Below are 62786 nucleotides of genomic sequence, written 5' to 3'. Positions count from 1 at the left end.
CAAGATGTTCTGCTGCCAATCACTGTCAGCCCTCCTAACCCTATTCTCATTAAGTTAGAATTGAAAGAATTTAATTTTCACCACAGAAGGACAGTAATTCTCAGGAATGTTGCAAAAATACAATAGATGATATATCATGACTTCTTTCTTCCTTGTCTGCAGCAATTTTTCAAGCACTTTTTCCACAAGCAGCCGACAAAAAGTGGTTGATGTGGCAGATGGAAATATCACTATTAACAGTCTCTGTCAACAACAGATCATTTTAATACTACACAAAGTTTACCTTGCTGTCCCCAGCTGTTCTTTCCCATCACTGTAGTTACAACAATAATCCTAGTTTAAAACTTGCTTAATTGGTCATTCTGGAGTTTCTTAAAATTTCACACCAAGTATCTCATGCTGCTTACTGTCAGTAATAAAAGTGTGTAATTAAATTGCAATTCTTACATTCCTAATACTACCAACATCATTTCAACAATAATGCAATGGGATATTCAGATGCCTTTGCAAACACAATGAATAGTACATTAATGAAAACAAATCACTGGTTCTTACTTGTATGTCTAAAGGACCTTTGCAATGGTTTGTTGATTTATTGTGCAGTTCAATAGCCTGTTGCAATCTCTTAGTTCCTGCAACACCACAGCTCCCGAGTGCAACTTGCAACAGATTTTAAACTCCTTGTAAAACAGAGTGTAGGTTTCACAGAAACTTAGTGTCTAAAAAAATAGTTTATACTGGAATTTAATGTAGGAATTTCAAATTTAAATTAATGCTGAAATTTCAGCTAAGTCATTTTAATTGCTGAATTGATTCTTCTACACAAAGATTACACACCACTTTAAAAATACCAGCCAACCATCTTCTGATGAGATTTGGGGAATGACAGTGCAAGACAGCTACAAAGACTATGGAAGTCCCAGCTACTGAACTCCCACAAGCCCAGACCCAAGAAGGATTAATGAAAAAAACTAGCAGCTCCTCTCCCAGTCCCGTTTCTATACCTTTTTTTAGGTCCTGGCCATGGTCACAGTCTAATGGAATTCAGTTAAGAGCCAAGCTATGCAATCACAGAATGAGTAAAACACTGGCAAAACAAGTTACTGAATTTGTTCAGGCTTTGCACCGTAAGAGCTGTATCGTTGTTTAAGCCCAGCTGGCAACTAAGCATCCCCCAGCTGCTCACTCACCCACCACCCCCAACTGGTGGAATGGGGAGAAGAATCAAAAACAGTTTAAAAATTGAAACAAAGTAAAAATGAATACCAGTAGTAAATAAGTAAATAATAATAATGATAACAAAAAGGATTAAAAAAAAGAAAAACAACACAGTTGCTTACCACCCACTGACTGATGCCAGATGCCATCCCTGAACCCCGACTGGCTCCCCCTTCCTGTTAACTCCCCAGCTGATACACTGGGCCTGTCATTCGATGGTGTGAATATCCCTTTGGCCGGTTTGGGTCACTTGTCCCAGCTATGCTCCCTCACAGCTTTTTTCATTTTTTGCACCTCCTCACTGGCAGAGCAGGAGACACAAAAAAAGTCCTTGATTTATGATAAATGCAACTTAGCAACAACCAAAAAAATCAGTGAGTTATCAACATTATTCCCACACTGAATCCAAAACACAGCACTGTACTAGGTATTGAGAAGAAAATTAACTCTATCCCCTCAGAAACCAGGACAGCCTGTGAGAAGAACATAGAAAGATCATGGAGGACAAAGCACACAGCCTTAAAAAGTCGCCTGCCTGGAAACCCATCTACAGATTAAAAGATTGCAGAAAGAAGTGAAAAAGGTGGCAGCTAGAAAGGAATTCTCCATATTGACTTCTTTTGAAACAATTCCTTTATCTACTGTGCTTGAAATCAAGCTAGTTGAGCTCCATAGAACAGCATTAGGCTCACCTCCATGGACCCCTAGATCTAAAGAGTTTGAAGTAAGTGTGCTGTGAAATTGCCGGTGTTGTAACATGGAAAGAAAAAGAATGACGCAATTAATTATGTCACTGTACATCTGATTGTAAAGGAGCCTCTAAAGCAAAGTCTTCTATAGTTTGCTTTGTAGATTCATCCATGTAATAAATACATAGGTAGACATAAGTAAATAGAATTCCTATTCTAGATGCTACTTTTATAATTTTATTGAGGACTGACTACTTTCAGAACACCACACATGACTATTGTGGAAAATAAAATAGTAATTATGTAACTTAGCACTTTTCACTTTATTTAAACTGATGCAATTTCTGCAGACAGAGTAGGTAGACAGGTATGTAGAAAGTCACTGCAAGTATCTAATATGAGCCATGTCTTAATCTTCCTCTACTGTAGGTTTTTTGGTTTCACAAAGTACAATGTTTGTAAGTCTCTCTCTAGTTCCCATGCTATCTCATACCAAAAACACCTCCCCTTTTTTACTTGTAAGTTTTAAAATACCTATATCATTTATTTATTTATTTTACACAGAGTCCTATAAATCTTTTCTTTCAGTAAAAGAAATTAATCCCATTGGGGTTTCTTTAAGAGAAAAGCAAGTTATTTCTGAAAGACTGAAAAATACCTCTGAGTTGCATTACACCTATTTCTGTAAATCATTGTTTTAACTCCTCAGCAGGTGGCAGCAAAAAGTTATTTACAATGTCATATTAATTCTGTACTGTATTAAGTAATTTGTTCTTAAATTTCCAGTAAAAAATCCCTACTATTAGATAGTTATACCATATGGAAAAGCTAATAAGAAAAATCAGCCTGTCTGTTTATTCCAGTTCTTCAGGATCACTTCAGCTGCATCTAGTGTGCTGTCCTTCTGCAAAACAAGGAACAACACTATTACTGCAAGTATGGATTTCTTAAAAAGAGTCAGTCATGATTATATCATCTCAAATCAGTATTTGGTTGTTTCAGTTGCATCCTGTAAATATCCTGTTAGCCACTTTTTCATTGACAGTTACTAGGTAGAAATCTGGACTACACAAAGAATTCAATGCTGATTCCTTGAAAATATTTATTAGATATATTTAAAAGATGTCATCTCAGCATTCATACTATCCCATTTAATGAAAGCACTACTTACATAAATTCGTGGCATTAATGCAGTGATGTAATTTGGCAGCTCTGGTTTGGAGACATGCTAGCACACTTTCCTAATCCCTGTGAGTACAGTTGGGATTTTTTAATCTCCACGCAACCATGTTATGCTGTGAACTACTTAAACATAACCCCTCCAAATTGCGTAGCTTGTCTCCAGCCTGGTGAGTCATAAAGGTAGCCTAACTTGAAATAATTAGTGCTGTTTATCAGCCACGTGTACAACCAGTAAGTTTCATCCTGGTTGTTACTGGCTCAGTTTATATCACAGACTTCACACCTCATCAAAAGAAGTAAGTAACAAAAGGAAAAAAAAAAGCCTGGTTCAGGCTAAGGCTCTCATCTTTACACAGAACAGTTCAGGGTTTGCACATGTTCCATTATGCTGGCTCTGTCACAGAACAATTGGGAAACATCTTAGAGCTTTGGGCTTATCAAAGTTTATGTACCTGTCCCCTAAGTCTTTCAGTCTTTTCAAGAACAGACGTAACAGTGGGAAGAATATGTGCAAAGAAGGTGCTCACAAAATGGCAAAAATCAGCCAATTCACAGAAAAACATGTTTTCTTTTGTAATTTGAAGCTCGTGTTAAACTCTTTATTTTCAAGCAAGCGAGCTAAATTTGAAGGTGACCGCTGTTTTTGCTGTTGGACACTGAATGGGCATGGGGCACATACTCTGCTATACGGTTTTCTCTGCTCTGGATTATAGATATCACATTAATTGACAGCTTACCTGTCTCAATAATTTTTACTGTCACCACTGGTCAAGAATGTTTTTAAAAATCAATACAGTAAATTAAAAATGGGGTACCCATCCAGTTGTTTTCTGCAGTTGCCCTTCTCAGCCATGCCACCCACACTGATGGTGTAAAGTCTCTCAGCAAAAAGACAATTGAATATACTTTGTGCTGAATTTTACACCAAGCTTTCTGTTCCTAAAAACATTCAATACAAGAGATCCCAGGAAAAATGTAACAGTCAGTCTCTTGCAGATTTCTGTACTGCATTGATTTTCAGGACGCAAGTTTACCTTAATGAAGCAAAAACGTATATATTTTTCAAACTGTTTCTTTGTTTCAGGACCACAGAATGCTGAAAGAGGAATTGCTGATAGCTTCTGAAACATAAAACAGAAATAGCATTTGCTTATTTAAATGTGTACAAAAAATCTGGTTTAAGCATGATGATTTTACTGTTCTATTTCTAGAACTCTCCCTCCCAACACGAGGGAAAGACAAGGTTCAGTTTTGTATGCACTAGCTAGGCCTTACTAAATTCAAATTACTTTTCTTAGGCAAAATATTACAGAGGTACTTCTGTACAACTAACACGTGTGCTGAAAGAAAAATGCTGGGATGTAGCACAAACTACAGCATAGATTTTCAACATATTTAGCAATATTTTAGTCATACCATTATCAGCAACACCAAATATTTTGAATGAAACATCTCTACAACATTATTTAATAACTACAGTTGCACTGCTCTTGCTTTCAATAGAAAAGCATTTCTAAAACTACAGTATGACTAAGATGTCTTACCTTAGATGTTATCATCCATTTGACAAATTTGTAATCATAAGGTTGTTTCTCATTTACATCAGAGAGATCCACATCTAAATTTAAAACAAGTATGTTGTAAGATTTCCTAGACTCCAATGGGAAGGCATTCATTAACAGCATTTTATTACAGTTAATACTTAAGAATGAAGATATATGTTTTTATTTTAATATATAATTTTTAAATTATAATGTAAGAGGTAAAATAGACCAACACATCAAACCTTTCCATTCTGATCTGAGAACTTGCTTTCCATCCAGAGCAAATTCAGATATGCAGCTTGGAAGAAAGCAATACTCCAAGAAGTCCTCAAGTCTGGGCTATTGGGGGATCAGGGCTATGGAGGGTACTGAAGAGTGCATTTATTGCATGGACAGCAATACTCCCTGAAAATGCAGTTTTCTCATCTGTGAAACCAGAGTACCTAAAACTTTCTGACACATGATCAAACTGTGAGATCCTGCTGTGTTTAAACATTTGTCTGAATGACAAGTCACATGTAGACCAGTTAGTGAAAAAATGTGGAACTGAAAAAACCTTCCCCTGTGGGATTTCTTCCTCTGAAGTTACCATAACCTGAATTTTCAAAAGGTTTGTAAATTGTAGTAGCATTTTACAGTGTTTAGAGATCAGAATGCTTCAAAAAGCCTTTAGGGTATGACTTCAGATTAAGAAAAACAAAGAAAGAAACAAAAAAAGACCAGAAAGAGGAAAATACAAATGGTATAAACTCAAGATATTATCCAGGTGCTTGCCTCTCAAACATTTTCATAATCACAGACATTTTGAAAATAAAAATGTTTATCTACCTCCTTTAGCCTCTCTAAAAACTTGTCAAAGCTTTGCAAGACATGGACAAGAAGTTAGGATCACAAATTCTTTGCTGAAGCTCATAAAATCCACCTTACCAGCTAAGGTGAAACTGAAAATTTCAATCTCAGTTAGCACACCTGGCAACATTATCCACACATGAAATGAGAATGTAGTTTAAAATGAAATCTGCGCTTTCAGATAAATCAAATTTACTTTCCACACACTCTTTAATAAATTTTATACTGACTTAATGTAGAAACATCAACAATCATAAAGTATCCTCCATCTGGAATGACAGGCTTTAGTCCAGCCTCTTTCAGTAGCTCAGCCATCCGATCACGCTTCCTTTCCAGCTCTCGAGACAGTGAGTAAAAATAGCAGTCTGGGTCATCCATGCGCTTATAGTCTATCCAAAATGCTTGTGCCAAAGCCTCCTGGAAACATAAGGTCCAAAGTACTCGTGAACACTCAGTAAACTCACAGACACTCTCACACTTCCTACTGAAATCATGTGGATTTTTCTTCTGGCCCTTATTAAGCATATCAGCACACAAATTACACAAGCTACATCTGTAATCTGTTTGTTACTTTGTGCTTTGGCAACACCCAGAACACCCAATCTTTTGCTAGGCCCTATCATATACAGAAGTCAGAGTCCTTGACACAAGGGTTTACAATCTGAATTAAAGTTCAATTTAAATTTTTGATAATAATGTACCATAGAATACTACACACTAGTAGACAGAACTTTCATTTGTATTTGCTAGGAAGCCACTAAGATTGTCATGTTTTATGCAAGAAGTAGTTTGTAGGCGAAAGATGAAAGAATCTGCAAGACTGTTGGGTTTTTTTAAATGTCTGGTGAGCTGATCAAATTTTTTTCCTCTTCTTATACCCCAGAATATGTATTTTGACAACTAAAAATTCATTGTTGTGATTATTGTTTTATTACAGTGAGGCCAACAGCTTTCTTACACCAGAAAACAACCTCCTCTGCCCCATCTGTACCTACCTGTAATGGAGTTGGGCAAGTATATAGTGTATTTTGGTGAACAACTTGCAAATGCTTAATCAGGTACTCAGGACCAATGGACCAACCAAGCTAAGGGAGGAAAGCGTGCATATATTATACTTACGGCAGTGGTGCTACTAAAAGGTAAAAAATCCTAAAATTTAGCCAATGCCTCGAGTTTTTCTATTTTAAGAATTTCTTTTGATAAATAATGTTAAAAAGAGCTGGTTTACACAAAGTTTGGTATATGATACCTTTAAAAAATGTGGATTTGAGACAACAGTTATAGTTTCCCTTATCCCTATCCATGATAGGATGCTGAGCAAACTTTTAACTCTTCATATAACAAGGGTTAGAAATCAAACTGAGCATTTATTAGGAATGTTATTTCTAATCAGTTTAGAACCTCTCCATCTCTTAAGCTCCTGTGTCAAAGCCAGTTTGGACATAAAACAAAAGCTCCCTACTGAATCATATATGCTGTGGTTTAGTTTGAACACAAGTGATGAAGAAGAATTTAGTTGTCAAATAGTTAAATATTTTTTGTTTACTTTCTGATACATATTTAAAAGTCAAGATGGGAAAACTGGGAACTCAAAATATCATAATATCCATGTTTTCTCCAAGAATCTTTACTGATTTTGAACAAATTGTACTGTGGTGGTTTTTTTAGTAATTTATGCTCACAAGAGTTTATCAATTAAGAGACAAGAAGATAATTAAGACATGGGTGTTAAAGATAGGTAATTGCTCCAACTGAATGGTATTGTCACATTTTGGAGACATGGAGATTTGCCAGAAGCTTTCAGAACTCAGGTCATAAAAACAGAGGCATTTTTAGAGTAATAAATGCATTCTCTTATTTATGTAACTTAACTCATTTATATTGATTCCCCTTACCTTCCAGCCAGTTACACTGTATGTTTTCCCAGCACTTCCTATGGTTATTGTTCTTTCCCACATACCTGGCAACGTAGCTGTACATAAAATAAAATTAATTTGGTACAGGTGCACTCATATATTCCATGCAGTTTGAAGAACTACACTGTCCCTAGCTCAGAGCTGTATGTTCATTGCAGCATCTTAAGCAAACAACAAGAATATTCTAAAATGATAGCAATTGTAACAAATGAGAAAGGATATATGGGCCAGTGCTTTTTTAGCATGAAAAAAAAAAGGTACAGATTAATGAAAGGAGAAAGAAGAGACAGAAAATAAGAGGTACAGTTTGAAAACTACATATTAGTTACCCTCAGCAAAAATGCATAATTATCCATAAGAAAGATATGACCTAAGGAGTGGCTACCCATTCACCTCAGGACAGCTTATTTCTGATGCCTGATAACAGCACTACACACAGCATTAACTCAGGCACTGCAACCCACCTTACTAGAATTGTCCAGTTCAGTGTCATTGGCTGTCTCAGACATCAGAAAAAGAAAAAACTTCTAAGACTTCTAACCCAGAACCAAACAAAAGAACATCAGAAAACTAGCAAAGTAAATAAATTATGCTGTATTGTACAATTTGAACAGGCTTGAGACTGACTGACAATAGCAGTTAGCTAAAATATCTGCAAGTATTAAGGGACCCACAGAGGCCTGTCTCTGTCTTTGCAGTTGTATCTGATAGGAGACCAAAATCCTTTGTTTCTTTTCCAAGGAGATGACAGAGCAAAGGTCTCTTCCTGTAGTTTGCAAATATTTTTCTGTATACAGCTTCTGCAAAGCTCTATTTGGACTCTAACTCAATTTCAAGAGAAACAGATAAATCTAGACACACATAAGTCTGAGACTCAAAGTTAGACAAGGTTGCAATTGCAGTAGTCACCAACATGTGTCTTCACCTCATTTGTATACTAGAACCACTACCAATGAATCTGTCAGTTGCTAAATCCTCTCTCTAGCGAGACCAATGAACAAAGATTTTCCAAACTAAACCACTGAACTTCCCAAGGAAGTTTTTGCAGCAGTTATCAGCATTAGACATGGTATAAGTCTTTCAGTTATTTGAAAACATGTATTGCAATTTTTTGAGCAAACTTACCAAGAAGAAAAACTGAACAGCATGAAAGAAACTGATTTTCCTATTACCCTACCCATACTCAGCTACTGTGTGACCTTGAAAAGAAAAAGGGCGTTTGAACAGATGTGTCTTCTACCAAGCTAGGCCAAGAGTATAGGTCACTTCCTAAAGGCACCCAAACTAGCTCTCACAGACTGCAAAAAGAATTGGCTTTCAAAGCTAATGGCCTCCAGCAAGTCTGTTTTGCCTCACAGTCACAGGAATTCAACCTTGGAGATAGAATGTGACAGCATTTCAAACAATAGCAGCAGTACAAGGGCACAGAGAAAGAAGCAGCTCCATTGCTTTTAAAAACAAAAATCGAGAGGGTAATTTCTCTATGCCCTATGGCAACCATATATGACATCATATGACATCATATGACACCATAACCAAGTCTGACTACAATTTAAAAACTAATGAAGCGCAAACTAACACATAGAATAAGCCTGTTACCTGGGATGGCACTTAGCTTGTTGAGTGGCTTGTTCAGAATCCTCAGTTATGAGGTGCAATCTCTAAATCTGTCAGTGCAACCCTAATCATTATGCAGAGGAAGTCCACGTTTTTACAGAAGTCAGATGATGAGAAATATGATGAAGTGTTCTACGCTACAGAAAACTGCTTCAGTGACAGCACAAAGACTGTACTAATTTTATGATCTGTGGCTAGCAACCACTGCTAAATTGTATCAAGGAACCACTATCAGATCCTGTAAATTGACGCAATATCCATTTTGTATCTCCCACAAAAAAAGTGTCACTGCATTGGATAGAATATGTAGAGGTTATTATGGAAACACAAGAGTTTATAAATAGTGAAGTAACACACTCATTTTTTATTGTATTTTTTTTGTAGACTTAAAAATACTAGGAAATATGAGAAACTTAAGTAAAAAAAACCCAGGTCTTGTTTCTTTCACTGAAATAATGTTATTGTTTATAGTGTTAACCCTGAAAGTTCTAGAGTATTTTTAACACTAAAGTTAAAGATGATGTCATGGGATCTGTTAGAGAACATGTACCTAAACCTAGTTGATTAACTTCTTAGGCTTTAATTTGCTTTTTCTTTATACAGTATTTTTACATTTTATGCTAAATTACAGAATGCCTTTTGTTCTACTGGAAATGTTTTGGTTTGAAGCATTAAGATGCTGATGACAATGGAGTTACTGAATCTTAAGAATTCGCTAGTTGTCCATAAGATGAATAGTAACTGACTACGTTTGGCCCTGCTGCTGCTGAAAATGGATTACCTTACACCACACACAGAGATTTTGATTCTGAAGACAGCCTTGTATGAAATGCTAAGGCCACAAAACACCTGCTAAGCCCATGTAGAAATCTTTAACTGACTTCACTTTACAACGGGGACACATCAGTTACTGTTAGGTAACTTGTCAGGATCCAGTGACTCAGATTACTGTCACATTAATGTACCCAAAACCTTTTCCTTCTTCCATGTCTGAAGGTCTTCGAGAAGGAATCACTATCAAGGCAACCACAACAGCCATGGAATTAGGTCATCCTCAAAACAGACTCAGTGTACTGCAGCTGGATGATCAGCAACTGTGCAGCTGAGTTAACAACTATTGCAAGATCATTTAGATATAATTTTCTTTCTATTCATAAGAATCTCTTTTTACAATAATGTAGCCCCCATCAATGGATAGTTTCTTTTATTGCCACTCTACAAACATGGAATTGAAGCATAGAAGAAAAGCATTCAACCAGTGGCAGAGCCAGGAAAAAAGGCAAGTCCTTTCATGTCTAATTTATACTTACGTCTTGATTTCATTGTTTAATCTCAACTATATGCCTCTGTTGCACACGACTGAAATGTACCTTCAATACAACAGTAAGTACATCAGAACAGGTAGTTCATGCAAGATGCTACCATCAGAAACAAAACATCTGTACACATGAGAAGGAAGTTTTGGACTTTTCAAATACATCAGCAGAGCCAACTCAAGGCCAGCACACTAGAAACTTTCACAGAAATGCACAGCTGCAACATTATAGAACTGGTGTTCAAGTAAGGAAAGGACTTCAGTAACCTGCACCAGATTAAACTGTTCTGAGACAGTGGGAGTGATTACAGTAACTTCAGTGAAACTTGGATCAAGTAGAACAAGAGGATCAGGAACATAACACCACTATTTGTTTTTCTGTTTTTTTCTTGCAGTGGCGCTTTACCCCTGTAGCAACACTGCCTGAAGATTCAACAGGCTTTCATACTGCACTTGCAGTGACTTACTTCACTGAATTCAATGGCCATTATTTAACCCTGTCTCTGCACTTCAGAGGGACAGTGCTCATGCACTATCTCCACAATGACCTATATACTATTTTTTAGTTTTTATAATTAGTGGAGCAAAAATAATTGTGTTCCCTGTTGTTCATTTCCCTCACTGATTATCTCTACAAAGCTTTGAGAAGGAAGTTCTAATTCCTGTTCCTTCTACTAGCTCTTCAGCAAAGCACTGTCCAATACACATACAGTACCAGCAGCTATACTTGTCATGGCCAACAAAGTAACTGAATAGGGATGGCAAATTTATATGATCATAACTGACTTACAAGCATCACTCCCACTGGTTTCTATGGATATCTGCTCCAAAGTCACTTAAGAGCTTTGGAAATTCTATCTGGAAATTATTCTTTAAAGTACTTTTTAAAAAAGTTTTGGACTTTTTTAGTTCAGTTCTAAGGCTCTCATCCTTAGAACCTGAACACTGAAAAATACTCAAAGCTTGAATTTTGAGGTTCTTCCAGCAAGCATTATCCTTGGGAGACAAATTCACAGCATCATTCCACAACCACTTCTAAGATGCCACAAAAAATCAGTACCTATTTTAATGTGTTTATTCCCTTTATACACCAGCCATTCATACACCTCATCGCTGATGCACAGGGTGTCATGTTTAATACAGAGATCAGCTATTACTTGGAGCTCTTCTAGGGTAAACACCTGGGATACAGAAAAAGTAAGGGACAATGCATTAATCACAGGATTTAAGGCAATCTTTGAAATTAAAGTGGTGTTAAAGCAGGACTCTTACCTTGCCTATAGGGTTGTGTGGGGTATTCAGAATAATTGCTTTTGTTTTGGAATTAAATTTATTTGCAAGTTCAGCAGGATCTAAGACCCAATCAGCACTAGATGCAGAGTTTCCATCATTTTTCTAAAAAAACAAAACACAAACCCCAAAACTACAATAAGTTTATACATTACTTTAATACATGTTGCAGCCTAAAGAGAGGTGCTCAACTTACCACCCTTAAACACTTTCATAAACGTATGTGACAACCTATCCAATTTGTCTTGCTAGGAACAGGCAGGGAGGCTAAGAGCAAGGTAAACTGTTATGACAGTGGCTGTCCTCTCCTGGCCACTGACTGTCTTAAGGCCCCAGCAGGAATTGGTTTCCAGGATCTCACTGCACACCTGCTGATTATTACAGCGTGTAATGCAGAAAGCCCAGTCACAAGGTCAGGAGAGTTTACAGCCTTGCCAGACAGTAGAGCAAGTGTGTGCCTGGTTGACTGGAAAGACTGATCACCACTGGAGATTCAAGGTCTTTTCCTCCTCCTTGAACTAATGAAAATGGCCAAAGAGTTAAAAATCTGCACGACTGAGGCTTTGGAATTTATATACTACACAGCACAAGTGTCCCTGAGGTATTATGAATGGAGAAGAAGTTTGGGCCAGTGGTACAGAGAACACGGGAGCATGGCTACACTACCCTTCTGACACCTGCAATGACTGGGAGAGGGCCAGACTGAAAACACGGGTGTGAAACAGAAAATACTTGGAGGTGCCCTGTCATTCAAAACATCCCTAGAAGGTGGGCATCCAGAGGAACAGTCTCACCTAGTCCCACTATAGCCCCGGAGGTTTTGTCACTCTGTGTCATTCTGATTTCATGGTGTTCTGTGTTGGTTTAACATAGCCTGGTTTTTGGTGGGGACGGACAAAAAGCTGCTTGAAATTTCTACGTCTGGCACAGAGCCGGTTGCTGAAGGCTCTGACAATGGGCAGGTTACTAGCCCAATTAGACAAGTTGGTAACACTTCTGTGATGACATATTTAAGAAAGGAAAAACCATGGGAAGCTCTCTTTTCTTTTCCTGAGGCGTGGTGAGGCAGCTGCCAGGACCCATCCCGGCAGGGGCTGTGCAGCTGGGGCTTTCCTGAGGCCTGGACCACACGGCTGGGGCCCTCTGAGGGCCGGGACCACATGGCCAGGGCCCTTCTGAGGCCAGAGCCACTCTGGTGGTGCCGGCAGGGACCACATGGGCAGCAGCGAGAGACGTGGTGAGCAATTCCCCAATGCGGAGCCCAGATGAGATCAACCTCTCAACTACAACTTACAGACACCAACTTTCTTCCAAGTCAGAGAGAAAGGAAAAGTGAGGACACGTGAGGAAAACCAACATGGCAGCACCGTGGCCAGTGAAAAAAAGGAGAGGGAGGAGGTGCTCCAAGCACCGGAGCTGAGATTCTCCTGCAAGCCATGGTGAGGATGATAATACAACAAACTGTTTCCCTATAATTCATGAGGTGCGTGGAGGGGTGCAGAGATCCATGAGCAGCCCGTGAAGAAGAGTACTCACGCTGGAGTGCGTGGATGCTGAAAAGCTGTAATCTAGTGAGGAACTCAAACAGGGAGAGATGACCCTTGCTTTTAGAGATAGAGGAAGAGAGCCTTCGCTTCCAAACTAGAACAGCTCATCCTTAAAAGACTAAACCTCATGAACTAAAATGACCCACGCTAGGCAGTTAAGGGAAGACTGCTTGGCCTGTGGGAAGAATTCACATTGCAGCAGGTTCAGGTGGGACTGCTGCTTGTGGAAGCTAAAACCATGCTAGAAAAGTTCACAGAGAACTATCTCCCATGGGAAGGATCCCACGGCACAGTGGAAGAAACTCTTTTCCTTAAGCATACTGAAGAAAGATTTTTAAGAAGTGAAATACTGACCAAAACCCCATGTTTTTTCCCTTGCACGGTAAGGGAAAAGAGGGAGGGACTGGGAAAGAAAGGTGTTCTGAAGATTTGCTTTGGTTCTCATTACCCTTTTTACTTTTAATTCTGTTAATAATCTTCTTTATACTGTTTAAGTTTTGAACCTGTTTTGCCTTAAAGTGGGTGGGGTTTTTTTTTCAATAATCTTTATCTCAACTCATGAAAATGAAGTTTTCAATTCCCCCTCCTCTGCTCAGCTATAGCAAAAGAAAATAAGTAGATAGTTTTTTCGTGGGTGCCTGGCACTTAGCCAGCTTCAAACCACGACACATTCCTACAATAGTCCTGCCCAAAGAGCCCTTCCCAAGCAAGGCTGCCAGTTGCACAAGGCACAGTTTGCATCCAGAACAATCCTTGCAAGCTGTGGGCATAATGCCAGCTGTACAAGTTCACAACTCGCAGCCTTTTTAACAATAAAGGAAACAGTGATTCTTGTATGTATAGCAAATATGTCTACTGCACGATCAGTCCTTATTTAGCAAGCATATTTTGGAAAAGAAACTGTATTCTGTCATTCTGCTGAAGGGATCAGAAACCAAATCTTTTGAAAACCGACTGACAGAAGAATTGAACTGATATGTGATCCCCCTTCCATAATTTCCACTGAAAACTGAAGAAAGCAATTTTAATCAGCTTTCAGAATGCACAAATTAAAGCAAATAAGAAATATTGTTGCACCTTCTCCAACACTAATAAAATAATCTGTTTTGGATTATCATTGTCTCAGACTTGCACTATAGCAATCGATCTCATTTTTACGTAATTTGAAATGATGAAAAACAATACAGAAAAGCATCACATAGAAGGTGTTCATCAAACTGTACTGAATATGGATGAGAAAGTTTATATAATCAGTAGTTTTTTAAAAGTTACTCACACATCTTAGTGGGATAAAAACAGGCTTTGCACCCGCCATCTTTACCATTGGCTCATAACAGTCATAAAATGGCTCTATTATTATTACCTGAAATGAAAATCATCAGTATCAGAAACAAAGAGTTTACCATGCATGATACCATCATATTTCTACATTTACCTTGGTGGTATAATTTGATAATGTTTCTGGCACTCCAGATGTAATGTTATAACATTGCAGAATATTCCTCCTTTCAGAGTATAACACAATAATGCCCTCAGGCTAAGTATGATAAGCACTACGCATTTTTGACAACATACACAGGCTGTTCTTCTATAGTTTCACATTACAACTGTTGAGTTATAATAAGAAGAATGTTTGAGTCCTACACACAGATTTGAAGGTGCAAGGTAAAGATGCAAAGATGGGAAATAGCAATGGCAAATTACTGAACCACAGCAGAGCTGCTCTAATTCTGCCCATGAAATGCCAAGATTTCCAAGTATCTAGAAATCTCAGAAGAACAGTTAAGTCCTCAAATTTTATCAGACAAAAATTCTCAGGTAAAGAAAGAGGACAAATTCAATAAAAACTGCATAAAGGCTAGACAATAGGAAAATAAAACAAACAAAAACCCCACCAAAAACAAAGGCTAATAGAACTATTCCAAACAAAAGAGAAGTGACTATCAGAGCAATAGAAAAGCAAGATGAGAATACAATATACAAGTGAAACAAACAAAACACTGAAAGCAAAATACAAAAAGGTTTTGTCCACTATGACAGAAATATTTCTGTAAAATGACTTTTATTATCATTGTCAAAAAGGCGGACATAGTGATGGGCTGAGTCATCACAGCTAGTACAGTAAACTAACAAGCCTTTCTGCTATTCATGCTGCTACCATGCAATGGCCCAAAACAGAGCCTGATACACAATGGTTACCCAAACACCAACAATTCTTTGTGCCACCCTTAGTTGTCTGTTGCAGACAACAGCCCACATTTTCTCAAATAAGAAATTAGTGTGTATTGTGTCACCTAACAGTAACAGCGATAAAGAAACTGCCACAGATATCCTACGTGTGGAAAAAAACGTATTTGTAAGTTGATGAATGATAGGAAGACATCCAAAGGATAGTCTCCTAATCACAGCTTCAGAAACCATAAATTAGATGTACAACTATAAAAAATCAAACTAATGGGGACAGAAAGAAGCCCCAACATTAACTTATATTTTGAAGTGGACAAGTAAGAAAAAGAGAAAGATTCTCATGTCTGCGAGTATATGTGAATACTTCCAATAATAACTTACTTCATCTCCCTCTTCAATTAGTGCCTGTATTGTACTAAAGAGAGATCCATAAGCTCCCACAGTCACCAGGATATCTGTGAGAGGATCTATCTTTCTTCCACAAACCCGCTCGTACACTTGAGACAAGGCTTTCACCAGTGATGGATGTCCCTGTTCAAAACAAAAAAAAAGTAACTGATTGGTGTGTTCCTGACAATGTATAAAGCCTGTGTTTCGACTTTTTTCCACATGTATCAAACTATTATATTGTGAAATACAAAAATACAACAGTGTTAATGGCTGTTAACAGGTATCAGGGTTTGAACTTTTGCACACTAGGAGAGTGTTTTCAATTTATTTGTATCTACTAGGAAATTATTTTTCTATCTGGTGCTTTTTAATTTCTTTTGTATTATCACATCTCGGAGTAGGTCCAGGTAGCCTATAGCAGAGCAAGGACAAGAAACAGGAGGAGAGACGGGAATACTCTGACACCAATTCACCCTCACCTCCTTCTGAGTCTCTTCCGGCTCCTTTTGTTTCCTTCCTTATCTTTCAACTAAAAGTATTTGGTGCAAGGGAGATCTTTTTATTTTATTTATATATGGCTGATAAACAGCACTTGTGATCAAAATATTTATTCATATAGTCACACCCCAAATCTCAGAGTCCCCTCCAGGGACATGGCAGTTAACATACTCTCCTCAAAATGTGCAAAGAACAAGAAAACAAACGTGCAACAAAGATCATATACAATATGGAAATATGAAGGCAAAATTCTGTTTATTCAGGAAAACTGCAGGATTCTTACTTTAAAGATCTTTTTCTTTTGGGATACCTGGTCGAAATAGAAAACAGCTCCTTGAGAAAATGTAACTATGTAACAAAAATCCTCTCAAATATTGAACATTATACCTCAACACACAAGGCATTAAATCATGCATCTTCTGTAAACAAAAACATTACCATAAATTAAGGCTTACAAGTCATTGCTGATTCAAATGACAGCCATTTCTTGCCATGAGCCCATCAGCAAGACAGGAATGCTGCAGCACCCAAGCCACATCAGGCCACTCTACAGCCCTACAGTCATTGAGAGCTCCAAGTTAGCTGAGACAATGGCTCAATTATCAGATGGATCGGCATCATTCATTCTCATCCCTCCCACGTGTGCTACCACAAATATGAAGTACAAAGGTTGAAGATGGGAACATTAGTAAAAATTCCTCTTTAATTACTATCTGCAGTATAATATATCTGTCAACATTAATAATTATCATGGGAATTATCAAACCATTTAGATATAAAGAACAAAGTGACAGGAATAAATACTGAATAATTGCATGTGTTAGGAAAATTATATTTATGCTTGATTTGCAAATAGTTTTAGAGAATCAGTCTGTAAATATTTCTCAGAAGGTAGACTTGACCTGGTTTCAGCTGAGATAGAGTTAATGTTCTTCTCAGTAGCTGGTAAAGTCTGTTAAAGTACAGCAGCCAGATAAGACTGCAGCCTATGTTATCTGTAACCTTTTCCACTGTGCCAAGGCTCCTCCAAAACCTTGTCTGCTTGGTGAGAAAAGACTTTTCAGATATCTTATTGTGGGTGATAAACATACTAATGCTTAGCCCAGAAGTTCACTTAATTCAGGATATCCTTTGTGTGTATCTGACATAAAATAATTGCTTTATTCTTTTATTACGTGTTTGTCTATCTCTATGTACGTATCTCACACTTGCAGAGACTCTTTGTACATAGCTAAAGGTCCCTGTTGATTTTGTGGCTTAACCTCAGACCTGCCGTGTCACCCTGGAGCTGCCCAGTGATGACTGGGTCATGTCTGGCTGTGGTTAGCATTGCTGGGTCTGACCTGTGGATTGACTCCTGGCTTGATCTCAGGTGAGCTGGGCTGCCTCAGCCCGTATCTCTGGGCATGCCTTGCTCCCTGGGGCCTGGCTGCCCAGACTTTCACTCTGCTCACTGCGAGAGCTTGTCCTTTAGGAAAGGGCTGGCCACCACTGCTCCCTGCCACCTCTAATGCATGCAGACTCTCAGAGAACAGGCAAAAAGTTATGTTGGAATATGCACACAGTGGTGCCAGAACTACCAACACAGGTGCTGGCCTACTGTGCTCTTTTGCCCCTGTTGCATAACATGGTCAGCTAGAAAAATATTAGATAGAGTCCTTAGGGTCATGTAGCAGTCCTGACATGATTCTCATTTGGGCAATACAGTTTATCACAGAACAGAATACAGACAAACCAAACAAGGAAGTGGTCATACTGAAACAGTGATAGTCCACTGGAATACCCCGCATTGGACAATGATAAATGCCACATATTCACACCTGGCTCAAGACATAAACTCTACAAGCCAGCTTACAGAATGGGTAATGAATATATTCCAGGGGCAAAAACTTCCTGTTTTCATCCCTTCCTAGTTTCCACTGAAACTTACTAAGTTCTGTTGCTGAATCTCTTCTTGATCCTAGAGGTGCTGTCCCAAGTGGTATCAAGTATTTCTTTCTCATTCTCCCATTGTACTGTCTGATTCATGTTTACACTGACCAAAATCAGAGGTAAATGTATAACCTACACTCTTTAAACAGAATCAACTCCTCAGAGACAGTCTATCCCACATCTGCTCTACCATTTTGCTCTTGCTGAAGGATTCTGCCTTGAAGAAGCCTACACAGAGGAATTTCAATAGTAACAGATAAGGCTACTAAGATCAACTTAATTTGGGATATAACACTATGATCTACAGATAAAACTAACTTAAAGTCAATTTTTTTTCCCTGTAGCACATTTTCCACTGAACTTGGCTCCTCGAGTTCCACAATACTTACAAAGCCTCGGGTGTATTGGTTCAGTCTGTCAACTGCTGCTACCTTTGCCAGCTCTTCTTTAACATAGCTGGGAGGGGATATATCAGGAAGGCCTTGACCGAGATTAACAATTGAGGGATCTGCTGCCACTTTTGTAAATTCAACCCTGGAGGGAAAAACATCTTAAAGTTAACATACCAGATAAAATTATCTTTTAATTCATTATCATTAAAAGGCAAAAAAAAGTATTTCAGTTTGCCAAATTTACAGCAGTGGGAACGGGTTTAAGTAGAGTGCTCACGTGGAGAGCTGAGGGCTGAAATAATGGTAAGTGACCACAGGAGTCAGAGGGCACCCAAGAAAAGGTTTATGTTCTGCATCTACAGAATAACTTTTCTGCCAGCAGAAGTGTGCTCAGATGCGCACATGCATACACAGTTACTCTGGATATAGGCAGAAACGGAATACCAGGCACATTAAATGTCTTAAAGGTTAAATTCAGCCATCTGAAGGTGTCATTTAAACTACCCAGTCACCTTGGAGTGCTATTTTTAAGTAATTTTAGGCAACAGACTGTTTCCCGCTGCTTATTAACTGTTCCTAGTAGCCTGCAGGATCCTTGAACAATTTTTCCTTCCTCCCTTCACAGGTCAGCTTTACATTTTACTCTTTCCTCCCTACCAAAATGTTAACAGGATTTAAAAAACAAAACAACCCTCCCCCCATCATAACCCTCCCCACATAGCATCACAGTTCTGTCAAAAATGAATACAAATTGCTAAAAATTAGCTTGAGGCTGAATAATCAAAACACCTTGTATACATGTACACACAACTAATACAACACACATAAACAACTAATGTAAGCCCAAAATAATGTTTTCACCAACTAAGAAAATTCCATATTTATCAGTGATGGCAACAGTGCTTTAAGACCAATACCTAGAAAAAGATGTATTAAAAATAATGAGCTAAATTATAAAGACAAGTATAATGGCTTTTAAAAAAAAATCTGACTTGCTTGGTAAGCACAAATCAGGTGTAATTGAAATACATTACTCAACAGAATTACCATTTAAATTTGAAAATCAGCTATACTACCACCCATGAGTTAAACTTGTCTTATGTGGTTTAATAGATGAAGAGAAGCCCAAGCCTAATACTTAGAGCTCAAAAATAACAACTAATCATACCTTTAATTGAATTTCATTCGCTGCTTCTGAACAGGTGCCAAATATATTCCAGCAGAGATAGCAACTGCCATGCATCTTATTATTGGCAATAATTATCTTCTTGAAAGAAAATACATCAGCCAAGGACATTTTTCTGAAATTTGAAGATATTTTCCTCTTACTTACCACACATTGCTATCAAGGCCTTCAATTCGTCTTGTATTTTTGTGTCTGAATGGCATTGTCTGCAAGATCAAAATATAGACAGAAGGGTTTTGTTAAGAAAGACAATGTATGATATTGTTGGATTCTGCATGAAAAACTTCATTCATGCTTTCTCAAATATACTGTTGCTAGCTGAATTCAGTAGTTACACAAAATTATAGACATGTTCTTTCATTAAAGCTTCCATAACAGCTTGAATTCAGACTAACAAGAAAATACACAAAAACGTCCTAAATTCTCATTCATCATTATCTAAATCCACTAAACTTTTAGCAAGGATGGAGGAGGGGCATAATTTAGCTCAAAAACTTTAAAAGATGACCTTAAAAAAAAAAAACAGTGTACATACTTTCTTTTTCTTTTCTATGATACGCTAACAGCTTAAAGACTGTGCTATTTCTAGTCCAATTCCTGCTCAATCCAGTTTGGAAAGCATGCATTTGCAATGTAATTTTATTTGTTAAATTCATGCATAAGAGGAAAATAGCACAGACATTTCCTATTTTCATTCAGATTTTTAAAACTTTAAAGTATCTACCTTAGAGCACACCAAAACCACATCAGAACATATTTTTGCTGTATATTCAGACCTTCAATTAAGGTATGGGAAAACTTCTGTAAAATAGGTTTGCAATGACTACTCTATACAGAGGCAGAGTAAAACCTACTGACAATTGTGATATTTTTAAGCTAAAAATGGAAAGGAAGTTAGGAAAAAGAAAACCAAATTTATTTCTATGTGCAAACAAAAAAAGTGTAAGTTCATATCTATCTTTGCAAACTAGCTTGATACCAAAAAAAATGACATAGAAATTACATAGTCACTCAGCACCCCAGACACTCCTGTTTGTTTGAGTCAAGATACTGATTTGTAGTTACTTTAACCACTGCCAGCTGTGGTATTACTACCAGAAAGATTAAAAAACCGTATTCTAGCCACCACACTCCAAGAAAATGTCTGCATTACCATTACACTCAAGTTTCAACTTTGAGTCCATGGAAATGACTCCCATTAGACGCAGTATGCAGCAGGGCCATGTTTGCACTCAACCTGCTTACAGTTATGAAGCCACCACATACATTGTGATAGGAAGAATGGGAAGCTATAAAATTATACAGATACTTCTCTGCTCCTATGTCTTCTCAACAGATCTGATTCTGACCTCATCTGTGTGACATGAACACCAGAGGAATCAAAACCAGGACACCTCTTATTTGTCCTCAGGAAGAAAACATTTAAGATAACTAGACAGGTCAAGTCAGATTTTTTAACATAGAACAAGAGGGAGTTAAGGGAAAATCCTGACTAGGTAATCTGTATTGCATTTGTTTTAAAACACACATATTTTTTTAGAAGAGTAACCCAGTTTTACAGTGGATGTCTTGGTAAATACGATTAATGTTTGGCTGTACTTTTAAAAATACAAACAACACAGTACTACTTACACTAAGACACACACATACACATCTTTTTTTACATGCTACACTACTTCTTGTAGTGGAAGGAGTAAGACTCACCTTGAATCCTGCTAATTAACAATGAGAATTCTGTATGCTGCCATGAGTAAATTTGTTCCATGGACTACTTCTTCTTAAATTGCTTCAATTTGCTAAAAGCTAAAGGCTTATCAACTGCAGGACTTTTATAATTAACTATAATATAAATCTTAACTGCACTGAGTAACCTTCCCTAGCTAAAAATGTATTGACAATAAAATAAGCCTTCGCCTTACTGTTCCATACTATACAAGTTTAAATATTCAACAATACAAGTCTTTCTATTTCTTTCTTTCTTGTGCCTTGGAACTAGTTTTAAAACAGAATAGCAGGACCTGCTTTAGTTTTCAGGTTTTCACAGATTCAGGTTACAGTGGGGTTCAGGTCAACCTCACTACTTTGGGGAAGCCAACTAATTAACTGAGATTTTAAAATGAAACCTTCAATGGCCTTCTTTTTCCCAGAAGGTCATGACAAATGTTAAAAGTTTTTTTTCTTTCAGCCCAGTTATGTCATCACCTGATAATCTCCAAGCCATTTCTAGGTGCAGGGCTAGGATTTCCATGAGTCAAAGATGGGTGTTACGCAGGAGAGCTAGGTCTTCATCAAGCTCTAACTGACCTTCTGCTTTCCCTAACACTTCCTAACAAGGGAAGCACCTGATAGAAAGCCAGGTGCTGCTTGTATTTATCTTTTTGCTTAATACAGAGAAACTTGTAATGAAATTGAATGGCAGTAAGTTTAACAATATTGGAAGCAAATACTCTTACGTGGTACATAAATAAATTGTAGAATTCAATGTCAAAAGCTACAACTTAAGCCAACATCTTAAGAAAAATAAAAATTAAAAAAAATCAAAACACATTTGAGGACATTTAATGTGAATATCCAACTCAATTAAATAGAATAGAAATACATACAGCATATGAAAAACTGACTCAGGCAAAGCTGACCTGCAAAGTGGCTTGCACACTAAAAGAAACTTTTCATATGGACAAAATATGTTACAACTGTCCAGTACAATGACTCAAGCATCTGTTCTGAAGGATCTGGTATGTGCCTTAGTTGACCCAATTTGCTGACTAGACGAACTGGGAACACAATTTACATTCCAGTGTTCTATATGGAATGCAGAGCGTCACCTCCAACTGCCTGCCATGTTTCAAAGCTGTTTTCTCTCAACAAAACTGGACGACTTAAAATGAAGTGACACAATCTTACAAGCAGTTAAGATGGGAAACTGAGAAGATTCTATATATAAAATTAAGTTTGAGGTACTTATAGACCCCTTGTTATTGCAGCATCAAGAAGCAACATTACTCTCATATCATTAAAGGAAAACTGAGGTAAAAAGAAATAAATTGTCTTACCAAAAGCCTGTGATAAAGCTGAGACTGAACCTGTCTCCTGTATCTCAAGCTTCTCTCTAAAAGCTAGGCAATCTTTCTGATGTGATATGTGCTAGATGTGGCTTTAAAGACTGAAAAGTATACACAAAGCAATAATCACCAAATTCTGTTACGCTAGTGTGGTTAATATTTGACTGATTCAAATATCTTATTTTGTTTTTAATAGTAAATGTTTTTATCTATAACAAGGAATAAAGAAAACACAGCTAATGCATATATATTTGCAACATTGCAAAATTAGTGCATCTCTAAAATACTGCATGAAATGGTTTTCTCTATGAAGCTGAAGGAATACTTACTGCAGAGGCTGAATGTTTGATGGATCTGGAAAGCAAATCTGTTCTTAGCTGGCATGTTCTAATGCCACGGCAACAGAAGTTTCGTGAAGCAAGAAACATGCCTGCATAATAAATAAGTGACCTGAAAAACCTTACAGATTCTAGGAATGAGTTCCTACACATCACTAAGCAATTTTAAGATAAGATCCTCTCCTCTTCCCTCCAGTGATTTTGTTCCAATTAAGTAAGCGCTAGTAAATTACTACCTCAGCACAGCTGTAAGCATAGAGGATGATGCTCTCTAACTGACAGGGCTGCAAGATGTTTCTGAATGTCATCTCAAAGGAAGGTGTCTTTATTTGACAACACTGATCTTCTTTTCTTTGAATAGCAACTAAGACTAAATGAAATTCAAGCTTCAAAGTCTCTGTTAGAATTCTAGTGAAAATGTGTTTGTGTAATAAAAATTGCTATTAAACTTGCCAATATAGACAGAATAGAAAAAGAGATGAATTTTTAAGAAGTTACACATCTTTAAAACTGGTCTCCATTTCCAAGTCATTTCAAATTAGGTATGCTGAAATCAGGATAATTAAGATCACCAGTCACACTGGAGAGGGAGGCCTATGCACATTATGTAACTGCACTAAGTTTTGTCACAGTGCCTTGGCAAACATTAAATATCTCCCATGGCTGAAAACAGCTAGAAAATACATTCTCTGTAGAGTAACAGATCATTCACTGACTGGAGAAAATGTGTCCTGTTAATTAATAACTATAAAAAAAGAAGTAAGAACTGGTACTTCAGGCAACTATTTCCAGAAGATATTTTAAAACATAAATATTAGATGACATTGCCACAATGACTGGAGTGTGTTAGAAATCTGTAACTCACAAATCTAGGTCAGAAACACAGTAGCCATAGCATTATAATTATTAACTTTGTTTTCCATAGTTTACTCATTAAAGGCTATATAACTCCTGTTCCACCCTGATTTGACTACCTGAGAAGAGGAGGAGAACAACAGAAAAATACTATTTTTATTAGAAACAAAGGAATGACATTGTCTCTTAAAATAATACCGTGCAAGCCTCGCAAACAGAAAGAAAAAAGTTAAATTAATACCACAATAAAATATTATGTTTTCATTAAGAATGCTTTTAGTCCAACAAGAAAGTGTCCTTTACACTTATTAATTAATAGAAATGGCCAAAGATGCCTCATTGAATAAGTTTTAAAAGTCTGCTGAGTTTGCCTTTCTCTTAATCCAGTGCTACAAACTCAGTCTCACTTCTGAAATTAGGGTCTTTCTCACACAGTACTGAGTTGTGGCTAACTCAATTAGACCTTCAAAAATACCCCCATAATCCCATAGGATTTAGCAATCTGCAAGTAAACAGTTGATGTTCATTTACAAGAAGAAACTCTGCTAGTCTGAGGACTAACAAAAGTAAACAACAATTAAATCTTTGACACTAATCAGCAGATACTCTGAAAGACACAGAAGAAACACATGTGTTTTTAAAAGACCTGAAAATCCAGTTTAAGTGACTTCTAATAATACCACTTAGCATATTCAAGGTTATCTTTGGGAACAACTATGCAAAATCAAAAAGATTATGAAGGTCTCTATTTCTCTCCTTGTTTAAGCTTACAAAAACTACTTGTGTAACATAATGATACTATCTTAAAACATGACCATGACAATGGTGCTATTCCCCAGGGTCAGACCAACGACAGCATTACGCTTCCAGCCCGCTGTGAACACTTGCAGTAGTTATTTAGCTGAGAGAGACAAATATGCATATCTTTGCCTGTTTCATTTTGTATTGAGAAATAGAAAAATTAAATAAAAAACTTGCAAGCCTTACATGCAAAACTAACTTGAAAGTTTTGTAAGAAAAATTATTGACTGTTGTAAATATTTCCAGCATTAGCGCCATGGTGCACGGAAAAACAGAACCATTGTTCGATACAAGGCAATCATACAAAAGTGCCCCACGGCATGAGCAGCAGCAGACCTGTATAACTGTGGCGTGGTCAATCTCTGCAAGCACCTAAAATACCTGAAGAAAAAATTATAACCACTTTTAATACCAGAGAAATGTAGAAACTGTGAAAACTTTATGAGGAACATAATGGAAAAGACTTTGCTCAACAGGCTCTGTAAGAAGGGACATTGGCATGTAACACTTCTCCCACCATTTCTATCTTTGTGACACTTTTCCAGTGAAAACTGAACAGCATTTGTTCAGAACCAAGAGACAAGACTACTGGCCATTAAATGAAAAAGCCTCCTATAAAATACTTTTATGACTTTTTTTTATTTCTAAAAATGCCTCTTCCCTCATCTGTAACTGAGTGCCTCCACTTAAGCTACTCTAGGATGTAAAGGGAAAGGCCTCCTTAATATAACCAGATACTCTACCACACACTGATCTCAAAAAAAAAAAAAAAAAAAGAAGAAGCAAGGCCCACTCATTTTTTCCAAACACACACATTCCCACTATAATTTTATATGGCATGTTAAGACATACCACAGGCTAAAGAGAATTATTTCCTGTTACTTCTAGGATGCGCTCTCAATGATTACCCCTGTATGTGTTTTAGCACAACCAAGTATGTGTAAGGCACATCAGTGAGATGGTTTATAATGTCCTAAGCTAAGTTTTTATCATTGGGATACAAAGTTTCTTCCAGATCAGTGAAGTTGCACAATGCTGGGCAGCTACAGAAGTACTGCAAACCCCGTTTCAACTCTCCAAAATTTGTCAGGTTCCTCAAACACAGAAAATGCACTGATCTTTGTGGGGGAATTAAAGGTAATATTAATTTCTTTCTTAGTCTTATTAATGTTTCTTTTTTCAGTTTTGGAGCCGGACATCAACTTTTTGGCCAAGAGTCATGTCTGCTAAACTCAGAAATTAAATTAGGAATTCTTTTCATCCCATTTAATTTTCAGTGCTCTGAAGCATTCATGTAGTCAGTCCTCCTGGAATTCAGGCTTGCATATCCGTAGAGAAAACAGGAAAATTAACATGTTAGAGGAAAAGGGATAACAAATGACTACTCTTGCAGCTTTCTGTATTTTTAGGGGAGTGAGAAGCAAGCAAGGCTACCAGAAAGGTCAGTGCAGTAAATGGTTTTTTAGTGGGACTAGTAGGAAGACACATTCTGGTTGCTAATGGAGTTGAAACTCAGGTTTGGTGACTTAAACTAGACTGGAAGATACAGTTGGACTTTGTAATGGGAAGTATAAGAATACATCTCTGTACTAACAATTATTTAGTTCATGCTGTGCTTTATAACTGCTCCAGCACAGATACAATCTCTGAGCTGTAGGCTCTTCTGCTCCCTTCACAACTGCCCAACCTCCTGATCATACAGCACTCTGACCTTGGGATGCTGCTGAACCTCTGGGGCATTTTATGAAATGTTAAAATTTTGTAATTAGTTGATTATTCTCCTTTGAAACAAAAGGCCAAATGCTGCTGTTCCTTCATTTTTTAGTTTCAGTTATTCCATCCCTATAAAAACCATGTCACAGAGCTTCAACAACTTTTGGTTAGATCGCTTAAGCTGCTGCATTTTTTCACATAACAAATAGTCTCATTTTACAAGTGACAAACTTTACTAGAAACACTGAAAGCCTGTCTGCCACCACAACAATGTTATAATGTAAATATAATCCCTATTATGTTTGTGTTGTGCTTAGTATTTTTTGGATATGCAAACCTGGAAAATGTTACACCTTAGCTAAATGCTGTAAAGCCTTTGAAGGACTGTCTCTTACTGTCTAGAGGATGAAAGCCTTGGAGAAAGAGAAGGTGCCAGCTTACCAGTAGAGGCCTCTCCAGAACTTTTTTCCTACCATCTATAAGCAACAGATGGCTTACTGGGCCAAGAGAACTGTTGTCAAAATCACTGTACTCAGGGAAGTTGGGCAAGGGCACTAAACTTAAAAACTGCTGTATGAGAAAGATGTATCATAGTAGTCAACATTTTGTCCTTTCTTCTTCCATAATCTACAAGGAATGGAGCAAACTGTGTGCGGAGAAATAAATTTTACCATATGGATTAAGGAGAGGGACGAGGTTGTGGGGTTTTCTCATACTTTTTTCCCCCTCGTAGAGCAGCTCTACCATTTTGCCACTCTGTGTTGCACTTACGCTCCCACCCTCGCGTGTCTTCAGCCTGCAGCACTTCCCGTGTGCAGCACAGAGCTGGGGAGGCCGGAAGCTGCCGGGCACCAGCACCGCCCGCCCTCACCCACAGGCCCCGCGGTCAGCGCGGGGGTTCCTCGGGCCCGGCCCGGCCGCTCCGCGGGACAACAAGCGCGGCCACCCCGAGCTCGGGCTGGGAGCCGCCTCCGCCGCAGGCGCTCGGCAGAGAGAGGCGCCAAGGGCAGCACCTCCGCCCCGGCCGGCGCCGCCACACTCACCGCCCCGACACCGCCTCCGCCGCCCGCCGCGATCGCTCCCGATGGGGAGGGGCCGGGGCCGCCCGTCCCGCCGCTCTGAGGGGCGGAGAGCGCCCATCCCTCCTGTTCCCCCAGTCCCGAGGCCCGGAGAGCGCCCGTCCCGCCCGTCCCGCCCGTCCCGCCGTGCGGGTGAGGAGCTGCTGAGGGAGAGAGGTCGGCGCGTAGTGAGGCGCAGCGACGGGGCTGAACCAAGGCTTACAAATGTCTCCCCGATACCAAGTTGTGGTGGATTTTGGGGGGTTTTTTGGGCCAGAAGTTGAATTACGATTTTTTTTCTCATCTCTTCGTGCTCGACGACATCTTGGTATGGAGTTACATACATGTACGTAGCATCTCCCAAGTATCATAGAACTTGGCGCTCTGTTGGGGTAAACTGGGCCAGCTGGTTGCCTTCTTTGGGCTTTGGTCTTTCTGGAGGGAATAAAGTGTCAAAATCGTAAACCATTATCTCATGCCTAAGTTAACCACTTATCAGGAAAAGAGTGAGATTTTCCAGATCTCTTGAAGTATTCCATAAAGTCACAGAATCTGCCTTTTAAAGGTTCCCCTTAACAATCAGAACAGAGACTTACTCCATTTGTAAATGAAAAAGTTCCCTTTAATCAATTCCTCATCATCACTAAATTTGATTATTCAGTTAGAAATATGTATATATATTTGAAATGTCTTTGCAGCCTACGTTTCCTGCTATTATAAATCTTCACTAAACTGGTTTGCCTTAATAGCAACACCATTGTACAGATTGTTTACATCATTGTACATCATTGTTTAAGAGAAAGACTGTACAATTAATTTTGTATGCTAAGTTCCATTGTGATTCTGCAGAGCTGAAAGAACCCACAAATCAGATATTATAAGGGCCTGGCATGACATTGTGTCAAATTCATTTCTTGTTCAAAAATGTTCAATAATACAGATAAATATTTTTTAAACAACTGTACAAGCCAATGAGAAAACACTTTCTATAGCAAGTCTTCATTGTTTCCTTTTAATGTGGATACTAAAAGGATCTCTGATGTGTCAGTAAGAATCACAAAGAAAAGGATTATAGGCAGAATGCAGATCTGAAATGGTATAGATACACTATTTGCATATTATTACCATATGTATTGTGCTATGTATATAATCATTGTGTATATTCATAGAAAATGAAAGAGTAAGAGCTGATTGAAGAGAACCAATTTCATAGAACAAACTAGAACACTCTGCTTGGATGTAGAAATACTCTGCCAAAGCCAGAACAAAACAGCAAAATTAAGAAACAAGTCCCAGCAATTATTTTAGATATTAAATAAGACACACAAAGAATTTAACACTTTCTTCATTTTTTCTGTAATGCTTTCTGAGAATTCTTGTCTCAAAATGCAGTCCTCTGGCAGAGAGGACCTCTGCAAGCATGCACTGAAGAGCAGCATATCCCAACCTCTGCTGTGTCATGACAAGCTTCAAAAAGGGGAAAAAAGAAATTTTAGCCTACTACTGGCCTTTTGTTCCATTGATGCACGTATTTTTCACAGACTTGTGTACAAAGCAGATGTCATGGGGTAATCCATGCACTGTGATATTTCCCGGGCTTCGGCACCACCCTTCTACTCTCGGCCCATGATACAGATAGCTGAAGGGATGTTGGTAAAGTACTCCTGATTCATCCTCAGATGATGAAACAACCACTGTTTGAGTTCTTACCCTAAGAGATGCTCAGTGTTTACCAGATCAGCAGACACAGTCAAGAATACAGGAGGTTTTGAATATTGTCTGCTCCAGCTAGCACTGACATTTCCTCTCTTGGAAGACTGTGACTCCTCTTGGTGAAACAATCTTTTGAGCATGTGAGTTAATAGGATCCATGCAGCTTGACTAATGTGGCAAAGACAGTAGTGTCTGTTCTTTTAGTTACAATTCTGTAGCATCTGGAGCAACAGTTTTGGTCTAAATTTCAACTGAAGTAATATGAAAAACATATAAGAGGTCCAACTTTTGCAATAATCAAAGTCTGCTGTAGTGAACAGCTATGAAAATTGTAGTTGCTACCTATGTGCAGTAGCAATTTTTTCAAATTCTTCCCCCAAAATTACTTTTATTTTTTTTTAATGTAATGGTATTTTGTGCTTTAAGCAGGAAATCCTCACTTTGCATATCAGTCAGAAGGTCTTGAAGGAGGCCTGTCTCATCAGTGTTAGAGAAACTGAGTAAGCAGTCCAGCCTTCCTACACTTCGAGCAGTGTGAAGGTCCAAAACTTACGTTTCAAAGATCACTAACTTAAAAGAATTTTACAAGTTCTGGCACAGCAGGGAAAACAGGAACATTGAGCCTAATGATTAAATACACTGTCTTATGAATGCAGCATTTGACAGTTTGCATAAAATTAAATCGTTCCTGAAACCCAGGGCTCAGCTAAAGTGATAAATTTAGGTGTGGTGAGGTATTTGCTTTTTTAGATTTATCTTTCATACATTAAAATAATATCTATTTCTGTATTTTAAAAGTAACTTTGCCATCACCCAGATTGAACTTATCTGACCTTTTTTAAGCACCCCACGTATCTCATACTGAGGTTCAGTTTAGAAGCATCTCGCTCATTTTGTAACTGCTTAATAACACCTCCTCAATTTTTGATAAAAGTCTACCATGGCAGCTTAACACATTCTCATTCATTAGAAGTAAGAATTAGTGCATTTTTAGTCTAATTTCTTTTCATATAATCCAGCTCCATTTTTTTTTTTTTTTTTTTAATAGGAAAGGAGGTCAGGAGTTTCTACACTTCAAAACTCATTAGTGAGGCAGTTCAATTGAAGAGGAGAAAATTACTTGGCAGAATTTGGGTGCCCAAGCACGCTATTAACAGTCCATAAAAAATCAGCTGACTTCAGCTGTGTTTTGTCCATCAGAATTTTCTACCCTAGCTGCAGTAGATAAGACTCTAATAAACCTGTATCCTGGTCAAATCAAAGTAGAGATGAAAAACATAAAATTTAAATCAGCTTTTCCTTGACATATAGCCAATACTTTCCAAAGTCGTATTATACAAGTCATAAAAATAAAACCTTATATGTGACAGTTCCAAAAGGCAGGTATGTGTTGTAATTTCCTTTTTATATGAATTTAAGGCCCTAAAGATTTTTTTCTTTTTGTCAACAAGAAAAGACATTAAATTATTGATGGGACATACAAGTCTTTGTCACAGACTTGTTTACTAACAAGAAATGGACAAAAGCCTGTTTTTCTCATCACAAAATCTGCTGGACAGCAGATGAGAGAATCTCTTTCCTCACAATTCCTGTTCCTAGTATCTTCCTCTATTCCTTTCTCTCTCAGAACTGCACAGCTCTGCTTTTCAAGTCCTGCTTTTCAAACAAAAGCACAGAAAGACATGCTGGTGTCTGCAGAGTTCAGTGTCCTGTACTCATGCCTATGCAGTAGGTTAGGCAGGACACCCACACACCACTCAGCTATAGATAATTTGGAGTCTCTCGGGTGGGAGGGACCATCCTTACCCCTAGCCCATGGCCATGCTGTCACTTCACAGTCTACCATGTTGTGGCTGTAAGACCTGCTCAAGAAAGAGTCTGAATCTTGTCTTTTGCAAATCTTTATTGAAGAAGTGTTCTGAGGAATTAGTGTGCCATCTTAAAAAGAATGCTGATAATACACGTGAAGAAGTACAGCCCAAATATCTCACAAGCCCAGCTTTATTCCTAAAGGCTGAGTCCTGCCAGCATCTGGATCGGGGAAGGGGATGTGACTCTCTGCTCCCGCACTGTGTGACTAACACTGGATTGCATAAGGGAAGTCTAGGAAGCTGGAAATACTTCAGGGAGAATTTCCTATATTACTCAGAGTATGGAGTATTAAACAAATGCATAGGACTTTTCAGTCATGTGGGGTGAGCTGTATGACTCGTGTCTGACTACATTGTTTTGTGATTAAACATTCCAAATGTGTGCCAAGGAACTCCACATAACAGGCTGTGCTGTAAGCATTTATTTTGATTCTCATTCAAAAATAATGAGTTTTTCTTTTCTTTCCTGGTAGGCTGCACTGTTACAATTTGCTTATCAGATAGTAGTTACTGTATAAGCTTGGCACTGTTTTAAAAAAGGCATCACGGCCAATTAATGTGATCCTGGAATTCAAATTATACTGCTTTATTGCCTCTAAAGATCTAATCTTAGAAGGTGTTGAGAGGACTCCAATTTTAAATGACCTCATACATTTTTAATGAAAGTATGAGAAAGAAAATTGAATGCAACTGCAGAGTGAAGCAGGTGTTGGAAAGCTCTAGCATTTCTTAGCAGTATCCATAAACAAATTAATATTAATTTATCTGGACTTTTTTTGTACCACCAATCTGATCTTAAATTGTGTCTATGTATCTTTGACTTCTTTATAAAATTAAATATTTTTATGTTGTGTGGGTTTGTGGAAAAAATTAGCATTTTTCTTCTTGTAGAATCATGGTATTAGTGAAAGAGGGTATGACAATGGAAGTCTTTTCTGACAGATTCCAGAGGTACCTTCTTTGTATTTGAATTAAGGTAAAGATACTTTGGTATAACAGACCTTCTTGTCTTATTTTTTCCATGTTCTTTAAAAAAAGAAAGCAAGTTTCTGTTAAGATCTAGCAGAGACAATTTTTTTCTTATGGATTCCTCAAGTTACCAGAAAGTGATTCTGTGAAATTTTTTCTGCAGGGGCTACAAATAGTAAAGAACTGATGTGTACACTTCTGGAGGGATATGGGGAATAATTTGTTCAGATAAATCACTGACCAACCTCAAAATACACATTCAGAAAGAAGACTGAAGGGAAAGAGGAAAAGATCCAGATTGAAAGTGTGCTGTAAGACAAATAATTTGCCTTTGGTCTTTCGATCTAACAGCTTCCCTGAGGATCCGAGTCTGCGAGGTGCACAGCAGATGATTTTTTGTAAGAGCAAGTTAAATGGGAAAGAGCTTATACTGGTTGATCCCAAAGTGGGTGTTTCAAAATGATGCAGAGATAAACCCTGTAACCAAAAGTGTTTAACTGATCCAGTCAGTCTGGGTAGCCCCAAAGGGGGGAGCAACATCACACACAAACCAGGCTGCAGTTCTGAGGGAGCAGCAACTTCTGGTGAAAAATTAGCTGGGGACTATAATCAGCAACAGGAGAAAATTTGAAGGGAGTAACCCTCTTGAGCTGTCCCAGTTGAAATCATGGCTGCATGTGTGAGGCCTAACAAGTAAAGGAGAAGTGGTGACATAAAACAACACAGTAAGGAATTCCCTACTGGAGGACTTCTCATTTCTAGCAAGCATGAAGTTGTCCCCAGACAAGTGCTGAATTCAAGAAAATCAAGACTTTACAAGAGTGCTGAGGAAACAGAAGCTGGCATTAATGAAATATTTACTTGGTGTATAATTCTTTCACCCCTGTGCAAGGTGAGTGCAATGTAAAAAATAAGATAGCATAAGTGAAAGAGACCTAGGACAGTTGAGAGAAACCAGGATCTGCATAAGAATACACTGAACTGTATTTCCTGTGTTTTCTGCAGAAAATTATGTGATGTAGTGTTTCAAGCGCTATATTCTTAATTGCTTATTTTTATTACTTGTACTTGCAATACTAGAATTGTACAGTGGAGTCAAGGCATTTGTGAACAATAGGAGTGAATGGTATTTGAATCCCAAAGCACTATTTTTTTTTTAATCATTATTTGTTAGTAGCATTCTAGCAGACACACAGCAATTATTAGTAATGCACTATTAAGTGTCAAATGTGAGTTGATAATGCCTGTAGGGCTACTAGAGCCAACAAACATTTATTTTGTGTTCAAAGGTCTTGGAAGACAAATACTCATCTTATGCCGTCTACTTGGAGTCCACCTTAGAAGTTCCTTGGAAAGTCTCAGACAGAGACTTTACAATTAATCAACAAGATGCAAGGATCACCAGGAGGCAAGAATGCAATACCATCAACATGACACAGAGAATCCCATTCTTCAGCATTAAAAAACAAGGCAATGACTGGAAAACATCCTGCTTAGGAAAACATTGCTAATGCCACCTTATGCTGTTAGGTTTGCTTTTTTGTTTCCTTTCCCTATTGTTGTTGCTCAGGGTGCCTCCTTAATCCTGACATTCTGGTTTCTTTATTCAAGCCTTTTATTTCCTCTCCAGACTCTTTGAAAACACTTTTTTTCAAGTGAAATATTTCTCATATGATATTTTCTAACTAGAACTTCTGTGTGCTTAGCACAGGCTTTGTTTTGAACGCAGATCAAGAACCACCTAGCTGTTTCGTGTTTTATATGGTGGCTCATTCCAATTAACCTCAGTATGGCTTTCAGCACTCTTACCTGTTCTACCTTTCAACACTGAGTACCACCTTGATCCAATCTTTTGACTTTTCTTCTGTGGAACAGAAAAAGTCTCTGTCTCTCTGTCTGCCTTTTCAAAGTAAATTTCACTGACATGGAATATTGTTTTAGAATTATATCTGTATTTTCTAGTACCCTTCTTCCATCTTCAGCTTATTCATTTTCTTCCTGTGTTTTGAAGTCCACCAAAAGCCTTCATTCAGCAGAGTATGTGAACAGAATCTTTGTTCAGTAAAATGCTTAATTATGTTTTTCAGTGGTGTTTTTACAAATTAGTAAGGAGCACGTGTAGTACTGCACTGGGACCAGTTACTGTCCTCCTGAGGGGCAAGAATTAAGCACAGTCTTACTCATGTATCTCTGCAGTTCTCTCTCCCCTTCCTCTTAACATTCACCCTCAGCTGAGGACAATGTTCCAACCACTGAATGACTTGAAGGCAAAAGCTGTGTCTGAATATGGTAGTTACCATCACGCCCCCTGTAAAATGTCATACTCTGGTTATTGCTAGCAGTTTGGAACAGATGGCCAAGTAGGAAGTGTAGCACTCAATTAAAATTCACTGTAGCATCATCCTAGTTTTCATTAGAGTCATAAGAGGTGCAGGCAATTCTTCTTAAAAAAAACCTGTTCTTTTTACTTTCTGTGGGGCCGTATATATTTACACTCTATTGAGAAAGTAATGGCTGCTGATCTGGGTAAAAGGTGCTTTGAAATATTGTTCTAATTTCATCTGACATAAAGCTGTCAGGGTTTTGGAGTGCATATGGAAGGTCAGACCCTGGGACTCCCAACTTTCACATTATCTATGACTCTGAGATACTCCTGTCTTGAGAAGAAAGTATATTGATATTTCTGTCCAGTTGATACTGGATTAAACTTTTATGAGTATCCTATTCATCTAATGAATTAGTATGAGCTTTGCTAGTTTCGTACTGTCCCGCGCAGTCTGGGAGGGGCAGGGGTCTTGCGGAGCGAGAGGCGCAAGGTGTGTGCAGGTCCCTCCATGCAGGCAGAGTTGTGACTGCGCACAGATCCGGCAGAGGGAAGTGTTGTTCTAAAATACCCGACCCTGCAGGGAGCCTTTATTGGTCACTGCGAGCCACGTTATTGCACCAGGAAATCAATGATCTAGAGCGTATGGAACATGTGATTTATAAATTCTCAGTAGAAGACAAAGAAGCTTTAGCAAATTCCAGAAAGAGCAAGTGAGATGATAATCAGGATGTGCCAGGGAATGAAATTAAATTATATTAATAACTATGAGTCTTACATGGTTTTTATTCTCTTTAGGAGAATAAACGGTAGTATGGAGTTTTAGGAGTTAAAGAGTTGTGACCTGCTTGTTCATGCTTCACCTAACTATGAAGCTGTAGCCTTTCATATCAAAAGACAGGATCTTGAGAATCAGATAGTCAGAGATGCATTTGGTGATCACAAGGCAAGTTGTCATAGGGTGCTCTATCACAGAACTGGCTCAGCTTCAGATACTGCTGCCAGTGTGATTGCCGATCAACATGCTGCTGCTTCTGCAACTCCAAGCACTGTTGGAGGGTTAAAAGACAAGTGTAATATCATTTCTGTAATATTAAAGAGAATTTTCAATAGAAAATATTTCAAAGTGAAATGTTGACTGTATTACCCTTTTAAATATACAGCACTTTGCTATATAGCTTTCCCTTTCTTACTTCATGAGATTTCCCAAAACTGTACCAGTGAAGGGGTTGAAGCAGATGCTCTGGATACCAAATAGTCACACTGAGCATAACATTTGAAATCATTATTTTTATGTGCATATTTGTAGTGGTTTGGTCCAAAATACTCATTACTGTTTATCTGCTGTGAGATAAGAATTAGGAGAAATGCAAAACAGGCACCAAACTTGAAAGAATATAAAGAAGTTTATTAACAGACCTAAAAGAGGAAAAAAAAAATTATACCACCTTCAGAACTCTCCTCCTCCCCCCACCTTCCTCCCTTCTCCCACTGACAATGTGAAAAGACAACCCTTAAGATGTTCAGTCTGTTTACCACTTCCATAATAACCTTGTTCAGTCCATATAGAAAGAGAAGTCTCTTCTTGCTCATGCTATGAAAACATTATCACAACGAGACAGCCGCCCACTTCCAAATATTGTTCAGTCCATTTAGGAAGAGGAGTCTCTCTGCCTGCGTGTGAGTCCTTTCCCCCGACTTGCAGCTTTTCCCGCAACTGCTTTCGAGGGTCCACTCTTGAAGTTTTTTGGGGTACAATTTTAAGGTTGAGCCGTTCAGAAACAAAAACAGAGGCCCTTCTCCTTCCCTGGGAGCAAAGGGTCTTCATCATCTTCATCTTTAGGACTATCTCTGGGAGCATCTCTAGGAACTGAGGTTTTCTCCTTTCCCATTTGGAGCAAAGGGTCTTCATCATCTTCATCTTTAGGACTATCTCTGGGAGCATCTCTAGGAACTGAGGTTTTCTCCTTTCCCATTTGGAGCAAAAGTCCTCATCTGGTTCATCTCTACGGACTGAGGTTTTCTCCTTTCCCGTTTGGAGCAAAAGTCCTCATCTGGTTCATCTCTCCCTGTCCAAACTTCTCATGAAATTACAGCTGCGTCAGCATCTGCCTATCTCAGCGCAGGTGCTTCTGCTCGCGAGTTGAATACTCCACCCCCCATATCTTCATGAAATTACAACAGGATACTCTGATATATCATAGCTTCACAAAAGAATTTCAGCTTTAAGCATCTCCTCTCTCTCTTCCTTCAGGTTTTCAGCTCTTCACAGCAATAAAAAGGGTTAATCTCACCTCGGCCTTGCAGCTTTGCAGCTGGAATGTTGAATTTTTCTTATCGCAGTGGAGAGGGGGGAGAGCCGAGCCGCTCCGGCTGCCCACGGCAAGGCAGTGGCGGGGGGTTCCATGGCTGGAACAGGTCCATGGCTTCAGGATGGCCGTGGCCCGGCCCGGCCTGGCCCAAGCAGGGCCTGGCCGGGCCCGCTGGCCCCCACACGGGGCCTGCAGCCACCTGTCCCAGCGCCGGAAACGAGAGAGAGCTTGGAGGGGGAGTTTGCCTATTCTTAAATGTGGATCACAGAGGTGATCACAACTTTAAGTGGCTTAGAGAATTGTCCATATTCAAACTGGCCAGCTGATAGGTTCTGTCAGTTCCCAGAGGAAACTGTAAGCACCCCTTAGCAAGGACGTCCCTTCCGGGACGATGCTTGCTAACCTATGACAATATTCAAAGTTGTGTTTGTGACATCTAAATACCAAGTTAAAAAAGATCAGGGGATGGCATGATGTGTGAAAGGAAGCTCAACTTTCACAGTATTGTCAAGCTGTTGTTTTTCAGTATCTTAAAAATGGCTGTCACAAACAACTAGAGTGTTGGAGCTTGAAGAACGTTTTCCAGATAATGTTGCTTGGAAAAGACTGAAAGAAATTCATCCTGAAATAACTGTCACTAAGCTAACCTTAAAGATGAACTTGATCTGCTAAGTATACAGTCAGGAGCTGCACTGCTAAAACAGTGCTGGTTTTGAGTAAGAGCTTAACAAAATATTTCATTTGCTCAGATACGATTGCTCAGAGATTGGTGCAGTGTGACTGCTGGGTTGAGTCCTCCCCTTGTGCTTCCCCAGGAGCTACTCAGTATCAGAATAAAGAATTAAACCTAGATAATTGTGTTGCAATCTTCTGCTCAAGCAATTATGAACTGTATGAACATCAACCTCTGTGTTCTGACTTAATTCAATACTTTGATTTTTAGCACAAATAGTTCTTGGTTTTATAATTTAGTCAAACATTAATTTGTCTTCCTAGCATATTGCTGACCAAAAGAAAATGTGTCAGGTCCTGGAGACAGACTTTCGTTTTTGAGTTAGTAGAAAGCAAGATTATGAGATGTACTTTTATTTATTTTGCTCACGGACAGGGGAAATAGTCCCAAGTAAAACAGATTAAATAATTCCTCAGGGAAACCCTAATAGAGCAGAAAATTTGTCTTGATGATACAGCCAGCTAAGGAGGCGGCAGGTCACGAGACAAAAGGGAATTCATCTCCTGGGAAGAGGCTGGCCTGCTCTCTGCTGTTTACCAAACCTCACCAACGACTCTTGGAGCAGAAATTGCAGACAATGCCACAATGTTGACATCTTTGTGCTGTCAATAGCTGCTTCTCTGAGGTTAGATTACTATCAACGTACATCACCCTAAGTGGAAACTATCAGCCTAAAGCAAATTTTCTGCTAGGCTACCACCATGACTGCAAACTAGAAGAACAAATGGTGTTTGTTTTTTTTTTTTCAACACACGTTTGCATTGGTATTTCTACATGTTTGGATTAAAAAGTGAGGTTCCCTTTTGCTTTAATTACTTTCACTTTTGGCTCCAGTGCAATGCTTGTGCTTCCTCAAAAGTATGATATATTTTAATGTCTCTTTTAAATTGAAACTAATACTAGTAGCTAAATGTGTACTGAATACACATTTGAAAATTGTGAATACAATTTGAAAATTGTTAACTTTTGCAAAATTTAGTGACTGTGCTGTTTAAAATGAAGGTGGTTTTGTACAGCTGTGAAGAAAAGGATTTTTGTGTTTTATGGAGGAAAAGCAATATTTTGAAAATAGTCCCTTTTCCTGCAAAATTGGTGACTGGACAAAGAATAAACATTACCATAACAGTGCGAGTGTAAGGAGTGCAATTATACCGTAAATAGAGTTTATACTAGATCCTTGCAATGGAGTTACTAATAATGAAAATATGTCAGGACAATTACTTGAATAGGTTGAGCTGTTTGCACGACTAAGAGGAGGGAGACAGAGCCCATTTGTCCCAGTTCTTTGCAGAAGTCTAGGTAGGAATCAAAATTTTCCTTCAGGCTTTCATGCCTTTACCCAGCAGAACCGGCCTCTTCAGACATCTGGAGGAGGGAGTTGCGCTGTCCACTGGATAAAGAGGGGGTGAAGTAGGAAAGTCAAATGAATCAATGATTAAGTTTTTTTTAAACACTGTTTTTATTTGTGAACTTTATTATATCTATATCAGGTTTTCAGTGGAATTGAAGAGCCATAGAAGAGTTTTGCCGCACAGAATTTTGCCTGTTTCTGTCAGAAAGGGTGGTGGGCTTTGGGTGTCCCTGGCCCCGGAAGGAGACCCCCGTTGCTGCAGGACATTCTCAGCGGCTGTGCCGAGTCTGGGGCGCAGCGGGGCGGGAGCTCATCCCGAATGCACCCGCGCGGTACCGCTCCGCAGCATCCCCAGCCCCGCTCCTTCCGCTCGGACCCAGCGGGCGTTGGGGCCACTCCGGGACCCGCACCCCGTCCCACCGAAACCTCCGGTGGGGTTTAAGTTGCCTTTCGCAAGTGTCACCTTCTCTATTTTTATTTTCTAGCAGCCAGCATTAATGGCTTTCTCACTTCCTCCACCTCCTCCAACGGCTCGGGTTATTTAAACGCCGGCACCCGGGGGGGGGTGGGGGGGGAGGTTGCTGCCTGTGAGCCGGCACGGCCGCGGCGCCGTACCGAGGAGCTCTGAGGTGGACAGGCACGGCTGCGGTGCCGGGAGCTGTCCGCAGGGCCGGTGGGGCGGCTCCGCAGGTGAGCAGAGGGGCTGGGCCGGAGCCGGGCGCGGCGCTTTTGTCCGCCGCAGCTCCCCCGCCCCCGGCCCGTCAGCGGCGCCGCCTGCCTCGCCCCATTGGCTGCGCGGGCGGTAACGTGACACCGGCGGCCAGCGGGGCCCGCCCCAGACGCGCCGGTTGGAGCCGGTGCCTCGCGCTGCGCCGCCGGCTGCCGCGCGGACGGAGCGCGCGGACCCAGCGCCGCTGCGCGGGCGGGCCGGGGGTGGCGGCGGCAGGTAAGGGAGGGGCGGCTGCCGCTGACAGGTGCCCCGCGGCCCCGGCGTGCGAGGGAGGGACGGGTGGAAGGAGGGGGAGCAGCACGGAGCGGGGCTTTCCGAGGGCAGCTCTCGCCGTCCGCGCTTTTCCCGGGCTTGCCCCTCCGCCAGCGGAGCGGGAGGGCGCTGCCGTCTCGCGGGGTGCCCGGCGCCGCTCGTCCGGTGGCCCGGTGAGCCTGCGCGGCGGCCGCCCCTTCCCTCGGCGGCGCCCGGCAGCGGGGCCGCTCACCTGCCGTAGCCCCGCGGGCCGGCCGAGGCGGAGAGGAACTGGGCGCGGGGCGCCGAGCGGGTCTGTGGCCGCCCCGGGGCCCGCGGGCGGGGCTCGGCGAAAACCGCTCTGTGCTTTGCGTAACCGATATCTGCGCGTGTCCTCGGGTGACCCGGGCGCTACAGGTCGCCTGGGGCCGCTTTCCGCCGCCCCGGGCTCCTCCGTCCGGGCGGCAGCTGTCACCCTTCGGCCCCGGGCGTGGAGGCGGCACCTGCCCTCGAGAAAGTGGCAGGCGGGAGCCAAGTCCCAGCCTCCCCGCAAGGGAGAGAAGAGTTAACTCAGTGTTGAGGCCTGACAGTTCTGCGCATCGAACAAGAACCGTCCTATTTGTTGTTGTCTTCCTTTCCTCTGTCTGGCCAATGCACTTCTCGTCTCAGCAACTCTGATCTTGTAGCAGCCCCTTGCGTGGCAGCCTCTCTTTGCGCCCTGGCTGGGTTGCGCGAGTGGCCTCAGGCTGACTTTGTGCCCGTCTGCTCAGGGGTGAAACTCAGGCAGCTTTCCTGGCTTCGGGTCCCTGGTGAATGCTGCAGTTGACCAGTTATGTAGGAGTGATTAAAGTGGACTTCCCTAAAGCTTAATTTTATATTAAGAATGTTATTAATTATGCTGATAAGGTAAACTGTGTTTGATTTGGCCTCTAGTGTGGTCATTTAAAACTATACCTGTGAGGTAGTCCTAGAACAAGCTAAAAGCTATGTGATCACTTCTGGTTTCAAGTATTTAAGCTATAAGCTCTGCTGACTCACAGCTTTCTTTCTTTCTTTGTTGAAAGGATAAGGTAAGGCATCAGTTATTTCAGGTGTCTTGGAATTTTTCCTTACATACCTTCCTCGCAGGGGGGGCAATGAATTAGGCCTTATTGATGTGTACTGTTTAACTTAAACTTTCAAGAGAGCAGTGAAGGAAAAACCCATGAGTATTAAGTAGTGAAATATTACAGTACTTGTAGAATTTATTAAGTATTGTCTATCTGTATTGTATGTGTTTTCTTTACTCTGTGTAGCTCAGCTGACAGTGTGGGGAATAGGAGAGTTATCCTAAGGAACTTTTCTTCAGTATATGTGGCCCTGAGCAGGGCAAAGGACATGAAATGAAATGAGAGCAGAAAGGAGAATGATTATGGCAGAGAACCAGTAGTTAGTATATAATACAGGGGGGGTTTTTTAAGGGTTTTCTTGAGTGTTTAAAGCATTCTGTTGTAGTCAGATAACAAAATGTTTATCAGAGTTTTACATTAGCACATATTATTACATTCTACTGAATTTTACATTGATGTAATGCAATTGACTTTCAACTTCAGTAGGATTCATGTAACTTTTAGGAATTTGCTTGCTCCCTTACACTTTTGAGAGAAGGGAGTTGCTGGTCTGACTTGTATTTGTCCCCTCTTTCAGGGAAACAGGATTTTCATGGGGAGAAAATTGCCTTTTGTTTATTGCAAGTTACCAATACAGCTGTTGTTTGAAGTTAATGAAAGCATGTTGAATAATTTTTAGAGAGGGACCAACAGTGCTAAAGAAACATCCATCAATATTTCAGCATTGTAAAATGAACCTTGTAGAGCAGTATGTCACTGTCAAACAAGTATTTTTCTAAGGGATTTCTGAAGGGGGGTGAAGAGGGAGGGAAATCTTGTCTTGCTTTAGCTGCTGCTGTGCCTGCTCTGCCTGATGCGCTACAGGTAGCAAAAGAGACTGTGGCACCAGTAATACTGCTTCAGCTTACAATACCTACTGCTAAAGCCATAAAGCTTTACTCAGCTAGGATTAGGAATGGATGTTTCATGTGACTAAGGGGATAAGGTGTGGTTTATATGGGTCTCAGTGCTGCCTATCTAAACGTTTCACACTGCTCTCTGTATTCTAAGCGCTAACCTGTGGGCTGTATTTATCCTTAGGCATCCTTATAACAGCTGTTCAACTGTTGTCTTGTAAATGGTGTTATTCTGCCAGTTGCTCTTGCAGTTACTCTTTTTAAAGATAAGTTAGCAGTCAGTGCTGCGGTTATGAAGCTATTTGGTTCAGATATCCTAGGTAGCCATGTAGAAGGGTGAGAAATGTAAAGTGGAATTAATATTCTAATGTTAACGTACGTTGTCTTTAATGTTTAAGTGGTATAGGTTATATAATTCCAATTAGAGTTTTACCAGACTTGGTGAGTGGGCTTCAGTGTATTGTACCTATGCATGGGTTTGGGGATTATTTTCCCCAAGAGTTGTTAGTGTGTTACAAATGAGTTCTGGATTTAATTTTTAGCTACTTGAAATCAAATTGCAATTCAGTATTGAACTAAAGTGTCATAATACTTATGAGTAGTTTGCCCAGCTATCTGATTTAAACTTATTGATATGAAAAGGCTGTGTTTTGTAGTGGTGTAGTACCTTGGAAGGAAGGCAGATGATGCAACTCTCAGTAAAGCTGTTACAAATGCAGTTTGAGGTATAATGCTGACATACCCTCTTCTGATGTACACCTGAGAGGATTCTAGGGTCTTTCAACAATCAGAAGCGAATTGTGGAGAACTTGTTATGGACTATTTTCAATTTAATTCTCATTGGCGTTGTTCTGTTTCAAAATAATGTATTTGCACACACTGAAATAAATTATGTGACTGCATTTCCATCTCAGCTTCTAAGTACATTTGGATGCTGTAAACTGGAATGCAATTTCTTATACTGAAACTGAGAATTTAGTTGACTGTGAGAAACTGAACGGGTTAAAAATGCTGGTGTCTAGTGATGCCAGTAAGAATGTGGTAGTAACACAATCTGGTTGCTACTTATTGTTAGTGTAATTTAGACATTGTTACAAACATATTGTTTCTTTTTGAGATAATACTCTGAATTGTGATTTTAGTTAGCAAAGTTTCAGTTTTGTGGCACAACAGCTACAAAACTGGTCATGTAGTTTATTCAGGCTTAATTAAAGTGACATTGATTTTTTAGAGCTCTTATTTCAAACCCCAGAAAATGTAACCCCTTATTTCCCAGACATTATTGCTTTAGTTTTCTGGGGAAAATATCAGTATTCTGTGAGTAGTTCAGGTTGTGAAGTATTTACTTAGTTACTTTCTGGTAGCTAAATAAAATCATCTGCATCCAAATATGAGGATCTACTGAGCTAAAATTTAATAATTGCACATTGTGATTTTAATGCTGAAGTATTAGTCCTTTGAACTAATTTTTCCATCTGAATGAAAGCAAAATCTTGGTGTGCATTTGTTGTGTAATCCAAAATATTTGAAGGCGGGAGGGAATTTGAAAATTTTTAACTAAAAACTGTTTCTAGGCTGTGTTTAAATTATTTACAAGATGAACTTTAATTTTCAACCCATGCCAATGCAAGTGTGAAACTGATTATTACTTTTCCAGTGCCTTTGCAGTACAGGAAAACTGTTTTCCAAATAAACACTTTTTATTAAACATTAACATTGCTTGAATACTAACTTTGCAGTAACACTGACTGCAAAGTTGGGAAAATTATTGCTTAATTGAAGCAAGATGGGATATGTCAATACTCAAGTGCTTTACTGAACAGGAGTTAAAAGCAGTGTCTGCTTTGCTTCAAATTTTGATTCAGTTTCTTACAAATATGGAGCTAGATGTTTTTTACTTCAAAGTTCTTAATTGATTCAGGTGATGATAAAACCCTGACTCTTGTTTTTGTAGTTCTTAAACTTGGCTTCATACCCAAGTGTGTTTCTGATAATGCTGCTGTCATTTTTATATCATACTAGTCTAGCCCATAGAGCAATTTCAAATACAAATTCATATTCAGATACAAATACTTTGACTAGTAAAAACACTTTCTCCAGCCCTCTCCTCAAATTAAGTCCAAGGTGTTAAGGATTGTGTTCTAGCTGAAATAGGCCACAACCTATGCTTCTAGAAAGGCCTGTACTAGTGAGGCCAGCTGTTGGGTCTCTTAAGACAGCCTACTCAAAAAAGGAAATTTTGCGCCGCAGGAGACTTGCACAGCACACTTGGGTTGATGGAAGTACAACGCGTGAACATAGGTCCTGAACTAACTTGGTGTTTGTTCAGGAAACAAAGCAGGATTACTGTGGATTTGCTGTAGAATTCAAGTCTGATCACTTGTTTGTGCTTCTGAAACTTAGCGTTGTCCTAGGAGATGCTTCTGATAAGCACAACAGGGCTTTCAGCTCTCCTGATCCCATGCATATGGGCAGCTCTGAACTGTAGAGTTATGTTCAGGCATGCAGTTGGGACACTGTCACCCAGTATGTGCAGTGGGGAATTTGTCTTTCAGCCCGTTCCGTTTGTTAAAAGAAGAGAAGATGTAGCTGGTTGCTTTGTCCTATTAGTAAATCCGTAATGCAGAGTAATATGAATAGGAAGAGACTTAAGAGACTGAGGGAGTTGTGCAGCCAGATTGCACTCTGCTGGAGGATTGGTAAAGCCTATTCAATTTCCATTTCAAGCAGGCTTGTATTAACTCCAGAGTCTCAAGTTTTTTCTATTCTCACCTGGGGGGGGGGGGCGGGGCTGGGATTCCTTAAAAAGGTAATAAGATGGGTTACAGGAGAACTGGCATACAAAGAGTGCCTGAGTTTGCATCAGATAACAATTGGAAATTTATCTGTTCTCATTATTCTGTTCTAGCTGTTTAGACCAAACATCTAGAATCAAGTGTTTCAGCTTGTCAGGCTGGCTGTCAAGAGTAACTGTCTTTCCTGTTAAACAAGATGAAAACCTGCCGCTTCTGAGAGGAGATATGAGCCGCTACTGAAAATCCAAATCAGCTTTCCAATGTCAGAACTAATAGAGTGAAATCAGATGTGTTTCTGTATTGCTGCCCTGATAATTATATTTTCCTAGATGCAATTAAGTTCTTGTCTGTGGAAGTAATAATATTCCCTTCTAGAAAGTTCTCCATTAATCTTATGCAGCATCAGGAAAACTTAAAACTAAAAGATTATTTTTTGACCATTCTTAAATCTTGTAGCTATATTTGTACATGGTAATAATTATCTTGCAGGGACAGAATATATTTGGTGTATATTTTTTGTGACCTCAGTTGCAGTTTCCATTCTCAACACCTGCTATCCTGAGGCAATACTGCTTGGTCTTAGCAGTCTATAAATGTTGAAAAAACATCAGCATCCTTTTTTTGGCCAAATGATGAAATTTTAAGTTATTGTACTAGATAACTGTTCATATTTTAGAAACAGAATTATTCTAGGTAGAATGAGGACTACAAATACAAGTTAATATTTCTGAGATTGGACAGAGGTGATAACTGTCTGACTACTATTAGAAAAAGGAAAAGTGTGTGTGCTTCCAGCTCTCAGAACCTAATAGAAGCTTAGTACAATCCAGAACAGTCTCTCTAAATACTTAGTAAGAAATTATTACTGTATAATATTCTTCATTTAAATACTTCTTAGAGAATAGCAGAAATGTTACCATGATTTTACAGTTGCGAAGTTTGAGTTGGAAAGAAGTAAAATTACTTGCATGAAGCGATCCAGCTGTCAGAAGTTATTAATTAAATATTGGGATGAAACAAGATATGTCTCTATTGTATGATCAATACAAAGCACTCTCTTCTGAACAGGTGCTTGCGTTGATATTCATTGTAGTCAGTATTTTAGAGGCTGATATGTCTCTTAAGTTTAACTTATAACCTTAATTTATATATTTTAAAAATGCATCTCTGATCTTGGAAATAGTACTGAGACAGTAAAGCTGTACAAAAGAGTGCTTACTAGAAATGCTCACATTTGATTTGGAGTCCAGATTCTGCTTGGTTCATTAGGGATCTTAGAAAGCACCATGGCTATGAATGGAGTGGTAGGTTCTGGACAAGTAGACAGCTTGTTCTCAAAGAGATCCATCATGGTGATGCAATTACATGAAAAAAAAGCTGGTCTACTGTTCATTTTACTGTATTTTTTTACCATTAGTAGGCTTATCTATTTAACACTGTAACATACTTGTTCAGAAACTTAGGTTTGTACCTACTTACTAATTTTTCTCCATTTTATTTTGTAGGGTTTTTGTGTAAACTGTTTGTCTCACCTATCTCTTTGCTTTTAAACTTGGGTTTAAACTGAATCTTTTCCTCACTAGTACAGGCCTTTCTAGAAGCATAGGTTGTGGCCTTTTTCAGCTAGAACACAATCCTTAACACCTTGGACTTAATTTGAGGAGAGGGCTGGAGAAAGTGTTTTTACTAGTCAAAGTATTTGTATCTGAATGTGAATTTGTATTTGAATTGGGCTAGACTAGTATGATATAAAAAGCGCACAACATAACTTTTAAATACAAATTTTATAATGCAACTTCGTTACAGAGTTTAATCTTCAAAGTAGTTGACTTGTTTTCACCCTCCCATCTGCTACTGAGAATTAAGTTTAAGTAACTTCATGCACTTGGGCAGACCTAACAGCAGATGTGATTCAGTACCTATAACGTGGCCCACAGGTATGTAATTTTAATAACTTAGGCAACTGGAATGTTTGAATGTAGTCCATCTCCCTAGTGAGTGTTGGACCAATGACATATTTTACAAAGTTTACCTCTGAACTGGCCTTCCTTGAATAGAGAAAATGCTCAATACTTGCATATCAATAATACTTAATGCAAAGTTAATGTGGCTCAAGGAAGACATTGGTCTGTTTTGGAGTGCTGCAGGCATAGGAAAGAAATGCATAATGTAATGTATCTAATCCTGCACAGTCAGATTTCAGGAGTAAGTCTTGTGCTTGTAAAGCAAATCAAATTGGAGTAAAGCATATTTTCAATTAAGATTAGACTGCAACTTTATAAAGACTTTAGACTAGGTAAAGTATTTTTCTTGCATTAAGTGTACCGGAGAGAGAAAAAAAGGTGAAACTGCCTTTAAGTTGTTTTTAGACCTTTTGTGTTGAACCTGGGAATGTTCAGGCTTTTAGATAGTTGAGGAAACCGAAATATATTTGCCATGTTCTAGTCTTGTTTTTCTCAGCTTGAGGAAGATATGGCAGTGGTAGAGTGAGGTAGTAGTTGCTTAATTTTAAGGGGTTTTTTTAATCAACTTATGTGCTGTGCAGTTAACTCTGAAGCAGTAGCAGAGAAGGGTAAGTCTTGTAAAAATATTAGTGTAGCCCAACTTACTAAATTTTAAACTATGCTTGCAGTTTTTTCCCTCAGAAATTACTTGGCTATATAGACTCATGTAAGCCTTCCCGAGAGAGCAAGGACTAATTCTTAAGCAGCATAAAACTTTGCTATTACTATTCTATAACTTATGTTCAGCTGTCTTGAGAGCAGGAGTGTTTAAGAAGGGCAAGGGCCTCTAGTCAGTCCAGGTACAGATCATTGAGATTGTCTGTAGTTGTAATTTCTGAGTATTTGGAAGGACTTTGGGTCTTTGATTATTTGAGAGGTTGATATGGCAAACTTGTAATAATGTTAGTGTAGTGTTGAAGATCCAGTGGTTGAGGAATATGCTGGTTATTGTAGAGTGTGGGAATGTCTTTGGGTTTGTTTTAAATACAAAAGGATAATCACTTATACATGTTTAATTGTCACCTGTGATCTCCTTCAGAATGAGCTGAAAAGAAGCTTTCTCTAATCTTGTTTGTGTTGTTCTGCATTCAGTGGAATGCAGATTCAAAACCACAATCCCTATCAAAAAGGTCCTACAGCTGAGTCTGTGCGTGCACACAGGTGACCAAAGTACAGATTCTGAAAGACCATGTATCACTGCTTGAAAAAGGGAGAGGCAGTTATGTAAATGCTTCTGCTACGAGTAATTATGGCAGTATCATTCTTTATGGAGTCACTTGCACCAGAACTCTTGCAGTACCTGGCTATTCATTGTTTACAGAGTACTTGAGAAAGGAAGCAGTAACGTGCCAATAAAAGGAGAAGTTTTTGCCAGGAAAGATCTGTTTTGGTGATGCGTGTGTATGGGTAAAATTTGTTTATTTTTTTTTCCCTTTGGGAATTTTCATGAGGATTTATTTGCAAGTGGAGGTTCAGGCTGTGCATGTAAAACCATAAGCAGGTACTGGGAATCTCATAGGGGAGTCTCAAAACTGCCTATGAAGCCAAACTGATTGTGTGTTTAGTTTATTATTGGACTTAATTTTCCATCCAAAACTTGAGAAGAAAAAGTGATCTATTTAAATTAGGTAGAAGCTAAGTTAGTACTGTAGTTCAGGAAGGACTTTTGATAGAAAATTGATAAAACAGCTACAGTACATAGTGTGTCAGCATCTTCTTATCTAATTTGAGAAGCAACTGCAAGAGTCTAAAGAGACTGGCTGAAAACTTGGTGGCTGTGTTTGAGGGGGAGGGAAAAAAAGCAAGTCAGGGGCCATGGGAATACCTGTCAAGGTATGCTTTAGTTGTATAAATCTATCTTGATTAAATTAGTGTGTTGGAAACACAAGTTAAATACCCTTGAAGGAGGACAAGAAAGGCAGTTGCCTTGCTGCAAAGATATCCCTAACTAAATGTGCCTAAAAATTATGTGAGCAATGACCAAATGACAGAGTAATGCAATGCCAAGTACCCTTTTGGCAGCTGGGGGTGGTGGTGGGTATCTGATGCTTATAGATAATATTTTTCAAAATGAGAGCCTTTTACTCACATTCTGGATATGTTTCTGTTGATCAGATTTAGTAAGTCTTGAAGTAACTAAAAATTACCTAGATATTAGTGATCTTTTTTACTTTATTTTTCTGGCCTATGTCTCTGTATTGGTCTGGTGTAACTCTCCTGAAGTCATCATTTTGCCTGGGGCTAAACTTCATTCTCTCTTCTTCTAAGAAAGATTGCCAATTGAGTTAGGCCACTTTGAAAAGCTTTTATGGCTTTGATATGGGTTGAAAGCTGCTGGAGATGAGGTTTATCAAATCCATTACAGTTCAGTGTTATTCCATTTGATTAGTCACTTTTGGCATACAGATAGGATTTGAAAGAAAAATGTCTTCAACAAAATTATTATCAATAATTCACATGTTTACATTACAGTTGTTTATACTGCGTACTCCTCCAATGGGAAGCTTTATTTCATACACATAGAACTGTAATGGATTCACCTGCTTCATTGGAAGGCTTCAGAAAGTAGCCCTTCACCAGACCAGATTTCAAGTATTTAAATACTCAATACTGTGACATTTACTTCCTGCTAGAAAGTGTTATAATACCACAGCAAGGATGTAGTCTTTTTTCTGGAATCTCTGATGGGGACTAACAGCTTTCCATTGCAAGGCAGAGAGGTGACAAAGCATTTTTTAGAAACAGACTTCACAAAGTTACATGAGTCAGTCTCACCCTGAGTTCTCAATCTGTACAAAAACAAAACACTTTTTTTTTTAATTAGCATTACATCATTGGTTGAAAAAGGTGTACTGAGTGGTGCAAGCTCTCAAGTATACCAATATGCTTTTCACAGAATTGGCTTAAGTTTCATTTTCTGTTTTCCTTTTTGTAAATTTTAGGGAAAATACTTTATCAAAGAGTGTTAACTGTTTTATTGTACTCTGAATTTTTTCCTTCGTACTGAATAGGTATGCCTTATTCCCCAAGGAATATATTACTTACTCCTGTAAGCATTTAGTTACATGAATCATCCTAAAACATTAGTATCTCCCCAAGTCCCTGATGAGGTTTACATGTTTGTCAGGAAAAGAATTGCTCCCATACTCATGTTCAGTAGACCTTTCACACTATGTTAAACTCTCAGCCAACTTAGTGACAATTTTGACTTTTTGAGTGTTTTTCTTTATTAAAAATTTGCTATTTTTACCTTTTGATCTTACTTTTTTTCATCGTTCAATATATTCATCTCTTAGTGTGTTCTTTACAACTTCAACAGAGGTCCCAAGTCTTTCATTTTTATAACAAAGTTCAAGTAAGAAGAATTGACTGGTTTTAATTTGAAGTTGGAAGTGGAAAAAAAAGTTTATTTTCTTCTGTTTACATTCAAATCAAGCATGTTTGGCTTGAGTCAAGATGTGATCCAGGTATTCTTTGCAGAATGAAAGCCTTAATTTGAATGGGTTTAGTATCTCTTTGTGCTTTTATACCAACAAATTTATATTCAAACCACAAGAATTATATCAAAAGATCTCATTTTAAAGGCATTTGAGATGTGCTTTTGGAAGTTGAGGTGGAGTGATTGAAGGAATTGCTATTTCCCAGCTGTGTAGAGTATCTCAGCTGCAGAACTTTTAACTTTACTTAAATACAATAACTGTTGAGCTTTTTTTTCTAAGCTTTTAGTGCTCGGAAAGGGGACAGTGAGAGAGGCCAATACTTTATCTCTACTTTAGGAAAAGCAACTTTCAGATAGTGAACAAGTAAATAATTTGAAGGGGGTGGTATCTTGTAGGTCCTTAGATCTTTTACTCTTAGAATGTTTGCATCTCTAAAATGCTGTTGTGGAAGGAGTAATGAGCTACTGTTCTAATACTCACAGTTTTTGGACCAAATATTTCACAATCTTATGACAATTTATTTTCCTTCCAGGAGTGTATTGTAACCATCCAGTCCTTATTCAGCTGCTTTCCCTTGGGTGGGCCTGGTAAGTTTTTGTATTTTATTATAAATAGCTTTGTCAGTGCAAGAAGGGTTAATTTATTTTCAGTCATTCTTTCCACTTGAATGTGGAGTAAGAATAAGGTTCAGCTATTGTTTGACTTTTTGTAACAGTTTGTCAGCTCTGTTTAAAATTGAAATGTACAGTACCAACATATTATAAATGAGAACCAGCATGTGCCCAGGTGGCCAAGAAGGCCAGTGGCCTGGCCTGTATCAAAAACAGTGTAGCCAGGGGGACCAGGGCAGTTCCCCGGGTTGGGAACTTGTGAGGTCCCAACTCGAGTGCTGTGTCCAGTTCTGGGCCCCACGTGACAAGAAAGACAGTGAGGGGCTGGAGTGAGCCCAGAGAAGGACAGTGGAGCTGGGGAAGGGTCTGGAGCACAAGTTCTGTGAGGAGCAGCTGGGGGAGCTCAGCCTGGAGAAAAGGAGGATCAGGGGGAACTTACCAGTCTCTACAACTGCCTGAAAGGAGCGTGTAGCCAGGTGGGGGTCAGTTTCCCAAGTAACAAGTTCATAGTTGTTTGGGGGAAAAAATTACTTCCTCATTGAAATAGGGCTAGCTGTAGGCAGTTTCCCCTCGGTGTTTGGGGATTTTTGTGTTGATGTAACTGCAAAGCTTTTATTTCGCATTCTGCATGATCACATAGGAGTACAGACTGTTCCATTTCATGTAGCTGTAGCAATGCAGAGCTTAATGGATGCACAATGAGGCAGCAGTTCTAATGCAAGCTGAAATGTTTGCTCTTTATTTAGGTTAAGGCATTGCAAATAAGTATATTCAATATTTTCTCCATCCAGAATGAAGACAAATGTAAAGATGGCATGTCCGAGGAATTTTAAAAGGTGTAGACCTCCTGACTGAGCAGTGCTGTTTTTTATTCTCTTTAATTAGTAAAGTAAGTATGAATCAAACCTATGCTTCTGAGAGTTAAATGTGTCACTTACATATATATAAACAGCAATATTGAACAATAATAAATTGTGCCACCTTAATTTTTATTCTGCCAATATGCTTAATTCTCTTGATGGGAGAAGATGGGGAATTATACATAAGAATATGTAATACAAAATGCCTTTTGGGGAATTTGTATATTTTTAACTGGGTAGAATTATTTAATCTGGTAGAAAGTTCTAAATTACAAGAGTCATCATGTTAATGTACCACTCTGATTTTGGAATTCTTCATAAATAAGAAATCACTTATGTAAGTCAATGATGGTAGTGAAGGCCTGCTTTAACTTATACCTGCTTGTTGCTTCTACTGGAGCAGTGCCCAATTGTTTGGTTAAAATATACCTTCTCCTAATCTCTTGTGCTAGTTTCGCTCTCTAAGTTTTTGCATTCCAAGTACCTTTCCTTAAAATAAATCCATGAGATGATGGCTGGGGTCAGGTCCCAGAAGTTCTTGGATCCTTTCACTATGCTCTGGAGTCCAAGCCACATGTTACATGTATTTAAGACTGTGAAAACGGTAATAAACTTCAAGTATTTAATGGTGAGATAAATTGTTTTTAACAATTATCTAAGAATGTCTTTTCTTTTTTCTTCTACCAGCTGCTGTTCTCTCACAGGTGAAAGTCATGATCACGCTAACAGAACTCAAATGCTTAGCAGATGCCCAGTCATCCTACCACATACTAAAACCATGGTGGGATGTCTTCTGGTATTACCTCACCATGATAATGCTGCTACTTGCTGTGCTTGCTGGGGCTCTCCAGCTTACTCAAACCAGAGTATTGTGTTGTCTTCCTTGCAAGCTAGAATTTGACAATCATTGTGCTGTGCCTTGGGATTTAGTTAAAGCCAACCTTAACATGTCAGCTAGCTCGACAGCACCGATAATCATCCCGCTTAAAATCCAGAATTATCTCCATCGGCAGCAGTATTCCTACATTGATGCAGTATGTTATGAGCGACAACTTCACTGGTTTGCCAAATTTTTTCCATACCTAGTGCTTTTGCATACCTTTATTTTTGCGGCTTGCAGTAATTTCTGGCTTTACTATCCTAGTACAAGTTCCAGGCTTGAGCACTTTGTAGCTGTTCTTCAGAAGTGTTTTGACTCTCCGTGGACAACACGTGCCCTCTCAGAAACAGTTGCTGAGCAGTCTGCGAGGAAGTTGCCGATAGCCAAATCAAAAACAGTGATTTCATCACCTCAGTGTTCAGGAGACATAGGGGCCAGCAGACAGTCCCTGCCATATTCACAACCTGGCTTGGAAACAACTGGAAGAGAAAATTCAAGTGTTCTTGATAAAAAAGAAGGGGAACAAGCTAAAGCTATATTTGAAAAAGTGAAGAAATTCAGAGTACACGCCGAAGAAAAGGATGTCGTATACACAGTGTATATGAAACAGATTATAGTGAAAGTCTTTGTAGTTGTCATAATAGTAATTTATGTCCCCTACTATTTATCCTTTATTACACTTGAAATTGATTGTGTGGTTAATGTTCAAGCCTTTACAGGCTACAAAAGGTACCAGTGTGTTTATTCGCTAGCAGAAATTTTTAAAGTTTTGGCTTCATTTTATGTTGTTTTAGTGATCTTCTATGGGTTAACTTGTACTTACAGTTTGTGGTGGATGTTAAGAAGTTCACTTAAGCAATACTCTTTTGAGAAGTTGAGAGAGAAAAGTAATTACACTGATATACCTGATGTAAAGAATGACTTTGCATTTATTCTTCACTTGGCAGATCAGTATGATCCTCTTTATTCCCAGCGATTCTCAATATTCCTGTCTGATTTGAGTGAGAATGAACTCAAACAGATAAATCTTAACAATGAATGGTCAGTGGAAAAACTGAAAAATAAACTAGTAAGAAATTCCCAAGAGAAGACTGAACTTCACCTTTTCATGTTAAATGGTCTTCCAGACAGTGTCTTTGAACTGACAGAAATAGAAGTCCTAAGCCTGGAACTTATTCCCGAAGCCAAACTTCCTTCAGCTGTGACCCAGCTTGTCAATCTCAAAGAACTCAATGTTTATCATTCATCACTAACGATGGATTATCCAGCAGTCAACTTTTTAGAAGAAAATCTGAAAACCTTGCGTTTGAAATCTAGTGAGATGGGAAGAATTCCGTTTTGGGTCTTTCATCTAAAAAACCTGCAAGAATTGTGCTTAACAGGATATTTCATGCTAGATCATCACAACTCCATATACAATGATGGCTTTCAGGGGCTAAAAAATCTGAGATCCATTCACTTAAAAAACAACCTTTCCCGTATACCTCAAGTGATTACAGATCTTCTGCCTTCTTTACAACACTTGTCTATCAACAATGAGGGAAATAAGCTGATAGTGCTAAATAACCTGAAGAAGCTGGTAAACCTGAGAACCTTGGAATTAATCTGCTGCGATTTAGAGCGCATTCCCCATTCCATTTTTACCCTAAACAATTTGCATGAAATTGACTTAAAAGAAAATAACCTCAGAACAGTGGAAGAAATAATTAGTTTCCAACATCTTAAAAATCTTTCTTGCTTAAAATTGTGGCACAACAGTATTTCATATGTCCCAGTGCAGATTGGTGCATTATCAAACCTGGAACAGTTGTATCTAAATTATAATAATATTAAGAATGTTCCATTGCAGCTATTTCTTTGTAGAAAGTTACACTATTTGGATCTTAGCTATAATAAGCTAACCTCCATCCCTGAAGAAATTGGTTATCTGACCAACCTGCAGTACTTGGCTTTGACAAAAAACCACGTAAGTAGAACTTTGAATTACTACTCAAAACCAAAAATAGATATTTAACCTACTATTTCTTCTGGAACTGCCTCTAGCTTGAAGTGCTTTTGTGGTGTTCATGATTAAAGCAAACCCAGAGAAAAGGGGTGGTGCTTGTTTAATTACTAAAGCTTTGGAATCAGCAAAGCTCACCTAATACTATCCTGGTTTGTAGCGGCTTAAGGGCTTTGGTCCAGAGACAGTATAGGTTAGCATGGCTGCAGAAACGCATCTTTCCTTGCCCTGCAGCTGTCAATCCTATGTAGTATTTTAATGGAAGTGAACAGCATTTAATTTTTACCTTAAAATGTCAAACTGAAAGCTAAAGTTAATCAGCAGCTGGTTGATAAGCAGCTCAGGTCTGTGATGGGGAAGAGGGAAATAGTTATGGTTGGTAACCTCATCAGCAGTGCTAAACTCTCTGGCTCATTAGTGTGGGGCTCAGGCTTGTGACTTCTTTTGAGGCTTATAATTGTTTTCATTGGTGAGGCTTGTTTTGGATGTTACATGTCAGTAGAGTGGGCCAAGATTACTGTACTGCACAGGTAACTGCTTGTACAGGTTTCACAACACAGGAGCTGCTAGTGTCTCTCCACAGCCTGTGCTTGTTCTTAAGTGATTCTCAGGAGACAGTGGGCTCTTCCTCTCCCCTGCCCCCTGCGCTCCTCTGCATGCACGCATGGATGTGCTCCCCCTTCCAGGCTTGGTGTGTGCCAGGAGCTAAGCAGCTTTGTAACAAAACAGGTATAATAAAACCATTGTAGTGCTCTCAAGCACTTGATCACATAATGATAGAGAAATTACAGTCTTCCTTTTCCTTTCATAAACTAAGAGGGATTTTTACCCTAAAATAAAAACTGGAAATGTCAAAACATGCAGCTGTACCTAGGCTAACAACTTCTAATGTACTTTATTTTTGTTCTTCTCTTTTCTTTTTCTAGATTGAAATGCTGCCTGATGGATTATTTCAGTGCAAAAAGCTGCAATTTCTTCTTCTGGGAAATAACAGTCTGATGAATTTGTCCCCTTTTGTGGGTCAGCTACTGAATCTTGTTCACTTAGAGCTCATTGGAAACTATCTTGAATCCCTTCCTGCTGAACTGGAAGAATGTCAGTTCTTAAAGCGAAATAATCTAATTGTAGAAGAAAGGTTGTTAAAAACACTTCCCCCTCGTGTAAGAGAGCGTTTGCAGGCATGCTCAGATAAGTCCTAAGTTTAAAATGAAACTCTGCATCATTGCATTCTACAAGTCTTGCTTAATATATCTCTAAAAATCTGTATATGTAGAGAGGAGTGAAGGAAAGAGAGCGATTTACAAATCAGTCTTAAATGCATTGAACTGAGTCGATTGTATTGGAAAAGAAAATTTTACTTAGATTCAAATAAAAGATGCAGCCTTTTACAGGTAAACATGTTTGAAAATTTTAGAACATGAATTGTTGTTTAGGTTCTACTGATTGAAATAATTCAGCTAAATGTTTATGGTAGTATTGATGTGGAAGAGCTGATTGCCTGGCTATAGTGAGAGTGTATATACTTTTTTCCTATGAGAATTTTTTCTGTTGATAGTGATGATTTTAAACAGTTTCATCTCCTGCCATATGAGGTCTAAGAACTGTCTGGAATTAGTTTCTAAATATGAATTCTTCTCTAACTTAGGATGTATTAAATTAAGAGCTTAAACTATTTGAGCAGTTTATTTGCATGGGGTATACTGAAAGTAATTTTTCATCATAACTTAATTTTTAAAAGCTTTTGACAAGTACTAAGCATTAATTCTATAATTGTGGAAGATGCCATTTGAATCTTACTATTAAATACCTAGAACTGGTTTCAGCATTTTGTCTTAAAAATAGTAAATACAAAATTAATTGTTGCCTAGAAATTGAGAAGAATCAGAAGAATCTGAAGTGACTGTTGTGCGCATGTCCTAGAGAACCAATCTTACATTACTGATCTTCAGAGACAGTGATGGCAAACAGAACACAATATAGTTGCAAAGTTGTCTTCGGTATGTTGTGAGCATCACAGGTTTTAGTGTAGTGTATGTTTCTGATTAATATTTTTATAACTTCTCATTACTGACTGCCTCAGTGCAGCTTCTCCACACCCAGTTATTGCGGAGAGGATGAAGGACATTTGTGTTAGATAGGGACAGAAGGACACAGATAAAACAAACTAAATAATCACACATCTTATATGCACTTAGGAGGAAAAGACAGGAAGCATTATAAGCTTTGCCTCTTCTAGGGATGTAATAATTTCATAAATCATAGTGGTGGGATAAACTCTTATGCCATCCTTAATACTTGCAAAACTGGGTGGAAATAAAACGTTTCCTGACTTCATTCTTCTGCTGTGCGCTGTTTTATTATATTTGAAGTCTTAATTGTCATGATGTTTATCATGTTCACTAAAAACATAAGTTATGCCCCTGGGGAAGGAACAGGTTAGCATGCTTTTCAAAAACATACTTTAAAACTTTAACATAGTACAAAAAGTTTTGGAAAACTAATCTCAATTATGGGATTAATAAACAGATGAAGTAAACTGTGCCCTTAATGACTTTGTGTTCAAGAAATGTGCTAACAGACTGTATTCCAGTTTGTAATAACAAATCATCACAGATAAAACTAATTTTAGTATTAGACTACTTTTAGTCATCTCTTGCTCCCATTCCACTGCCAGTTTTGTGGAGTGTGAAGTTTATTTTGAAAGAAAATGCCCAAACAAATCTGATCAACATGAAAGTAGATGTCTTTGCAGGAGCAGTGCAAGAGGTGCATGTTTATCCACTGTACTGATGGCATTCCAAAGACCTTTGTAGTGGGAGCACTTTTCTTCTCAGGGAACCAAAATGTGGTAAAACTATTGCTTTCTATGTAGTTCTAGAAACGTTTAAACTGGTTACTTGTGTTTATGTGCAGACTAGTGCTGCTGGAACAGTGTTTCATAATGTCCGTATGTAACTCCCCCAAACTCTGTCAACTAATTTTGAGTTGTATAACAGTCCCATAGGAATTGACATAGTTCACCAACAGAGCTAGTACATGTGATTAAACCACAGTGCATTGATTTACACCCCTGTGGCAAAACTTGTGTTAATAATTGCAATAGGCCTGTCTGGACTTCATAACTTAACATTAAAGAACACTTTATGCCAGAATTTGACATGTTATACTTGCAGTCTAATAATTTATATCAGATTAAATGAGCATTTTCTTTAAAGCTTTTTTTCTGAATTGGAAGGCTTTGTTGAAAAAGTTAAATCAGCAAGTAACTGACTTGGCCAATAGCTTCAACTTTTTAAGAATGCATCAGTCCTTTTACGTAATCAGTCAAACTGATGAAGGCAAATAATTATCTTAAATGTGCATTTTACACTAGTTCTGTCAGGAGTGAAATAACAGAAATAACTTGGAGAAAGGTACTTCATTTCTAAAATGGTAGCTTCAAAGGATTTGAGAAATTACCCAAATGCATAATTGATAGTAATATTGTTTTATAGGCTAAATGGGTTACATTTTTTGCAGACTTTATTTGTCACTCTGCACCCCCTCAAGAGGGTTGGATTATTTTAGCTGCATGTTTGGGCGTTTGAAAAACACCCAGACAAAAGCTGGAAAGTGTAAAGGCTATAATGTCTAGCCTTGCTTTCAAACCACAGTGTGCCTTTACTATCCCTTTTGTACCATGAAACCTAATCCAAGTGCTTAGAATTGAGGGTGGAGACAAATGTAACCCTGAATTCCTTGAATTCACTTCAGCCATCACCTTAATACTCACTATTTCTTCAAAACAAGGGAATTTTCAGGGAATCAATTTATGAATCCGCTGTCAAACTTTGTACAATAATACTGTTGGCAATCTAGTCTTTGTATAAAAAATAATTTCCAATCAAAAAAAGGCTTTTCAACTTGTGTTGTATTGTGTTTAAGAACTTTGTATTGTGACCTTCCGTATCATCAACATTTTGTTTAAAGATTAAATTTTTGTTTGCATTACAATTCTACGAACTGTTCTTTATTTTTTATAAGAGATGTTGCTTTTAATGCAAAGCTCAGAAGTCTGCTTCCAGCTATCTGTATCTGTGTGGTAGCAGGTCTATCTTCCACAGGAAAGTGTGAAGATAATGAACAGTAGTGGGAAATGAACACTATGCTCCGTGTCAAAACAGTTTTCATATTCTGGACTAGGAGAGAAGTTCTTGTGTTGATTTAGAACTAAGCTTCCTTCTTAATTGTTGCTACAGAACCTTTTCCAAGTCTCCCACTTCGATTTTTGTGAGCTGGGTAAGTATCAAATGCAGACTGGAATTATACTGGGAGAAGCAGGTTGGCAATGATTCTCTTCCCAGCTTGGCACATACAGCTGTTCTGTGGCTAAACTGCCATAAATAATGCTGCTTGTGGTAAATCATGAATGTATTTCAAGTATTGCACATGATATGAGCTCAAACTAGCTCATTTCTCTTGAAATGTGAGATGATACCTGATGGCTTTTTCTGTGGGCCTGGGTTTGACTCCATGTTTTTAAGGAAGAAGCTCAGATATGCAAGTAGTGTTACATTTTCAAGTGCTAGCTTTTTATTTTTCAAAATAAGAACCTTCCTAGTAAGTTTTACAGAACTGTAGCCTTTTCTTCTTGGAGATGAAATGAAATAACTAATAAAAAATGATGCAGCTTTCCTGTTTCGAGGAGGTAGTGTTAGTAAAATAAGGCAGATAATGATTTTTAAAACTGTTTTTTTCATGCCCCTACAGATTCATATATTTTGTTTTCATGGCAACGTATTGTTGCTCTAATAGTTTAATTTTTTTAGTCAATAGATTTTCATTATGTTAACGTACTTCCTTGGTTATGTGGCCTTTCCGTCTTCCATGATGTAAACTGAGGTTCATTCTGTAATCACTTCTAATAAGTAACTCTTTCTCTTCCCTTTCTACCCCAAAAAATGCCAGGATTATTGAGAGCAATGTAGGAGCAAATACATGGCTGCAAGTCCTGAAAACTGGAGGCAGTGCACATCATCCTGTGGATTGTTTCTAGGATGGATTTTGCAGAACTTTGAGTATTTCTGGAAATTAGGAATTAATCAAGCTCTCACACTTTATTTGGCGTTGTTGGGTGGGCAAGTCCCTCAAATGTGTGAGCATGATAGTGCATTTCCCAGACTGCGATGCATGCTAGCGCCATCGTGATAGCGAGTAATGTAGGCTGTGGCAAGGGAGGGGGAATAGTAGTTGATAGAAAGAAGCAAGCAGTGATATTATGGTCCTATATGCTTTCAGGATACAGCAATGGTTCAGGAATTCCTGTGTCTGGAGAAGTCTCCATCCTGGCATTACATGGAGATTTTATCCCAGTGCTCCATTGCTAGGACATGTAGGTGATGGAGGGGGCAGTAGCAATCCACTCTGGACTGGGCTGGCATCTGAAAGGATTTAGGCATTATGTCAGTTTAGTGTGTTTAGTAAAGGAACCATTACATCTTTGTCTTGTTGTTTCTTTATGTTACTCCATTTATGTGACTATCCATTCCCTCTTAGTTCAACTTCTAGTAACCTGTAATCTGTTGTTATTTTGTACAAATGTGCACTCTGCTTTGTAGGAGCCAGCTAAAAGACTTTCGGGTAGTATGGATATGCAAGTCATATGCATTTAACACTTGGAGAGGTGGAGAAGAGAGGATGAAAATGTGTCTACCTGCAGAGAGAGGGGAGAGGAATAATTGCTCAAAGTAACAGGAGAGATCTGAGAGACTGTTGTTACTACTTAGCCCAGCAAGGCTCTTGGGAAGCGTAACTTGCTCGTAGGCAGTTCTGGCAGCGTGGTGCTTAACACAGGGAGGTATCAGTCTGTAGTGCTTGTGGGCCTGCAGGTTAAACAGGTACATTTATTACTTGCTGTTGCTTTTTTCCTCTTGTAAAAACACTATTTCTAAATTTACTGCTACTGTTTACAAATGTTACTTATAATCCACTGAATGAAAGTTATTTCTTTTTCTTTTCCCCTCCCTATACTTGCATATCTATCTATTGCAGAACCAATACTCTTGTCAAAAGATATTGCAAAGCAAGTATTTGAAAAGTGTGAAGGGATGAAAACTGTAACAGGAGCTATGTAGAAAAGCCAGTCACTGCAAGCTCCCTGGCAATGCAACCTGAAAATCTCTCAAGTCAGGGTTCAGGTTTCTAGTGTATGGATGGCAAGGGGAAAAAGGAATGTAGCTCACTATTCTTCATTGCAAACATACCTAACCTGCAAGTAAATAGTGAATTGATTGATCATTTGAAATTGGCCTTGCTCAGTAGCAAAAATGCATAAAATTGTCATGAGACAGTTGGGTGGGGTTTTTTTTAGTGAAGGTGTTCATTATAGCTAAAGATGTGTGTTCATCATCATTGGGGAGGTCCCAATCCTCTGACCTCTGTGCTTTGGCCTTCTCATCTAACCATTGTTTTGGCTTTTGCTGGACCTTATGCTGAGCTGATTCTGTGCAAGAGCCTGGCAAAAGACTTTACTAGTGCTTTGTAAACTAGTGTTTCATTTTCTAGTGTACTAGTTTTCTGCTGGTTTAACAAGCTGAATTAGTCTGGTACAGTCTGGCAAGTATCAAAAGTCAGTAGAATGGGACAAAGATCAGGGCCTCCCCTTATGATAACTGCTTAGGGTGCTACTTTGTATTTGCTTGCAGAGTAATTATCCTCAGCTGCCTGTTTGGTTTTTTTATTATAGTACGTTATTACAACCAAATGGCCATGACTTCTTTACATGGATTATAATATATATATAGCTGCATATATGCACATACATAGATACTGAATCCTGATCTAGTATTAAATAGGCTTAGGACACACTAATATACTAAATATGCTTATTTAAAATAAAATATTAATAAGTGGGAAGTGTAAGGATAGATTAAAAAAAACTCTTGAAGAGTTTATAAATAGCATGTCTTGAACTGTTATCAGATAACAGATATGCTCAGTTGCTGTGGCTGCAATGGTTGCCTAAAAATTTAGGAACAGAAGGGAAAATAATCATACTTTCATGATGTGTAACCCATGATTACTGGCAAATATGTTGGCTCATTAATCCCTAACTGTCAGTTTTCCTTGAGTTGCTTGTGTTTTATCTAGGTTAGTGCTCTATTATGGAGCAGTGATAGCTTTCTGTGCTCCACAGAAAGTTTTCCCCTACTTAGGGGTGATTCTGGTTCTCCAGCAGCAATTGCTGCATTGTTGTATTTCAATGTGTGTTAAGGCAACCCCAAGTTGGCATTGCTTTTAATAAGGTGGACAAAGTGGCTGTGTCAAAGCAACAGAGGCCCTCCTGTAGTGGGGGTGGAAAACTGAAGAGGGGAGAAAAGCTAGAGCAGGAGCTAGTCCAGGTGTTGTAGGGCAAGCCATTTTCACTCCTGAATCAGTTCCTTAATCTGGCTGATGAGAGCTACTGCTAGTTTTTCCTTCAAAGCAGTCTGTCTCATTAAAGAAAACTGCTGAAGTAACTTGAGGGCTGTGCAGGGGACTGATTCTGTAAGGTGCTGAGTTTTCGAGTAACTGCTTAGTGAATGTGCTTGACTTCCACCCAAAGCCAGTGGAAGTTCAAGGTATTCATACCATTCCAAATAACTCTTTCAAGTTATTCAATTCGTTCTTCAAGATGCCTTGGTAAAAGAATCTTTTAAAACAAAGATTTGTTTTCTTTCTGTTCTGTGGATATAAATTATAACATAAGCATGGAAAGGAAATAGATAAGTTTTCTGGTATAAAAAATGGCTAGAAACAAGCAACAGTGTCAAAGGCAAGTACATATGACTCTTACTTGATTTAAATCCTTTTTTATGCCAAGTGTGTGTGGTTTTGCTGGCTTGAGAAATAAATCCACTGAACAGTCAGAACTGATAACATATTCTTTCCTGCATTGCTTCAGAGAAAACTGATAAACTTAGGTACAAAGTTTTAAATTTACTGAGTCATGCTTTCAGCTATAGCTTCCTGTTTTTCTGGATTTAATAATACTAGCACCTTATAAAGACAGATTGATTTTTATTGCCATAGATTTACACAGATCCACCAAGATATAAACAGAGCCTCATATTCCATAGCAAAGGAGACTGAAATTCTACATAATGTTTCAGGTTGCACTAGGCTACCATACATAGTTACATTATTTATTACGTTAAAATGGACGCTTTTAATAAGTTAAGCTCACAAATAAAGATTAATAGTCGATAGAGTAGTGCTTCTGATACCTTGATGAAAAGTGCTGCATGTTTTATGCTGCCCTGCACTTAGTTCTTAATATATCAAAGATGTTTGTACTGGAAATGCACAACTGTCAGAGAGAAGCTGAAGCAGTGAGCAGATGGGGAAGTGGGATATGCACA

The 62786-nt window shown here is 38.8% G+C and overlaps 2 protein-coding genes and 1 long non-coding RNA gene across 11 annotated transcripts; 2 read left to right on the top strand and 1 right to left on the bottom strand.

Annotated features, from left to right (window-relative positions):
- Nucleotides 1-2130: 2130 nt before the first annotated feature.
- Nucleotides 2131-27681, bottom strand: KYAT3 (kynurenine aminotransferase 3). Of its 9 annotated transcripts, none has more exons than XM_032117733.1 (15): nt 27565-27681; nt 23144-23244; nt 19900-19958; nt 18564-18708; nt 15736-15885; nt 14444-14530; nt 11603-11725; nt 11391-11511; nt 7378-7454; nt 6478-6567; nt 5713-5899; nt 4634-4707; nt 4124-4210; nt 3079-3155; nt 2131-2811 (listed from the first exon to the last, which is right to left on the bottom strand). In XM_032117733.1, exons 1-14 carry the CDS (start codon nt 27659-27661, stop codon nt 3093-3095), a joined length of 1461 nt encoding a protein of 486 aa, XP_031973624.1. In that variant the 5' UTR covers nt 27662-27681; the 3' UTR covers nt 2131-2811; nt 3079-3092. The 9 variants fall into 9 exon arrangements, with proteins under 9 accessions (XP_031973624.1, XP_031973626.1, XP_031973623.1 ...); XM_032117735.1 differs by lacking the exon at nt 3079-3155 and adding an exon at nt 25145-25189 and having other exon boundaries at nt 27565-27582; XM_032117732.1 differs by lacking the exon at nt 3079-3155 and having other exon boundaries at nt 27565-27676.
- Nucleotides 27682-32097: 4416 nt separating this feature from the next.
- On the top strand, nt 32098-33876 carry LOC116448422. The gene is made up of 2 exons (XR_004241939.1): nt 32098-33024; nt 33422-33876. It is a non-coding gene; the product is annotated as an uncharacterized LOC116448422 (long non-coding RNA).
- Nucleotides 33877-39714: 5838 nt separating this feature from the next.
- Nucleotides 39715-58406, top strand: LRRC8B (leucine rich repeat containing 8 VRAC subunit B). The gene is made up of 5 exons (XM_032117786.1): nt 39715-39797; nt 50588-50642; nt 51458-51555; nt 52214-54372; nt 55335-58406. Exons 4-5 carry the CDS (start codon nt 52240-52242, stop codon nt 55605-55607), a joined length of 2406 nt encoding a protein of 801 aa, XP_031973677.1. The 5' UTR covers nt 39715-39797; nt 50588-50642; nt 51458-51555; nt 52214-52239; the 3' UTR covers nt 55608-58406.
- Nucleotides 58407-62786: the final 4380 nt, after the last annotated feature.

This window comes from Corvus moneduloides, chromosome 9, assembly GCF_009650955.1.
Source record: "Corvus moneduloides isolate bCorMon1 chromosome 9, bCorMon1.pri, whole genome shotgun sequence".
In the NCBI taxonomy this organism is placed as follows: Eukaryota; Metazoa; Chordata; class Aves; order Passeriformes; family Corvidae; genus Corvus; species Corvus moneduloides.
The sequence above is the reverse complement of the archived record's forward strand: the minus strand, read 5'-3'. Positions and strand labels throughout refer to the sequence as shown.

Excerpts from the sequence above, each read along its gene's own strand:
- KYAT3 (XM_032117733.1), bottom strand. The coding sequence starts at position 27,661 with ATGGGCGCTCTCCGCCCCTCAGAGCGGCGGGACGGGCGGCCCCGGCCC. Across the intron at positions 14,531-15,735 it reads TAATTGAAGAGGGAGATGAA|GTAATAATAATAGAGCCATT; the intron begins GTAAGTTATTAT and ends TTTTCATTTCAG. Across the intron at positions 11,512-11,602 it reads CACACAACCCTATAGGCAAG|GTGTTTACCCTAGAAGAGCT; the intron begins GTAAGAGTCCTG and ends TCTGTATCCCAG.
- LRRC8B (XM_032117786.1), top strand. The coding sequence starts at position 52,240 with ATGATCACGCTAACAGAACTCAAATGCTTAGCAGATGCCCAGTCATCC. Across the intron at positions 54,373-55,334 it reads TGGCTTTGACAAAAAACCAC|ATTGAAATGCTGCCTGATGG; the intron begins GTAAGTAGAACT and ends TTCTTTTTCTAG.